At 41.9% G+C, this 71783-nt stretch overlaps 7 non-coding genes across 7 annotated transcripts; 3 read left to right on the top strand and 4 right to left on the bottom strand.

Moving 5' to 3' along the window:
- The first annotated feature begins 33105 nt into the window (after window positions 1-33105).
- Window positions 33106-33177, top strand: TRNAH-GUG (transfer RNA histidin (anticodon GUG)). The gene has a single exon. It is a non-coding gene; the product is annotated as a tRNA-His (tRNA).
- Window positions 33178-34164: 987 nt separating this feature from the next.
- Window positions 34165-34237, top strand: TRNAK-CUU (transfer RNA lysine (anticodon CUU)). Its single transcript has one exon. It is a non-coding gene; the product is annotated as a tRNA-Lys (tRNA).
- Window positions 34238-38692: 4455 nt separating this feature from the next.
- TRNAN-GUU (transfer RNA asparagine (anticodon GUU)) lies at window positions 38693-38766 on the bottom strand. The gene has a single exon. It is a non-coding gene; the product is annotated as a tRNA-Asn (tRNA).
- A 20568-nt stretch (window positions 38767-59334) lies between these two features.
- TRNAQ-CUG (transfer RNA glutamine (anticodon CUG)) lies at window positions 59335-59406 on the bottom strand. Its single transcript has one exon. It is a non-coding gene; the product is annotated as a tRNA-Gln (tRNA).
- A 4371-nt stretch (window positions 59407-63777) lies between these two features.
- On the top strand, window positions 63778-63851 carry TRNAN-GUU (transfer RNA asparagine (anticodon GUU)). Its single transcript has one exon. It is a non-coding gene; the product is annotated as a tRNA-Asn (tRNA).
- A 4327-nt stretch (window positions 63852-68178) lies between these two features.
- On the bottom strand, window positions 68179-68251 carry TRNAK-CUU (transfer RNA lysine (anticodon CUU)). Its single transcript has one exon. It is a non-coding gene; the product is annotated as a tRNA-Lys (tRNA).
- Window positions 68252-69203: 952 nt separating this feature from the next.
- TRNAH-GUG (transfer RNA histidin (anticodon GUG)) lies at window positions 69204-69274 on the bottom strand. The gene has a single exon. It is a non-coding gene; the product is annotated as a tRNA-His (tRNA).
- Between the last annotated feature and the right edge of the window lie 2509 nt (window positions 69275-71783).

Below are 71783 nucleotides of genomic sequence, written 5' to 3'. Positions count from 1 at the left end.
TGCTTTTGGTCCAGTCCAGTTGAGCTGACCTTCCATGTATTGAGTATTGTCCTTCCCTTCACCTAAAGTAGTTCTTATCTACTAACTAATCAGTAAATAACCCTCTCCCACCCTCCCTCCCTCCCCCCTCTCGTAACCACAAAAGAATGTGTTCTTCTTAGTTTATACTATTTCTCAAGAACTTATAATAGTGGTCTTATACAGTATTTGTCCTTTTGCATCTGACTAATTTCACTCAGCATAATGCCTTCCAGGTTCCTCCATGTTATGAAATGTTTCACAGATTCGTCACTGTTCTTTATCGATGTGTAGTATTCCATTGTGTGAATATACCACAATTTATTTAACCATTCATCTGTTGATGGACACCTTGGTTGCTTCCAGCTTTTTGCTGTTGTAAACAGTGCTGCAATTAACATGGGTGTGCATATATCTGTTCGTGTAAAGGCTCTTATTTCTCTAGGGCATATTCCGAGGAGTGGGATTTCTGGGTTGTATGGTAGTTCTATTTCTAACTTTTTAAGAAAATGCCAGATAGATTTCCAAAGTGGTTGTACCATCTGACATTCCCACCAGCAGTGTATAAGAGTTCCAATCTCTCTGCAGCCTCTCCAACAATTATTATTTTGTGTTTTTTGGATTAATGCCAGCCTTGTTGGAGAGAGATGGAATCTCATCGTAGTTTTAATTTGCATTTCTCTAATGGCTCATGATCGAGAGCATTTTCTCATGTATCTGTTAGCTGCCTGAATATCTTCTTTAGTGAAGTTTGTGTTCATATCCTTTGCCCACTTTTTGATTGGGTTCTTTGTCTTTTTGTGGTTGAGTTTTAACAGAATCATATAGATTTTAGAGATCAGGCGCTGGTCGGAGATGTCATAGCTGAAAATTTTTTCCCAATCTGTAGGTGGTCTTTTTATTCTTTTGGTGAAGTCTTTAGATGAGCATAGGTGTTTGATTTTTAGGAGCTCCCAGTTATCTGGTTTCTCTTTGTCATTTTTGGTAATGTTTTGTATTCTGTTTATGCCTTGTATTATGGCTCCTAACGTTGTCCCTATTTTTTCTTCCATGATCTTTATCATTTTAGTCTTTGATCCACTTGGAGTTAGTTTTTGTGCATGGTGTGAGGTATGGGTCCTGTTTCATTTTTTTGCAAATGGATATCCAGTTATGCCAGCACCATTTGTTAAAAAAGAATATTTTTTCCCCAATTAACTGACACTGGACCTTTGTCAAATATCAGCTGCTCATATGTGGATGGATTTATATCTGGGTTCTCAATTCTGTTCCATTGGTCTATGTGCCTGTTGTTGTACCAGTACCAGGCTCTTTTGACAACTGTGGCTGTATAATATGTTCTAAAATCAGGTAGAGTGAGGCCTCCCACTTTCTTCTTCTTTTTCAGGAATGCTTTACTTATCCGGGGCTTCTTTCCCTTCCATATGAAGTTGGTGATTTGTTTCTCCATCACTTTAAAAAATGTCATTGGAATTTGGATTGGAAGTGCATTGTATGTATAGATGACTTTTGGTAGAATAGACATTTTTACTATGTTAAGTCTTCCTATCCATGAGCAAGGTATGTTTTTCCACTTATGTAGGTCCCTTTTAGTTTCTTGCACTAGTACTTTGTAGTTTTCTTTGTATAGGTCTTTTACATCTTTGGTAAGATTTATTCCTAAGTATTTTGTCTTCTTGGGGGCTACTGTGAATGGTATTGATTTGGTGATTTCCTCTTCGATGTTCTTTTTGTTGATGTAGAGGAATCCAAGTGATTTTTGTATGTTTACCTTGTAACCTGAGACTCTGCCAAACTCTTCTATTAGTTTCAGTAGTTTTCTGGAGGATTCCTTAGGGTTTTCTGTGTATAAGATCATGTCATCTGCAAATAGAGATAATTTTACTTCTTCCTTGCCAATCCGGATGCCCTTTATTTCTTTGTCTAGCCTAATTGCTCTGGCTAGGACCTCTAGCACAATGTTGAATAAGAGTGGTGATAAAGGGCATCCTTGTCTGGTTCCCGTTCTCAGGGGAAATGCTTCAGGCTCTCTCCATTTAGAATGTTGTTGGCTGTTGGCTTTGTATAAAAAAAAAAGATGTCTTTTATTATGCTGAGGAATTTTCCTTCAATTCCTGTTTTGCTGAGGGTTTTTATCATGAATGTGTGTTGGACTTTGTGGAATGCCTTTTTGCATCAATTGATAAGATCATGTGGTTTTTGTCTTTTGTTTTATTTATATGGTGGATTACATTAATGGTTTTTCTAATATTAAACCAACCTTGCATACCTGGTATAAATCCCACTTGGTCGTGGTGGATTATTTTTTTGATATGTTGTTGAATTCTATTGGCTAGAATTTTGTTGAGGATTTTTGCATCTATGTTCATGAGGGATATAGGTCTGTAATTTTCTTTTTTTGTGGTATCTTTACCTGGTTTTGATATCAGGGAGATGGTGGCTTCATAGAATGAGTTAGGTAGTATTCCATCATTTTCTATGCTTTGAAATACCTTTAGTAGTAGTGGTATTAACTCTTCTCTGAAAGTTTGGTAGAACTCTGCAGTGAAGCTGTCCGGGCCAGGGCTTTTTTTGGTTGGGAGTTTTTTGGTTACCTTATCAATCTCTTTTTTTGTTATGGGTCTATTTAGTTGTTCTACTTCTGATTGTGTTAGTTTAGGTAGGTAGTGTTTTTCTAGGAATTCATCCATTTCTTCTAGGTTTGCAAATTTGTTAGAGTACAATTTTTCATAATAATCTGATATGATTCGTTTAATTTCATTTGGGTCTGCTGTGATATGGCCCATCTCATCTCTTATTCAGGTTATTTGTTTCCTTTCCTGTATTTCTTTAGTCAGTCTGGCCAATGGTTTATCAATTTTGTTAATTTTTTCAAAGAACCAGCTTTTGACTTTGTTAATTCTTTCAATTGTTTTTCTGTTCTCTATTTCATTTAGTTCAGCTCTAATTTTTATTATTTGTTTTCTTCTGGTGCCTGATGGATTCTTTTGTTGCTCGCTTTCTATTTGTTCAAGTTGCAGGGACAGTTCTCTGATTTTGGCTCTTCTTTTTGTATGTGTGCATTTATCGATATAAATTGACCTCTGAGCACTGCTTTTGCTGTGTCCCAGAGGTTTTGATAGGAAATATTTTCATTCTCGTTGCATTCCATGAATTCCTTTATTCCCTCCTTGATGTCTTCTATAGCCCAGTCTTTTTTGAGCAGGGTATTGTTCAGTTTCCAAGTATTTGATTTCTTTTCCCTGATTTTTCTGTTATTGATTTCTACTTTTATGGCCTTGTGGTCTGAGAAGATGCTTTGTAATGTTTCGATATTTTGGATTCTGCAAAGGTTTGTTTTATGACCTAATATGTGATCTATTCTAGAGAATGTTCCATGTGCACTAGAAAAAAAGTATATTTTGCAGCTGTTGGGTGGAGCGTTCTGTATAGGTCTATGAGATCAAGTTGGTTGATTGTAGCAATTAGGTCTTCGGTGCCGCTACTGAGCTTCTTACTGGAAGTCCTGTCCTTCTCCGAAAGTGGTGTGTTGAAGTCTCCTACTATAATTGTGGAGGTGTCTATCTCACTTTTCAGTTCTGTTAAAATTTGATTTATGTATCTTGCAGCCCTGTCATTGGGTGCATAAATATTTAATATGGTTATATCTTTCTGGTCATTTGTCCCTTTAATCATTATGTAGTGTCCTTCTTTGTCCTTTGTGGTGGATTTAACTTTGAAGTCTATTTTGTCGGAAATAATATTGCTACTCCTGCTCTTTTTTGATTGTTGTTTACTTGATATATTTTTTTCCACCCTTTGAGTTTTAGCTTGTTTGTATCTCTAAGTCTAAGGTAAGTCTCTTGTAGGCAGCATATAGACTGATCGGGTTTCTTTATCCAGTCTGAGACTCTCTGTCTCTTTATTGGTGCATTTAGACCATTTACATTCCGTGTAATTATAGATAAGAATGTGTTTAGTGCTGTCATTTTGATGCCTTTTTGTGTGTGTTGTTGACAATTTCATTTTTCCACTTACTTTTTTGTGCTGAGATGTTTTTCTTTGTAAATTGTGTGTTCCTCATTTTCATAGTAGTCTAATTTATGTTTGCTGAGTCGTTATGTTTTTCTTGGTTTTTATTTTGAGTTATGGAATTGTTAGTCCTCTTTGTGGCTACCTTAATATTTGCCCCTATTTTTCTAAATAAAAACCTAACTTGTATCGTCGTATATCGCCTTGTTTTCCTCTCCATATGGTAGTTCTGTGCCTCCTGTATTTAGTCCCTCTTTTTGATTTTTGTGATCTTTTACATAATGACTTCAATGATTCCATTTTGAGCATTTTTTTCTTTTTAAAATTAATCTCAATGTGTTTTTGTGATTACCTTTTTTTTTTTTTTTGAGTTGATACCAGGATGTTCTGTTCTGTGACCTTGTATTGTGTTGTTATCTGATGTTATTGATTTTCTTAACGAAACAGTTTCCTTTAGCATTTCTTGTAGCTTTGGTTTGGTTTTTGCAAATTCCCTAAGCTTGTGTTTATCTGTAAATGTTTTAATTTCACCTTCATATTTGGGAGAGAGTTTTGCTGGATAAATGATCCTTGGCTGGCAGTTTTTCTCCTTCAGTGCTCTATATATGTCATCCCATTGCCTTCTTGCCTGCATGGGTTCTGCTAAGTAGTCTGAACTTATTCTTATTGATTCTCCTTTGTAGGAGACCTTTCTTTTATCCCTGGCTGCTTTTAAAATTTTGTCTCTATCTTTGGTTTTGGCAAGTTTGATGATAATATGTCTTGGTGATTTTCTTTTTGGATCAGTCTTATATGGGGTTCGATGAGCGTCTTGGATAGCTATCCTTTTGTCTTTCATGATGTCAGGGAAGTTTTCTGCCAACAGATCTTCAACTATTCTCTCGGTATTTTCTGTTATCCCTCCTTGTTCTGGAACACCAATCACACGCAAGTTATTCTTCTTGATAGAGTCCCACATGATTCTTAGGGTTTCTTCATTTTTTTAAAATTCTTTTGTATGATTTTTCTTCAGCTATATTGGTGTGAATTGCTTTATCCTCCAACTGCCCCACTCTGCATTCCAATTCCTCAATTCTGCTCCTCTGACTTCCTATTGAGTTGTCTAATTCTGTAATTTTACTGTTAATATTTTGGATTTCTGAATGCTGTCTCTCTATGGATTCTTGTAGCTTATCAATTTTTCCACTATGTTCTTGAATAATCTTTTTGATTTCTTCAACTGCTTTATCAGTGTGTTCCTTGGCTTTTTGTGTAGATTGCCTTATTTCATTTCTGAGGCCATCCCTGATGTCTTGAAGCATTCTGTGAATTAGTTTTTTATATTCTGCATCTGGCAATTCCAGGATTGTATCTTCATTTGGGAAAGACTTTTATTCTTTAATTTGGGGAGTTGTAGAAGCAATCATGGTCTGCTTCTTTATGTGGTTTGATATTGACTGTTGTCTCTGAGCCATCTATAAGATATTGTAATGTAAAATATTTTATATTTGCTCAGTGAGATTTATCTTGTTTTGTTTTCTTTCAATGTACGTAGATGGGCTACTAGATTGTGCTGTCTTGATTGTTGTAGGCTTTGAATCACTTATGTCCTCTTACCAGCTGGTTTGGGCCATTACCAGAAATATAAGCCTAAGAGTCCATTCACTATTCTTGAGTAGAATCTGATTTTGGGTCACCAAGTGTGTGGAGTAGACTGTCACCTATTTGCTTAGAGGAGTAGTGGTAATAGTTGTGTGCACTAGATTCTAGTAGCAGCAGGGGTCACATTCCAGGAGGGGCAGGATGCTGACAGGCTTCCCCCAAGTGCCAGTGAGGTAGGTGTGTCTCTATTCCTAAAGCACTTTGGTGGGTGGGCTCTGCTGCTGTACCTTAGGCAACCAATGCATGTACATCTACAGATTGGTAGATGTCACTATCCTCAGACCCCTATGGCAGGAGGCTAGGTGGTTTGGGTGGAGCTTCAGCCCTCAGTTCCCTGTTGTGGGTCAGTGAGGTCTCTGTTTAATAGGTGGAGATATCAGACCTGGGAAACTTGTCTTTCCAGTAATCCGCTAAAACAATTACAGTCAGATCCCTATCAGAATTGCCTTTGCATTATAAAAGCCACCTTGTTCCCTGTAGGGATGAAAGCCCAAGACTGTGGATCTCAAATGCTTGGCTGGAGCTGGTTCTGTATTTTTAGTCCAATTTTGGGAAGTCAGGGAAGGATTCTTGGTCCCTGGGTTTTTTGTAGCTGCTTCTCTCAGGCCAGGAGAATGGATTAGGAAAAGACAAAACAAAGAAGAAAAACAAAAACAACAACAACAAAAAAACGCAGAGCACTTCACTCTCTAGCCCAGGAAATTCCAGTGTTAATGAAGCCCCCTGGGAAGGGGAGGGTAAGGATCAGATAGATAGGAAAGAGTAAAAAGGAAAGAGTAGCACCCCAGAATATAGACAAAGTTACTTCTCTTGCTTGAGATGACTGTTTTATCTGAGATTCCCGAGGGGCGTGTGGACTGTGTGCGCTGGCTGGGTAGAGATTGCCCCCGAGGGTCAGGCCCATGTCCTGTGCTTGTGCTGTCTCAGAAGCCGTGGTTAGTTCCTCTGCTCCCAATCCAAAGCCCAGCGCCAAGGTTCCCCAGCTGGGATGCCGCACTCCCGGCTCCAAAACCAGTCGCTGCCTCCCGGTGACTTCTCCTCCTGTCAGCCGCGTCGCTGGCTGGTCTTCCCCCGAGGTCACTTCAGGGGGCTAGGGCTCCGCCCTGTGTTTGTGCCTTCTCATGATGCCCTGCTCAGCTCCCCTGCACCCAGACCAAAGCCCAGCGCCAAGGTTTTCTGACTGGGACGCTGGCTCCAGGCTCCGAAAACAGTCGCTGCTTCCCCATGGTTGTTCGTTCTCTCATTATCCCCATCAGTGTGCAGCCTGCTTGCGCTGGCTGAGTCTCTGAGGTTACCCCAGGGGGCTAGGGCTTAGGACTGTGTCCCGTGCCTGCCCTCCTCAGCAAGCTGCAATCAACCCCGCCACTCTGCACCAGGGAACCGGGGGCCTCAAGGCTGTGGGGTGGGTCGCGGGTTCCAGAAGCGGTTGCTGGTTCAGGGCGCAGCTTTTCACTCACCTGTCACTCAGGTCAACTCTTTAGATTTGTGTTTGATGGTCAGGGTTCATAGATTGTCATGTATGTGATCGATTCACTTGTTTTTCAGTCTTTGTTGCAAGAGGGTTCCAGGGGCCATCTTGGCCCCCTCCTCTATTTTTTCTTTTTCTCCCTTTCCTCTTTTTCTGTTTCTTTCTCTTGTCTTTGTCTTTTTGGTTTTATGATTATTGATTTTTCTCTTATGATTATTCTTTTTACTGTAGAAATGAGATCCTCTGCAACTACCAGTTTCTTATTTTCCAGTGCTTGAACCTTGCCTTTTATTTTTTGCTGACCTGGAGGTCATCAAGTAAGGAATTTTACCCAGTATTAGGGAAAGAATTAAAAAGAGAAAAGTATCCTTAAATAAGATCCATCATTTTGTTCCCTCAGAATTGCTTGGTTCTTCTCACAGGAAAGGTTCTGTTGGTTCCCAGACAGAAAACAAGCAGAAACAGTTGCCTTTTGTGAAAGATTTTTCATGTATCCCTTTTCTCATAGCTTTCTATGGAAGTGCAACAGAGGAAAAAAAAATCAATAGTATACTTGGACTCCACTGGAAATCTAGATAGATTTAAAAGTTCAATTACTACTTCGGTTTGAGAGAGGCACAATTTAATATGTACCACAAATCAGGTTGTCTTTATCTGTTTGGACTCAGATTAGAGCTAGTACCAGGTCAAGTCCAGGACAAGTCAAGTCTAAGCACAACTATCACAGGGCAGCCACCTACTTGACAGCACCTATGCAGACAATCCTGGAAAGCTCTTGAAATTTTTTCTCTTCCTTTTGATCCATTTTCCACCTATTTATTTATCCCATTGCCCACCATCACAGGAAAGGATTCTCCATCTTTCCGTAAGGTCAGAACCTTTTTAGGTCCCTGCAGGGCACACAGAGCCAGGCAGGAGGGAAGAGGGTAGCTGCCCTTTTCTGAAGAGCCTCTCCCTAGGTGTTCAGCTCTGGAGCTCAGGCTGACCCAAAACCCCACTGCCCACCAAAGCAGCTAGGATCTGCCATGAGGGCAGCCAGTGCTAGAGGTTCATACCAGCACACAGACCCCTGGCCCCCACAGTCAGGGAAAACCAACAGATTGAAGCTTCTCTACAGGCTGAAAGGAATGGGTGTTAGGTTCACGAAGGTGTAAGAGGGACCTGGTGGAAAGAACAAAGCCCTCTCTCTGGATCTCAAGGAGAGGCCCTGAAGAGGCAGCAACAGCAGCCCTATGAAATAATCTTGTGATGTTTGCAAGTTACTCTCAAATGATGCAGCAAATACATGTATATGGAGAGAGACTGACAATCCAAGTGTGGGAAAATGTTAATTGGTGAATCTATATGAAGAATATACTATTATTGCAACTTTTTTTGTATTTTAGAACATCCCAGATTCTAAATTTATCCTCTTTAGATGACAATTCTGAAAGTAAAGGTTAGGTTTCTGAGATGAGGAGAGCAGGAGTGGAGGTGTTTCCTGGCACCCAGGGCAGGATGCAGCTCTTACGGCTCCCAGCTTCTCAACAACTGTTCATGGCCTCTCACCATTGCCAGCCCGGATGAGGATTAGGCTGTGAAGCCAGGCCATGAGGTAACTGGCCTGTGTTCAGTTCTGGCCTAGCTTTAGCACCGTGTGCAACACAGCCAATCGCATATTCTCTGAGCCTCGGTTTCCTTGTCAGTGAAGTGGCGACTTGACTCTCAGAGGGTGATGAACTGAATCCTTCCAGTTTCTGATCTCTGAACTGGCACGAGAAGGTTTCCTGAAAATAGCATGTACGTAGGCTCATTTTTGTTCCCTGACCAGCTGAATTAGTACAGTAGGAGACCCTTAATCTTTGGTTCTGTCAAGAAAATAAACCTCTTTGGCAATTGTGCTGTAGGTGAGGGGAAGCCAAGTGGCTTCACGGGAGAAAACCTCTTGGTTTTCAGAGACATAATACTGTCTTCAGTGGCAGCCTAAGGAGAAGATTCAGGCTGTCAAAGGGAGCCTAAAGGGATTGAGGATGCCCCAGGACTGGGCAGTGTTTCATTCTGTTGTACACAGAGTTGCTAGGAGTTGGAACTGACTTGACTGCACCTAACAGCAACAAAAAAGAGACTTCAGATCTAAAGTTAACATGAAGCTGGCCTTGTAGTCTTCTTATTGGTTGTAGCCAGCTATCCCATCTGACTTGGAGCAAAGGAAAGAGCTCTGGTTCCTAGTGCTTAGTAGGAATGTTTCTTGTGAATCAGAGGTGCAACACGCATTCTTCTTCCCCACCCCTCCATCGCTTTTTATTTTTTTAAGCATTGGAGTAAGTAGAAACTGTTTCTGCCAGGTTTGGGCTGAAGACCTTTCCGGTCTGAGGCCAACATGATAACCATTGCACTACAGAATCTAGGCAGTTACTGGAACTTAACGATATATCCGTGAAAACTTTATGCCTGCCTTCTTTAACTTTTGTGGCTTTCAATGTATGAAACTCAATTTCATTTCAAAATTCGACTGCCAGAGGCAAAGTTCTAGAAGAAGGCCTTGGGAAGCACCGAGTGAACCCTTTAGACAAAGGAGACTGCGTCTCCCGACAGACCCTGGCTTAGGGTTCTGTGCATATCCTCGAAACAAGGGCCGTCGGGCCCCGCACTCTGGTTCTGAGGTCTCACATGAACCGCAAAGGAAAGTAGCAGGAACAAGAGAGAGATAGCAAAAACGCATTAAAGCTAAGTCTTGAGAGAAATGACCAGTCAAGGCAAATGCTGTCAGCTTGGGTCTATGGGGAGCCACACTCTCCTTTGCCTGAAGGGTTTGTTCGGTGCTTCCTGAGGGCCTTTCTAGCATTTTGCTGCTGCCAGTCGAATTGGAAATGAAATTGCATTTCATACATTGGAAGCCACAAAAGTTAGAGAAGGTAGGCTTAACGTTGTCATGGATGGACCGTTAAGTTACAGCAACCGCCTAGTTTCTGTAGTGTAGTTATCACCTTTGCCTCACACGCGAAAGATCCTCAGTTCGAAACCAGGAAGAAAGAGTAGCCTTTCATTCCTCAGACCAATTCCTACTTTTTCTCATTGTTTTAGATCTAGTCTCAAGTCCTGGAACGTTCTAGAGGGAAAGAACAAAGTGTGATGATCCACAGTACGGTGCAATACAACCAGAAGTACTGCAAGATTTTTGCCAGTATATATGAACGTAAATCCTGTGGTGCATCTATGGAAATGGGTCCTAAGGGGGTGTAGAAGCAAGGTGGAAGGAATATAATGTTGGATAGGCTAGGTTTATTTATTGATATAGGTGTGCTAAGTAGAAATTCTGAAGCCATTGTGTTAGTATGAGCAGCTATGAGCGATTCTAAATTGCTCACTTGAACCAGTTGGCTGAAAACTTGAACCCAAAGTGGTCTACAGTAAATGAAGTTGAAATGCCAGAACTTCTTTGATATATTTATTGTAGAGGAAATTACCTAATGGCATAGGGAGATTAGGAAGCTACAGGACATTTATTACGTAAGACATGTTCATTCACCTACATCTATATCCCCAGGCATGGTCAGGAAGATATTACCTTTAACAAGTCTTTGAGAAATACAGTTAAGGGACCTGTCCTTGCATTCTCAAAACATTCTGTGGTGGCAATTTCTTTATATATATATATATATAATTTTAAAATGTACTTTAGATGAAGGTTTACAGAACAAACTAGCTTCTCATTAAACAGTACATATATTGTTTTATGACATTGGTTAACAACCCCATGACATGTCAATACTCCCTTCTGGATCTTGGGTTCCCTATTACCAGCTTTCCTGTCCCCTCCTACCTTCTAGTCCTTGCCCCTGTGCTGGTGTGCTCCTTTAGTCTTGTTTTGTTCTATGGGTCTGTCTAATCTTAGGCTAAAATGTGAACCTCCAGAGTGACTTCATTATTGAGCTAAAAGGGTGTCTGGGGGCCATACTCTTGGGGTTTCTCTGGCCTCTGTTGGGCCAGGAAGTCTGGAGTTTTTTTTTTGAGTTAGAATTTGTTCTACATTTTTCTCCGGCTCTGTCTGGGACCCTCTATTGTGATCCCTGTCAGAGCAGTCAATAGTGGTGGCTGGGCACCATCCAGTTGTATAGGACTCAGTCTGGTGGAGGCAGTGGTAGTTGTGGTCTGCTAGTCCTTTGGACTAGTCTTTCCCTTGTATCTTTAGTGTTCTTCATTTTCCCTTGCTTCCTAAGGGGTGAGATCAGTGGAATATCTTAGATGGCCGCTTACAGGCTTTTAAGATCCTAGACGCTACTCACCAAAGCAGAAAGTAGAACATTTTCTTTATAAACTAAGTTATGCCAATTGAGCTATATGTTCCCCAAGACCATGGTTCCCATAGCCCACATCCCAGAGAGTTGGTCCCTCAGGGACTTTGGATGTGTCTATGGAGCTTCCATGACCTCGCCTTGAGCAAGTTATGCTGGCTTCCCCAGTATTGTGTACTGTCTTACCCTTCACCAAATTTACCACTTACCTCTTGTTTATTTAGTGTTTTTCTATCCCCACTCCTGCCTTCCCTCATATCCATCAAAGATTGTTTCTCTTTGTGTGTAAACCTTTTCATGAGTTTTTATCATAGTGGTCTCATGCAATATTTGTCCTTTTGTGATTGACTTATTTGACCCAGTATAATGCCCTCCAGATTAATCCATGTTGTGAGATGTTTCGAAGATTCATCACTGTTCTATACTGTTGTGTAGTACTCCATTGTGTGTATGTACCATAGTTTGTTTATCCTTTCATTTGTTGATAGGCATCTAGGTTGTTTCCATCTTTTTGCTATTGTAAACAATGCTGCAGTGAACACGGTGTGCTTATGTCTATTCGTGTGGTAGCACTTATTTGTCTTGGATATATTCCTAGGAATGGGATTGCCGGATCATATGGTATTTCTAGCTTTCTAAGGTAGTGCCATACTGGTTTCCAAAATGGTTGTACCATTTTGCATTCTCACCAGCAGTACATAAATGTTCCAATCTCCCCAAAGCCTCTCCAACATTTGTTATTTTTTGTTTTTTTGATTCGTGCCAGTGATGCCAGTATGAGATGCTATCTCATTGTGGTTTTGATTTGCATTTTTTTTAATGGCTAGCGATCACGAACATTTCTTCCTGTGTCTGCTAGCCACTTGAAAGTCTTCTTTGGTGAAGTGTCTATTAATTTCCTTTCCCCATTTTTTAATTGGATTGTCTTTTTATTGTAGAGGTGTTCGATTTTCCTGTAGATTTTAGAGATTAGACCTTTGTCAGATTGGCAGAGCTCAAAATTTTTTCCCAGTCAGTAGGTTCTCTATTTACTCTTTTGGTGAAGTCTTTTGATGAACATAAGTTTAATTTTTAGAAGATCCCAGTTATCTAGCTTATCTTCTGGAGTTTGTGTGTTGTTAGTTATGGTTTGTATCCTGTTAATGCTGTGTATTAAGGCCTCTAGTGTTGACCCTATTTTTTCTTCTATGATCTTTATATTTTTTGGTTTTATATTAGGTTTGACTTAATTTTTGTGTATATTGTGAGGTATGGGTCCTGTTTCTTTTTTTTTTTTTTTTTTGCAGATGGACATTCAGTTTTGCCAGCACCATTTTTTTAAAAAGACTGTCTTTTCCCCCATTTAATGAACTTTGGGATCTTGTCAAAGATCAGGTGACTGTAGGTGGATGGATTTACACCTGGGTTCTCAATTCTGTTACATTGGTCAATGTATCTGTCGTTATACCAGTACCAGGCTCTTTTGACTAGTGTAGCTGCATAGTAGGTTCTAAAATCAGGTAGTCCGAGTCTTCCTACTTTATTTTTTCTTCTTCAATAGTGGTTTACTTAACCTGGGGCATCTTCCCTTTCCATATAAAGTTTTTGATTAGTTTTCCATCTCTTTAAATAATGCTGTTGATATTTGCATCGGGGTTGCACTGTATTTGTCGATTGCTCTCGTAGAAATGACGTTTTTACAATGTTAATTCTACCTATCCATGAGCATGGTATGATCTCTTTTGGTTTCTTGCAGTAGTGTTTTGTAGTTTATTTTGTATAGGTCTTGTACATCCCTGGTGAGATTTATTCCTAAGTTTTTTTTTTTTTTTTAGGGGCTATTATAGATTTTATTGCTTTCCTGATTTCCTTTTCATCATTCTCTTTATTAGTTTATGGAAATCCAACTGGTTTTTTATGTTTGTCTTTTATCCTGCTACTCTGCTGAATCTTTCTATTAGTTCCAGTTTGTTTTTTTTTTGTGTGTGTGTGTGTGTGTGGAGTCTTTTGGATTTCCTATGTATAGTATTATATCATCTGTAAACAGGGAGATTTTAACTTCTTCATTACCAATTTGGATACCCTTTATTTCTTTTTCTTGCCTTATTGCTCTAGCTAGGACTTCCAGCACAATTTTAAATAGGAGTGGTGATAAATGGCATCCTTGTCTTGTTCCTGTTTTCAAGGAGAGTATTTTCAGCCTCTCTATATTAAAAAGGATGGTGGCTGTTGGTTTTGTATTAAAAAAAAAAAAAAAAAACCTGCTGCTGTCGAGTCAATTCCAACTCACAGTGACCCTATAGGACAGAGTAGAACTGCTTCATAGGGTTTCCAAGGAACGTCTGGAGGATTTGAACTGCTGACCTTTGGGCTAGCAGCTAACCACTGCGCCGCCAGGGGTGGTTTTATATAGATGCCCTTTATTATGTTGAGGAATTTCCCTTCTATATCTATTTTATTAAGAGTTTGTATCAGGAATGGCTATTGGACTTTGTTGAATGCCTTTTCTGCATCGATTGAGATAATCATGTGATTCTTTTATTTATGTGGTGGATTATGTTGATTAATTTTCAAATGTTGAACCATCCTTGTATACCTAGTATGAATCCCACTTTGTCATGATGTGTTATTTTTGATATGATGCTGAATTCCATTGGCTAGAATTTATTGAGAATTTTTGCATCTATATTCATAAGAGATAAAAATTGGTCTGTAATTTTCTTTTTTTGTGGTGTCTTTGTCTGGGTTTGATATCAGGGTTATGCTGGCTTCATAGAATGAATTTGGAAGTATCTCTTCCTTTTCTATGTCCTGAAGTAGTTTGAATAGTATGGTGTAAGCTCTTCTCTGAATGTTTGGTGGAATTCTCCAGTGAAGCCATCTGGGTTAGGGCTTTTTTGTTGTTGTTGTTGTTGGAAGCTTTTTTTAAATTGCCTTATCAACCTCTACTTTTGTTATGAGTCTGTTCAGATTTTCAACATCAGTTTGAGTTAGTTTGGGTAGGTAGTGTGTTTCTAGAAATTTGTCCATTTCATCTAGGTTTTCAAATGTATTGGAGTATAGTTTTACATAATACTCTGTTAGGATCCTTTTTATTTCAGTTGGGCCTATTGTAATGTTCCTTATTTTATTTCTTATTAGGGTTATTTGTGTCCTCTCCTGTTTTCCTTTTGTCAGTTTGGCCAGTGTTTGTCGATTTTGTTGATGCTTTCAAAGAACCAACTTTTGGTTTTGTTCATTCTATTGTTTTTCTATTCTCTATTTTGTTTATTTCTGCTTTTATCTTTATTACATCCTTTCTTCTGGTGGCTGTGGGCTTCTTTTGCTGTTCTGCTATTTGTTTGAGTTGTGTAGCTAATATTTTGATTTTGTCCCTTCTTTTTTGGTATGTCCATCAATTGCCATAAATTGACCTCTGAACACTGCCTTTGCTGTGTCTCAAAGGTTTTGGTATGATGTGTTTTCACTCTCATTTGATTCTAGGAATCTTTTATTCCATCTGTCTTAGTTAACTAGTGCTGCTATAACAGAAATTCCACAAGTGGATGGCTTTAACAAAGAGAAATTTACTTTCTTACAGTCTGGTAGGCTAGAAGTCCAAATTCAGAGGGCCAGCTACAGGCGAAGGGTTTCTTTCTCTGTTGGCTGTGGAGGAAGATCCTTCTCATCAATCTTCCCATGGACTAGGAGCTTCTCCGAGCAGGAACCCCAGGTCCAAAGGACATGCTCTACTCCTGGTGATGCTTTCTTGGTGGTATATTGTTTGCCGGTCTCTCTGCTTGCTTCTCTCTTTTATATCCCAAAAGAAATTGGCTCAAGGGATAATCCAATCTTGTAGATTGAGTCCTCCCTCATTAACATAACTTCCAACTATCCCCCGTCATTAACATCATAGAGGCAGGATTTAAAACAGAGAGGAAAATCACATCAGATGACAAAATGATGGACAATCACACAATACTGGGAATCATGGCCTAACCAAATTGATAGACATATTTTTGGGGGACACTACTCAATCCATGACACCATCTGTGATTTCTTCTATTACCAAGTGGTTTTTAAGCATGGTGTTATTCAATTTCCATGTATTTGATTTTTTTCCTTTTCTTTTCCTGTTGTTAACTTCTATTTTGATGGCACTGTAATCAAAGAAGATACTTTGTCTTATCTCAATGTTTTGAATTTTGTTGAGGATTGTTTGATGGCCTACAATGTGGTCTATTCTGGAGAATATTCCACATGCGTTGGAAAAGAATGTGTATTTTGGAACTGTTGGATGGAGTGTTCTATATATGTCTTTGAGGTCAAGCGGGCTGATTGTGGACTTTAGATCTTCTGTATCTTTGTTGAGTTTCTTTCTGGACATTCTGTCCTTTACAGAGTGTGGCGTGTTGAAGTCTCCTATTATGATTATGAAACTGTCAGTTTCTCTTTTCAATGCTGCTAGAGTTTGTTTTCTGTATATTGGGGACCTCTCATTAGGTACATAGATATTTATTACAGTTTTGTCTTCATGATGGATAGTCCCTTTAATCATTATATAATGCCTTTCTTTGTCTTTTGTGATAGATTTTCTTTTAAAGTCTGTTTTATCTGAGATTAGCATTGCCACTCCTGATCTTTTTTGGTAACTGTTTGCTTGACAGATTTTTCTCCATCCTTTGATTTTTAATAAGTTTAAATCTTTGTTTCTAAGGTGTGTCTATTGTAGACAGCATATTGTTGGAGCCTGGGTTTTTCTTTTCTTTTTTTTTTACTCCATTCTGTCACTCTCTGTCTCTTTATGGGTGCATTTAGACCATTTAGGTTTGGCGTAATTATTAATAGGTATGAGTTCATTGCTGCCATTTTGTAGTCCTTTTTTTTTTTTTTTTTGTGGTGCTGGCGTTTTCTTTGTTCCTCTTACTCTCCTTTGCTGAGTTCCTTTTGTTTGTGGATTTTTTTCTTTTGTTTTTGTAGATTTTGTGTTTACTAAGACTTTATGTTTTTCTTCTTTATTTTGGTGAGTAGGTTTCTTAACTTTCTTTGTGGTTACCTTGAAATTTACCCTTATCATCCTAAGTTTGAACCAGTCTTTTATTACTTGGTATCACATCGACTTCGTCTCCATTTGAAAGTTTCATACCTAAACTGCTTATTTCCTCTTTTGTTGTTCTGACATTGTTGGCATTTACAGATTAACCTCTCCGCTTCCCTGTACATCTTTTAAAAAAAAAAATTAGTTTTGATTAATCCTTGAGAGTTCATTACCTAGGTTGATACCTGGCTGGTAAGGTCTTGCATCCTAGATTCAGGCTGTTGTCTGTTCTCTAACTGAAGGACTCTCTTTAATAATTCTTTTAAGTTTGATTTAATTTTTACATAGTCCCTTATTTTCTGTTTATCTGGAAATGTCTTAACTTCACCATCATGTTTGATCCAAGGTTTTGCAGGATATATTATTCTTTGCTGGCAATTTTTTTCTTCCAAGGTTTTATATATGTCATCCCATTGCCTTCTTACCTGCATGGTTTCTGTGAAGTAATCAGAGTTTAGTCTTATTGTTTCCCCTCTGTATGTGACTTTTCATTTTTCTCAAACTGCTCCCAGGATTCTCTCTTCGTCTTTTGTTTTAGAAAGTGTGATGATGATATGCCTTGGTGATTTTCTTTTGGGATCTATCGTATGTAGGGTTTGTTGAGTTCCTTGAATGGTCAGCTTTTTATCTTTCATGATCTTGGGGAAGTTTTCTATCAGCAAATCTTCAATGATCCTCTCTGTGTTTTTCATTTTCTCCCTCTGTTCTGGAACTCTGATCACTTGCAAATTTTTGCTTTCGATTGTATCCCACACCATTCTCAGGGTTTCTTCATTGTTTTCTCTGAATTTTCTTCAAACAAAGTGGTATCCATGTATTTGTCTTCAATTTTCCTGACCCTTCCTTCCATTGACTCAAACTTGCTCCTCAAACTTTCTATGACACTTTACTTTTCTGAAATATCGCTGTTTACGTTTTGCATTTCTAGTCGTTTTTTCTGTATGATTTCTAGCTGTGAATTTATTTTGACATTTTGCTCCTGTATTTTCTGAATTCTTCCATCATTTTGTCTTTTTTTCCATGATTTTTTCTGCCTTTTCCATGATTTTGTCTATTTTTTCCTTACATTTTGTTTGCTTTCTCCTTCAACTCTTGTATAGCTCTCAGTATTAGAGATTTGAATTCCCTATCAGGTAGTTTCAGTGCCTTTTCTTCTACTGTAAGGTCATTTGGTGCTTTCTTTTGGACACCTGCTGGAACCATCATGTCCTTTTTTTTTTTTTTTTTTTTTTTTAAATATGTTCTGATATTTTCTGCTGCCTTTGGGACTTTCAGGAGTTGCTTTCTTCGTTTATTCATTGTAGATTTGTTTGTTTCATCATGTTTTTTTGTTTTATTTGGTTATGTCTGACCAGGTGGGCTGGCCGTTCTTTGTTGTTTCCTCATCTGTGGGCATGATAGTTCTCACCACCTTGTCCAATGGGCAGGGCCAGTAGCTCAGCTATTGTGCAGCAGGGTAGGTCCAGTGGAAGGGGAAGGCCTGGGATGGGTCATTTGTGGCACATAAAGGGTGGGACCATGGGTCAGTGCAGGCAGGTTCCAGTAGACCATGACTGTGCTGCTCAAGGGTGCAATGCTCAGCACATGGTGCAGATAGGCAGGAAGGAAGGGAGCGGTTTTGATGTGCAGGTCTAAGTAGGTGTGGGAAAGAAGTGATAGAAACAGGAGCAAAAAAAAGGGGGGGGGACTCAGGGAACTTGCCGTTGGTGTGGTGCAGACCTGGGGAAGCCAAGATCCAGTGGCTTTCCAGACAGGCAGTGAGGCACAGTCCATCAAGAAGGGACAGATACAGCACACACAGCTAGGAGGGCAGGTGAAAGCAAAGGAAGGAAGAGAGAGAGAGTAAAAGGTAGATAAAAAAAGGAGACAGAAAGGCACATGCAGCTGGGCAGTTGGGAGAAAGGTATGGAAGGAATATAGACAGAGACAAGAATCAGAGAACAAAAAAGAAGAAAAAAGATGCCAGGTGGTTGGGAGGAAGGAAAGGAAGGGAGGTAGAAACAAGAAACTGAGGAGAGAAAAAAAAAGAAGAAGAAAAAGAAAAATAATGCCCCAAGGGAGCCCACCAGAGGCAGATCCTCAGCTGAGCGGCATTGCGCAGCCTGTCAAGAAGGAGTGGAGATGGGACACAGAGCCAGGTGTTCAAGAGAATGGAAGGGAAGACGATGAGAGAGAGGAGAAGCCAAAAGAAGAAACAACGGCAACAAAAAATGGCACTGAAGGAGCCAGCTGGTGTGGGCAGGGTTAATTCAAGCAGCAAGGGACCGGCACCTCCCTAGCCAAGTGATCACTGGGCCGCTGGAAATGGCAGAGGCTGAGCAAGGGGAAGAAGGGTAGGGGGTGGGAAAACATATAGGCTAGTTACTGGGTGCTATGTCTCCTGCTGGGAGCTTCTTGAAGCTGCCTTCCCACACTCCCTGTCTGCCAGTCTAGGTGGTTGAGGAGTCCAAGATGGTGAATAGTGCCACTTTAGTTGATAGAGGATCTCCACTCCATATCTCTCCTTGCTCTCTGTTCTCTTTCAGTTTCTTATTCCATTTGGTGCTTGGTAGAGTTCTTTATCCCTTCATTTGATGCTTAGAGTTCCAGGATTGAGTTTGTCTCTGTTTACTTAGGTTTTCGGGTCTTTGGTGTGGAAGAACGGGGTGGTGCTCCTGTCTATAGTACCATGTTGGCTCCACACCTGTCATTTGATTTCTTGACTGCTGCTTCCATGGGTGTTGATTGCAGATCCAAGTAAAATGAAATCCTTGACAACTTCAATCTTTTCCTCTTTTATCATGATGTTGCTTATTGGTCCAGTAAGGATTTTTGTTTTCTTTATGTTGAGGTGTCATCCATACTGAAGGCTGTGGTCTTTGATCTTCATCAGTAAGTGCTTCAAGTCCTCTTCACTTTCAGCAAGCAAGGTTGTGTCATCTGCATAATGCAGGTTGTTACGAGTCTTCCTCCAATCCTGATGCACTGCTTTTCTTCATAAAGTCCAGCTTCTTGAATTATCTGCTCAGAATAGAGGTTGAATAGGTATGGTGAAAGGACACAACACTGATGCATACCTTTTCTGACTTTACTTCACTCAATAACCCCTTGTTCTCTTCTCTTGACTGCCTCCTAGTCTACATACAAGTTCTTCATGAGCACAGTTAAGTGTTCTGGAATTCCCATTCTTCGCAATGTTATTCATAATTTGTTATGATCCACACAGTCGAATGTCTTTGCATAGTCAATAAAACACAGGTAAACATCCTTCTGGCATTCTATGCTTTCAGCCAGGATCCATCTGACATCCACAATGATATCCTTGATTCCATGTCCTCTTCTGAACACAGCCTGAATTCCTGGCAGTTCCCTGATGATATACTGCTGCAGCCAATTTTGAATAATCTTCAGCAAAATTTTGCTTGCATGTGATATTGTTCTATAATTTCCACATTTGGGTGGATCACCTTTCTTGGGAATAGGCATAAGTATGAATCCCTTCCAGTTGGTTGGACAGGTAGCTGTCTTCCAAATTTCTTGGCATAGATGAGTGAGCACTTCCAGCGCTGCATCCTTTTGTTGAAACATCTCAATTGATAGTCCATCAATTCCTGGAGCCTTGTTTTTCACCAATGCCTTCAGTGCAGCTTGGACTTCTTGCTTCAGTACCATCGGTTCCTCATCATATGCTATGTCTTGAAATGGTTGAACTTTCACCAGCCTTTTTTGTTTCTCCTTAGTCTATGTCTTTGCTTCCTCTGACATTTTATAGGAGCTTTAAATCCTGGTGGCATAGTGGTTAAGAGCTGCAGCAGCTAACCAAAAGGTCAGCGTTTTGAATCTACCAGGTGCTCCTCGGAAGCTCTGTGGGGCAGTTCTACTCTGTCCTATGGGTCGCTGTAAGTCAGAATCGACTCAATGGCAATGAGTTTGATTTTTTTTTCTTCAAAATAGAAGTTGAAAGACAACATGCAGATGACTTCTTCATAGGGCAGAAGGGGGAAGGTTCAGGCATCAGATGGGGTTGATGAGTATAAATGCCCAGTCCATCTTTAGAAGTATATGATTTTAAGTATTATCTGAATGCCTAGTTGTGTGTGTACACTCTACTGGGTACTGTGTGTTGTATAATACATAGTGTGTCTGTAATCCCACAGAGCATGCATTCTAGATAGGGATCTGTGATGGTTGAAGTTGTGTATCAACTTGGATGGGCCATGATTTTCAATGGTTTGGCAGTTATGTAATGATGTAATTTGGCAGTTATGTAATGATATAGTTTGGCAGTTATGTACTGATGTAGTTATGCTCCATTTTGTGATATAATGTAATCACCTTCATGATGTGATCTGATGTGATAAACCAATAAGTTGTAAGAGGAGTTTCCTCAGAGGTGTGTACTGCATCCAATATGTATGGATGTTCTGGCAAAGTTCAATGGCTTTTGCTCACTCTGGATTCTGCATCCAGCTCATCATCATCTGACTTCTGGTTCTTGGAATTTGAACCAGCAGCCTACCATATTGCTTGCCAGCTGATCTTGGGATTCATCAGCCTCCACAGCCCATGAGCCAACAGCCTTCCATCTGACCTGACGATTGTTGGCTCATCAGCCCTTGCAACTATGCAAGGCAGGAGAAGCCTACAGCTTTATACCTAACCCACAAACTTTGGGCTTGCCAGCCTCTATAACTCCAAAATGCATTCCCATGAAATATCTCTCTCTCTCTATCTACCCACTTCATTGATTTTACTTAATCCAGTGAAAGACTTTTGGTACTGAGACTGATTCTAGAGAGACAAAATTATAAGAATGAGTTTTCCAAATTGGTTCTCAGGTCTGGTTAGTCTTAAAGATATTGATGACTCTGCTTCTGGTAGTAAAGAGAGCACTGCTAATCCCTGGCACAAGGAGGCAATAGAAATATGCAAAATATCACCACCAATGGATTATATATTGGTACTTTGTGAGGCTCTGTGTGATCACATGTTTGATACGTTTCTACAATTTTGTCAGAACTGAAGTATAAGGAGGCTGTTCGGTTGGTCCTACTTTTGCTAGACAAAGTGATGAAAGAAAGAGATGAGTTTAGGTCTTCTGAGTCACAGCTCAAGTGTCACGTAAAAGACCTCAAAGTTGTCACATATGCCCTGAAAGAAAGCCTTATTTCTTATAGTAACAGAGCTGATATTGTTGAAAACCAAGCCCAGAGTCTTATCATAAGGGTGGCTGATTTACAATGCCAATTGAATTCCCAACCTCCAATGGTGTCTGAAGTTAAGTGAGGGCATTAATTGGGAAGAAGTGGGATCCTGAAACTTGGGATGGGGACATATAGGCAGATATTCAGGAAGCTGGGGACACTGAGCCACTAAATTCCACTGAATCACTTGACAGAACCAGCCCTCTCACTCTCATCTGAAGAGACTACTCCATCTTTGTCTGCTAAACCACTCTTCCTGGAAAACCACCAGCCTCTCCACCCCCATGTGAGGTAAATCCAGCTGTGTCTGAAGAGTCTTTGTCTGAGATATTACCTGGGCCGGCATCCGAGTCATTGCTTGCAGTATCGCCAGAAACAGATGCCTTACAAGACATTGCTAAATGTTCTCAGAACACATCCACACCACCCATTTTTGCTTCTAGACTTATAACTAGACTTACATCCAAGTGAGCCACAAAAGATGAAGTACAAATTGTGACCCAGTAGGTGGTACACTACATTCCAGAAGAACTGCCCTAACAACAATGGGGATGATTTCAATCCGTGGTGGTAGGGGTCAAGTGGCAGCACTCAACCTACAAAGACAAGGAGGTCATTGTTACTGTAATGGACAGCTGAGTCAAAGCAGTAATCAATAGTTTGACTCATATGGATTCATGATTTAGCTACTTAGTCGTGGTGTCTCCATGAGTGAAATAGATGGATAATCTCCTAAATGTTTCCTTGATCTGCAAAAGTGGAAGAACCCTAGGTCAAATGACCAGTCAATTCCCACACTTAAGCCAGTTTAGACACCTACAAGCCCTTGAATTAAGGGGAGGCCGGATGCACTTGAGGAAAGACCCCACTACACTGCCAATAATTTGTACTGTTATTCTTCCTCCCAGCCTTCTCCAAAGAGATCTACAGTCTTTTACAAGAGTAATTATTCATTGCGGAAAAGGAAATAATCAGACTTTTTGCAATTACTGGCTGCTGGCTCGGAACTGACACTAGTACTCGGAGATCCAAAACATCACTGTGGCCCACCAGTTAGAGTGGAAGTGTATGGAGGTCAGTTTATTAATGGAATCTTAGCTCAGGTTCATCTTACAGTGGGACCAGTGTGTCCCCTAACCCATCTTGTGGTGATTTCCCCAGTTCCAGAATGCATAATTGGAGTAGATATACTCAGCAACTGGTAGAACCACCACATTGGATCCCTGACCAGTGGAGTAAGGGTTATTTTGGTAGGAAAAGCCAAGTGAAAGTCATTAGAACTGCCCCTACCTAGGAAAATAATAAACCAAAAGCAATACCACATTCCCGGAGTGATTGCAGAGACTACTGTCACCATCAAGGATTTGAAGGATGCAGGGTTGATGATTCCCACCACATCCCCATTCAGCTCACCTATTTGACCTCTACAAAAAACAGACAGATCTCAGAGAGTAAAGGTGGATTATCGTAAACTTCACCAGGTGGTGACTCCAATTGCTTCTGCTGTTCCAGGTGTGGTTTTACTGCTTGAGCAAACTATACACCTCCTGGTCCCTGGTACATAGCTATTGATCTGGCCAATACCTTTTCCCAATTCCAGTTTGGAAGAAACACCAGAAGCAGTTTGCCTCCAGCTGGTAAGGGTGTCAACGCACCTTCACTGTCCTACCTCATGGGTACATCAACTCTCCAGTGCTGTATCATAATTTAGTCTGCAGGAAACTTGATCTCCTTTCGTTTTCACAAGACATCACACTGGTCCGTTACATTGATGACATTAGGCTGAATGGACCTATTAAGGAAGAAGTGTCAGTGACTCTGGACTTATTGGTAAAATATTTGTGTGCTATAGTTAGGTGCCAGCGAGTCAATTCTGACTCATAGTGACCCTGTGTACAATAGACCGAAACACTGCCCAGGCCTGCGCCATGCTCACAATCATTGTTATGCTTAAGCCCACTATTGCAGCCACTGCGTACTTTACCAAGCATGATGTCCTTCTCCAGGGACTGATCCCTCCTGATAACATATTAAAAGTATGTGAGACATAGTCTCACTATCCTTGCTTCTAAGGAGCATTGTGGTTTTACTTCTTCCAGGACAGATTTGTTCCTTCTTTTGGCAGACCATGGTATGTTCAATATTCTTCGCCAACACCACAATTCAAAGGCATCAATTACTCTTCAGTCTTCTTTATTCATCAACCAGCTTTCACATGCACAGGAGGCAACTGAAAACACCATGGATTGGGTCAGGTGCACCTTAGTGTTCAAGGTGACATCTTCGCTTTCAACACTTTAAAGAGGTCTTTTGTAGCCTATTTGCTGAATGCAATGCATGTTTTGATTTCTTGACTGCTGCTTCCACGGGTGTTGATTGCAGATCCAAGTAAAATGAAATCCTTGACAACTTCAGTCTTTTCCCCATTTATGGTGATATTGCTTATTGGTCCAGTTGTGAGGATTTTTGTTTTCTTTATGTTGAGGTGTCAGCCATACTGAAGGCTGTGGTCTTTGATCTTCATTAGTAAGTGCTTCAAGTCCTCTTCACTTTCAGCAAGCAAGGTTACGTCATCTGCATAATGCAGGTTGTTAATGAGTCTCCAATCCTGATGCCATGTTCTTCTTTACATAGTCGAGCTTCTCACATTATTTGTTCAGCATACAGATTGAATAGGTATGGTGAAAGGATACAACCCCGACATACACCTTCCCTGACTTTAAACCATGCAATATCCCCTTATTCTCTTGTACATGACTGCCTTCTGGTCTGTGTACAGGTTTCTCACGAGCACAATTAAGTGTACTGGGATTCCCATTCTTTGCAATGTTATTCATAATTTGTTATGATCCACACAATCGAATGTCCTTGCATAGTCAATAAAACACAAGTAAACATCTTTCTGGTATTCTCTGCTTTCAGCCAGGATCCATCTGACATCAACAATAATATCCCCTGGTTCCACGTTCTCTTCTGAATCCGACTTGAATTTCCGGCTGTTCTGTTTCGATATACTGCTGCAGCTGCTTTTGAATGATCTTCAGAAAGATTTTACTTGCCTGTGATATTAATGGTATTGTTCCATAGTTTCTGCATTTGGTAGTATCACCTTTCTTGGGAATAGGCATAAATACAGACCTCTTCCAGTTGGTTGGCTAGGTAGCTGTCTTCCAAATTTCTTGGCATAGATGAGTGAACACTTCCAGTGCTGCATCCGTTTGTTGAAACATCTCAAATGGTATTCCATCAATTCCTACAGCCTGGTTTTTTGTCAATATCTTCAGTGCAATTTGAACTTCTTCCTTCAGTACCATTGATTCCTGATCATATGCGACCTCCTGAAATGGTTGAATGCTGACCAGTTCTTTTTGATATAGTGACTCTGTATTCCTTCCATCTTCTTTTAATGCTTCCTGAATCGTTTATTATTTTCCCCATAGAATCCTTCAATTTTGCAACTCTAGGCTTGAATTTTTTCTTCAGTTCTTTCAGCTTGAAAAATGCAGCACGTATTTTTCCCATTTGGTTTTCCATCTCCAGGTCTTTGCACATGTCACTATAATACTTTACTTCTTCTTCTCAAGCTACCCTTTGAAATCTTCTGTTCAACTCTTTTGCTTCATTTCTTCCTTTTGTTTTTAGCTACTCGATGTCCAAGAGCAAGTTGCAGAATCTCTTCTGACATTCATTTTGGTCTCTTCTTCCTTTCCAGTCTGTTTAATGACCTCCTGCTTTCTTCATGTATGATGTCCTTGATGTCATTCCACAGCTCGTCTGGTCTTCAGTCATTAGTGTTCAACTTGTCAAATCTATTCTTGAGATGGTCTCTGAATTCAGGTGGGATATACTCAAGGTTGCACTTTGGCTCTTGTCTACTGCTTCTAATTTTCTTCAGTTTCAACCTGTACTTGCATGTGAGCAATTGATGATCTGATCCGCAGTCGGCCCCTGGTCTTGTTCTGACTCATGATATTGAGCTTTTCCATTGTCTCTTCTCAGATGTAGTCGATTTGATTCCTGTGTATTCCATCTGGTGACATCCACGTGTATAGCCAGTTACCTTTTATGTTGGTGAAAAAAAGTATTTGCAATGAAGAAGTTGTTGGTCTTGCAAAATTCTATCATGCTACCTACAGCATTGTTTCTATCACCAAGGCCATTATTTCTCAATTGCCAATCCTTCTTTGTTTCCAAAGTTTTTTGCATTTTAATCTCCAGTAATTTTCAATGCATCTTGATTGCATATTAGATCAATTTCAGACTGTGAAAGTTGGTAAAAATCTTCAATTTCTTCATCTTTGCCCTTAGTGGTGGGGCACAAATTTGAATAATAGTCTTATTAACTGGTCCTCCTTGTAGGTGTATGGATATTATCCTATCACTTATAGCACTATACTTTAGGATAGATCTTAAAATGTTCTTTTTGTCCTTCCCAGCATAGTAGACCATATGACTGTCCAATACGAAATGGTGGATACCAGTCCATTTTGGCTCAGTAATGCCCAGGATATCAATATTTATGTGTTCCATTTCATTTTTAAATACTTCCAATTTTCCTAGGTTCATGCTTTGTACATTCTGGGCTTCAATTATTAATGGATGTGTGCAGCTGTTTCTTCTCATTTTGAGTCGTGCCACATCAGCAGATGAAGGTCCCGAAAGCTTGATTCCATCCATATCATTAAGGTCAACTCTACTTTGAGGAGGCAGCTCTTCCCCAGTCATCTTTTGAGTGCCTTCCAACCTGAGGGGCTCATCTTCCAGTACTATGTCAAACAATGTTTTGCTGCTATTCATAAGGTTTTCACAGGCTAAATCTTTTCAGAAGTAGACTGCCAGGTCCTTCTTCCTAGTATGTCTTAGCCTGGAAGTTCAGCTGAAACCTGTTGGCCATGGATGACCCCACTTGTCTGTCAGTTTGTTGTACTGTGGGGGCTTGTGTTTTACTGTGAAGCTGGAAGCTATGCCACTCATATTCAAATAAACCAGCAGGGTGTGTGCTACAGGATGAGAAATTAATCCAACAACAATTCAGGCTGCTTGTTAACAGCCATCTAAGACACACCACTGGTCTCACCCCTCCAGAAGCAAGGGAAAATGAAGAAAACTAAAGATACAAGGAAATGATTTGTCCAAAGGACTAATGGACCACAGCTACCACAGCCTCCATCAGGCTGAGTCCAGTACACCTAGAAGATGGCCAGCTACCACCATTGACTGCTCTAACAGAGATCACAATAGACGGTCCAGGGCAGAACTGAAGAAAAATGTAGAACAAAATTCTAACCCACAAAAAAAGACCAGACTTACTGGCCTGACAGAGCCTGGAGAAACTCCAGGAGTATGGCCCCTGGACACCCTTTTAGCTCAGGAATGAAGTCATTCCTGCCGTTCACCCTTCAGCCAAAGATTAGATAGGCCCATGAAACAAAACCAGACTAAAGGGGCACGCCAGCCCAGAGGCAAGGACTAGAAGGCAGGAGGGGACAGGAAAGCTGGTAATAGGGAACTCAAGATCGAGATTGGAGAGCATTGACATGTCATGGGGTTGTTAACCAATGTCATAAAACAATATGTGTACTAACTGTTTAATGAAAAACTAATTTGCTCTGTAAACCTTCTCCTAAAAGAAAAACCTTCCTGTACAGGTCTAGCAGAAGTTCCATCCTAGAGGTCTCTGCTGAGGACCTACAGAGATACAGAGAACATACCTAGATGAACCTGGGAGGTTCAAATAACTTTACCCTCCAGTTTTGTTGTTGTTGTTTGTTTTGTTTTTCTCCTGGAAATAAATTTCTCATAACCATTGACTTGCCTTTTGCAATCAAGTATAAAAGCAGGACATCTTATTCAGAAACTTTGAAACATACCAAGTAGCCTAAAACTTATCAGACTTCCAGTCTAGAGTAGGCCGATTCATGGAAGAAGGCAAAGGAGACACTTCTCCCAAATCCTGTGTGGCAGGAAGGGATCCCTTCAGATGAGTTTGTACAGCAGATTAGTGATCTTTGTTTTATTGTAGCAGTGAGTGGTAGTGGGGACTGTCATATCCTCCTGCAAGAAGGAGACCTACAAGAGTCAATTTTAGTTCAGGATTCCGCCAGATCTTCACAGCCTGCTGTATTTTATAATCATCCTGTTCCCACCCCCAGCAACTATTTACTTGGAAAATTTTCAAACCTATAGAAAAAGTTGAAAGAATAATGCGATGATCATCTCATACTGTTCAACTAAGTTCAACAATCGACATTCATTTGCTCTTTCTGTCCCTACACACACCCACACAGACATACATATTTCTTTAGTAAATTCAGACCAAAAAAAAAAAAAACCAGTTTCTAGATCGTTCAGAGTGTATATCCTGAAATTAAGAACATTATTCTACATAACCACAGTATAATACGATTGTCAAACTTAAGAATGTCAACATTAATTTATTAATAGCTAACATAGTGTCCAGATACAAAATTCCTCCTTTGTTTTAAATATATCGCAAGAGTGAGAATGAGAGAGCATGAGCCAGGGAGTGAGAGCAAGAGCACATTCAGAGTTGTGGTGGGGTTGTTTTCCATCCTTCAATCAAGGCTCCTAAATGGCACTTGATTTTTATATCTCTTTATTCCTAATTACACTGAACTGTCTTCCTACTCCCTTCCTACTCCTTTGTTGTTGTGGTTTTTGATGACATTAAATTTTTGTGGAGGACAGATCCATTGTCTTGCCCTACATTCTGATCATGCTAAACACTCTGGGCAAGAACCAAAAAAAAAAAAAAAAAAAAATTCTTGTTGAGCCAATTCCAACTGGTAGTGACTCTACAGTACAGGGCAGAACTGCACAATAGAGTTTCCAAGGAGTGCCTGGAGGATTCGAACTGCTGGCTTTTTTGGATAGCAGCAGTTGCACTTAAAAAAAACCACCACGCCACCAGCATTTCCTGGACATCAACATTGCATAGGTAATGCTGTGTGCTTTGTCCTGCATTGGGTCTGGAAGGAAAGAGTGGTGAGTGTGTTCATCACTATTATTGATTCTTAGCTTAAAAATGTGCCTGTCCACTGTAAAGATACATTTTTTCACTTTGCAATTATTAGGTAGTTTGTGGGATGATACTTGGAGAGTGTATAAATATACTGCTTGTGTGTGCACGCATGTGTGTATCCTTAAATGTTTTAATGTCTGCTTAATGATCCCTGCCAGTATCAATTTGTTATATTAGTGTTTGCAAAATGGAGATTTCTATGTCTATCTACAATTTTAAACCCAACATGATGTTGTGAAGTGGCATTAAGTCAATTCGTACTCATAGCAACCTCATGGGACAGAGTAGAACTGCCCCATAGGGTTTCCTAGGCTGTAATTTTAAAGGAGTAGAGTGCCAGGTCTTTCTCCCTGCAGAGACCAGCTTCTTCCCTGGGCAAAAGTAACAACTCTCTGGGGTAGAAAGCAACCTTGGAGGTATCTCAAGTAGTTTCTTCAAAGAACTAGGGAAAAAGTAACAACTCCTAAAAAATACCAAACCCCTTGAGGTCAAGTGGATTCCAACTCATAGCCACCCTATAGAACAGAGTTGAACTGCCCTGCAGTGTTTCCAAGGGGGTTGGTAGATTCAAACTGCTGACTTTCTGGTTAGCAGCCTAACTCTGAACCACTGAGCCACCAGGACCCCGACAATTCCTTAGGGCTCAAGAAAAAAATCTCTCAAGTTTTTTTCTCCAAAGAACCAAGGTAAAAGGCCACATAAAGGAACTCGTTGCACCACAGGTGTATAAAAAATTTGTTGTGTTGGCATATGTATAAAGAAAACGACTCTTTAATGAAGTTGGAAAATTTAATTGAATATGAATACAATTATGCAATTTTTGAACTCAAATTAAAAACATTTAAACATACATCTTCTACTTTTGGCAAAGATGGAATAAGCAGGGACCAAATTTATCTTCTTGCCTGAAATACACTCTCTAAACAAACAAAACCAAAAAACAACAACAACAACAAAACCCGTTGCCATCCAGTAGGTTCCGACACATAGCAACCTTACAGAACAGAATAGAACTGCCCCACAGGGTTTCCAAGGCTGTAATCTTTATGGAAGCAGACTGCCACATCTTTCTCCCTCTGCCACATCCTTCTCCCGCGGAGGGCCAGGTGGACTCAGACTGCGGACCCTTGGGTTAGCAGCCCAGCGCGCTTAACCACTGTGGCCAAGAGGCTCCTGAACTAAAAAAAGAGGAATTTTATGAAACACTGGAAATCAGGCAACAAGGGCGAGCAACTCTTAAAATACAGCGAACAAATAAAATGAGCCCTAAGATTGCCCCAGCATACTGCCTTTCTGCACTTGCTCTTCCAGACTGTACCCTCTAGAAATAATTTCACAATCGGCCACGCGTGTACAACAACGATGACAGTGTTCAATAAATAATAGTACAAACAAGCTGTGAAAATCTCGTTAATGACGATGATTTTATTCTTTCAAGCATTTCAGGGATCCCAGGCATATCCCTAATTTGTTCTCAATGACTCTTTTGGGAGGATCTGCGAGTACCTTGGATTAGCGCCTCCTGTCGTGGATTAAAACACAGAGGACAGAACGGTAAGGGAGATCTCCTCTCTGCCTTTACGTGAGAGGATCTGCAGAGTGGACACACACGTCTCTGGGTGGGCTCGAACAGAGTCCCTGGCTGTTTCGGTTAACAGTCAAACGCGTTAACCGGTTGCGCCGCAGAAACTTGAGTAGCCGGTATTTCTGTTTAAATGAGGAGGGTTTTCTCACCAGAGTCGCTATGAGTCAGAATCGACTTGACTGCAGTGGGTTTGTTTTTTTGGTTTGTTGGTTTTCTCACCAACCACTAGACTTTGCCAACCCCTTTTTGCCGCACAAATGCGCAGGCTCCACAGCCCCGGAAAAACTGGAAGGGTTTGGGCGACAAATCGCTTTGTTCTTCAAGTTGGAAACCTGTGCATCTGGTGATTCCGGAGCTAGGAAGACAGCAGAACGGCCTTCGCCTTTCATTTCACCTCGCCTGGCTCAGAAGCCAGCGACTCCCGGAGACCCCAGGGTCTGCGACCCACGCATGAGCCGATTGGGCCCATGACACGCTGAGCCCCGTGAGCTCCGGGATGTCCCTTCGCGTCGTCTGCTAGGCCTTCGCCCGTCCGCCCGTCCGCCCGCGCCGCTGGATGCCTCCCGCGCAATTCGGTTGTGGTCGCTGGGGCGGGAGCGAGGAAAATAAGGGGGGAAGGGGAGCCGTGAAGAGGAGCAAGGGAAAGCAGGGAGGCGTGGACCAGGCAGGACGAGACCTTCAGGACGCCCTTGCAGAGACACAGGGGTCTCTGGGAGGAGAGCGGTTTTTACTATGTAACAGAATAGGGAGGAAAGTGAGGGATAGAACCGAGAGAAGACTTGAAAGAGAGAAAAGTAAAAGCATCTGTAGCAGTCCCACGACAAATCAACCAAGAATCTTGAATGCTTTTAGGTAAAAAAAATATTCAAGGAAGTGCATTATCTGTGAGCAAGTTGATGGCATGCAGCGATCGTATAGTGGCTTGTACTCTTCGTGGTGGCCACTGTAACCTCGGCAGTGTCTGGCGTCTGTCTTGGCACGAAATGCCTCTTCTTGAGGTTTGCCTTTAATTGTTGCACTGGCAGCACCCCCTGTTTGAGGCTATAGACCACAGGTCTCAGAGCTGTGAGTCAGCAGTAGGGAAGGAAACCCTGTAGAGCACAAACCTGGGGCCCTGTCATCTGGAAACTATAGACTTGCCCCTTGAGTGAGAAGGTGAAATGCCCCCTCTCACTGAGTCTAATGAGATGATGTAGTCTTAACCATTTTTCTTTCTTTTTTGCTATACTTTAGATGATGATTTACAGGGCAAAATAGTGTCTCATTAAACAATACACATATTGTTTTGTGACACTGGTTGCCAATCCCGCAATTTGTCAACACTCTCCCCTTCTTCACCCTGGTTCCCTGTTATCAGCTTTCCTGTCTCTTTTGCCTTCTTGCCCTTGCCCCTGGGCTGGCGTGCCCATTTAGTCTCCTTTTGTTTTATGGCCCTGTCTAATCTTTGGCTGAAGGGTGGACCTCAGGAGTGACTTCAGTACTGAGCTGTAAGTGTGTCCTGGGGCCATACTCTTGTAATTTCTTCAGTCTCTGTCAGACCAGTAAGCCATTTTGTGTGTGTGTGTGTGTGTGAGTTAGAATTTTGTTCTACGTTTTTCTCCAGCTCTGTCAGGGACCCTCTATTGTGATCCCTGTCAGAGCCGTTGGTGGAGGTAGCTGGGTACCACCTTGTTGTGCTGGACTCAGTCTGGTAGAGGCTGTGGTAGTTGCGGTCTGATAGGACTAATCTTTCCCTTGTGTCCTTGACTTTCTTCGGTCTCCCTTCCTCCAGATGGGGTGAGACCAGTGGAGTATCTTAGATGGCCACTCACAAGCTTTTAAGACCCCAGACACTACTCACCAAACTAGGATGTAGAATATTTTCTTTATACACTATGTTGGTCATACCAGTTTTTCTGATTGAGATATTTCAAATATTAGTGTGGCTTTTTTAGACTAGGAGGTTGATTTTTTAGTGAGTTTAAGATATAATCCAAGCTCCTTGCATGGTCTTCTCAGGCTTATGTCCATCCTCCGCCCTCCATGATTAGGCCAACAGTTAACTCTTCACGTATAACTCAAAAAAAAAAAAAAAAAAAAAAAACAAGTAGTGTGAAATGCAAAAAATCTTAAGTGGGCGACTTACTACATTTTGAAAAATATAATCATCACCCAGATCAAGTTATAGGAAATTTCCACCATCCAAGCAAGTTTTGTAGAACACTTTTACAATACATCCCTGCCCGCCCACTCTTAAACCAGAAAACCCAAGCCATTGCCTTCCAATCGATTCCAGCTCGTACCAACCATATAGGATAGAGTAGAACTGCCCCATTACGATTCCACGGAGAGCCTGCTGGATTCAAACTACTGACCTTTTGGTCAGGAGCTGTGCCACCAGGGTTTGTTAATCAGTATTCTGTTTTCCACCGTAACAGACCAGCGTTGCCTGGTGGCGTAGTGGTTAAGTGCTGGGGCTGCTAACTAAGAGGTCCGGAAGTTCAAATCCACCAGGCTCTGTGAGTCGGAGTCGACTCCACGGCAGTGGGTTTGTGTGCTCTTGGAGTTGACTTTAGTAAATGTACATCTTGTAGTATTTTAAAGAAAAATTTTTCTTTTGGGGGGCAAGCAGCATAGAGTTTTTAAAATATATCCATCCACTAGTTAATTTTCACAATATTAATGCAAGTTATTCCAAAGTGCGAATACACCAGTATTGACGGGCAATCAGGTTATTTCCAGATTTTCTTTCTGAACAAGGCTGCTATGGATATTCTTGGATGAGTCTTTTGTGGAAGTGTGCATCCGTTTCTCTTAAGGACTTAAGTACTGTTGTTCTCTGTGAGTAGCCGTGATCGTATAGTGGTTAGTACTCTGCGTTGTGGCCGCAGCAACCTCGGTTCGAATCCGAGTCACGGCAAGCAGCTGTAACTTGCTTTGGCAGCCCTAAATTTTAAACTTTGTTACTCTGCCTTTTTTTTTTTTTTTTTTGGAGCTGAAGGCAGCCTCTCAGGAGTGCAGACAAAGAATTGGTGAATAATAGTTTCCACCAACCACACACGGAGAGATGCTTCGGGGCAGGATGAAAATCCGCAGGGGCTGTAACTAAGGCGGCAACGGCAGACTCCTTCGACCTTTCCGTGAGTAGCGGGGAGGACCCTTCTAGAGGATGACCCTGGAGCTCACCATCTCTTTCATAGGTTGGAGATCTGAACACTTTGGAGAGAGGAGTCAAGGATTCTGCCAGCAAGTACCCTGAGGCTCTGAATCCCATCTGAGCTTAAATCTCGGTGGGACCTTCACACGCAATGAAAATGCTATTTTATTCAGGCCACACAAAATTTTAGTATTTAAAAACCAAACTTGTGCCCCCAAATAAATAGCGAATAGGACCTATTTTCCAACAAAGCGTTGCCCTCTCCCCGCTGATCCCACCCGCCACCCCCAGGCCCACCCCGAGTTATGGTTTAGGGGAGAAAAGGGTTTTGGACAGGGAAGACAAGAGCGTGGGCTCGAGCTCCAAGGTCCCAGGAGCAAGAGTTTCCGCGCTCCTCCTGCTCCCCGCGGTTGTTTGCTGCCCTCGTCCCCCTCCCCTAGCGCTCTTCCGGAGCCGAAGTCCACGGAACCGGGTTCTCAGAGTGACCTGGTTCAGAAGGAATTTCCGGAAATACCCGGGTTTCAGGATTCTTGATTCACACGTCCGGTGAGTCCGCCTGACCCTGCGCAGGCTGTCTCTGAGCCTCGGTTTTTTCAGTGGTAAAATGTACGACTGCGTTCGTCTAGAATTTAATGGGTCTAGGATTTAATTCCTAGACCCATTAAATTCTAGACTAAGCGTGTAATTAGGCCATTGACTCTAGCTTCCTAAAGCAAACAATAAAAATATAACAAAAGGAGAGGTTACTACGCCCGGCTAGCTCAGTCGGTAGAGCATGAGACTCTTAATCTCAGGGTCGTGGGTTTGAGCCCCACGTTGGGCGTGTATATTCATCTTTTCCATTTTTATGGATCTTCATTACTCAGCTACCAACAGAATGAATGAAATGAATGAATATATTTTTATATGTATATGTATGTGTGTGTGTGTATATGTATATGTATATATATATATACTGTAGCCATCAACTTGATTCTGACTCATAGCGACCCTATAGGACAAAGTAGACTGCCCCCTAGAGTTTCCAAGGAACCTTTGTTGAATTCAAATAGCAGCCAAACTCTTAACCACTGTACCACCAGGGGTCCACCAACAGAGTTAACCCAAAAACTAAACCGGTTGTCGTCCAGTCGATTCCGACTCATAGCGACCTTATGAATTATGAGCTTTTAAACTGCTGTTGCTGACAATGCTGTTGTAAACTTTGGCGAATTATTCCAGGAGTCACTTCCAAATATGTTTGGAAGATGTACAACCAGAATGCTCCTTAGAAGCAAGGTTGGCGAGATTTCCTTTGGCTCACTTGGTTTGGACATATTATTAGAAGGGACTAGTCCCTGGAGAAGGACATCATGCTTGGAGAAGGGTCAGTGCAATACAGGAAGGCTCTTGATGAAATGGACTGACAGTGGCTGCAACAATGTGCTCAAACACAGCAAGGCCTGTGAGGATGGCCCAGGACCCAGCGGTGTGTCGTTCTGTTGTACATACCATAGCCATGAGTGGGAACCCAAGTGACGTGCCTAACAACAACACTAACATATGTTTACCACACCAGAAATATATATACATATACGTGTGTGTCTGTGTCTTTGTTGAAAATATACATAACAAAACATATGCTACTCAACAATTTCTCCATGTACTGATCAGTGACATTGATTACATTCTTCAAGTTGTGCAACCGTTGTCACCATCTTTTTCCAAATCATTTCAGTCGGAAATGATTTATCATTAAACATAAAAAGTGATTCTCCCGGAACGAGAGACCTTGCAGGCAAGTAAAAAACTGTCATGAGGCTTGCAAAGAACTACCATGACCCCATCTCTCTCTTGCCTCCCTGTCTTCCCTGTGAGGCAGTCATGGGACAGTTCCTCAAAGCCTTCCAGGTCCTTATGAGATATGAGGTTTTATGGTCTCTTCACCCTCAGGCTATAGCTGCCGACTTTAAAACTGCTTAGCTTTGGTCAGAATTGGTTCCTCAACAATGGGTTTCCCATATCTCTTGTTGCAGTCAGCAGGCCATCTTTCTTTCCCATGTTTTCCTTTTTGTGTGTGGGATGAAAAGCCAGGCACATTTGGCTACTCATCTTTTTGTTGTCTATGTAAGTAATGCAGAACACCTGGCACGGAGAGCATATTCATTCCTAAGACTTTTGTTGTGATTAATTTTGTCCTTGGCAGCATTTATGTCAAATAGGTTATGTTTTGTTTATTTTCCAAGTTTGTTTTTCCTGATTCCTTTCATTTATATGAGAATGAGTTTGCTGTCTGTAGACCTATATCATATTTTGACTGCAAAGCTGCCTATCTGTATATTCACTTGATTCACTCTTTCTTTCACTCAGATCTTTATAAGCACTGAGATAAGTTTTCCACCAATCATTGTCATAACCTTTATATTCTTGTCAGAGCCTTCCTATTTTATTAAAATAAAGTTCTGCACCTGATACATGTTTTCAATACCATAAAAGGATTCTCTTTTTCACACAAAAGTCATTGCAAAGTTTCTGCAATTTTGAAATGCAGAATTTTTTTTACGTGTTTTGGAATTAGCATATATGAATGTGTAGCTCAGAGAAGACTGGAAAAACCAAGGGAAGAAAAAAGGAAAGAAAATCCTGTGGAAATTCTGGCTCATGATGCATTAAGAGGTCCATGAAGACTGACTTCCCCGAGATCTCAGGGGACAGGTGTGATTGTGGGTTAGTGGCCTGCCTTGTGGCTTCAGCAGCCTGTGGTGAACTTTGAGTCACAGCAAATGAATATGCTCTGGTTTGTCTGAGGCTTTTAATATATACTTTTAAAGTCAGTCAATTATTTGTTTAAAAGTAATACAGTAATTCTTTCGTAAAACCCATAAGATGTAAAAAGAAATGAAATTTCCTCTGATTCTCAACTCCAATCTTAAGAGGTAATGCTTGTTAATATTTTGCTATATGGTCTTTTAAAACAATAATACAGATGTAAAACATTATCAATCATACGGATGAAGCAATAATTGATTGAGGTGCTATTAGATGCTGTTTAGCCAAGAGACCCAGGAAATCCTCACTCTCACCCTGACAGTAATCCGTCTACTCTGATCTATGAGATAAAGAATGGTAGCAATGTTGGCAGAGCTTTCATCCCACTCAGGGAATTTTTGTAAACTGAGGCAGTGCGTATGGCTTACTTAGTCTGAAGTCCTAATATATTCTTTTTTTCCCTCTCCTAAGCCTAACCTGGATATTATCTCATTATCTTAGATATAACTGGATGATAGGGGTCAACAAAAAGAGGTGGTAGGGAGAAAGCAAGGTGGGAGTGGGGGACTCCGCCCTGCACGAGTCAGCCTCAACAGTGATGCATGTTTTGTGAGACAGAGATTAGAGAGAACCTCAACTGGATGCTTTTGCTCCACTCTCCTGAACACTTACTGACCTACAATACCTAGACTGTATTTGAAACAATGAGATTAGTGCTTGTTCAACCTTCAGAAGCTGGCAGCTTGGGTAGAGAAGCTGAGAATTTTCTCAGTACATGTGTCTTTCTATAAACTCCCTTGATTTTCTACTGTCAGACAAACATACGTGAAGTGCCCTGGGAGGAAAACATCACAGAATTACCAAAAAAAAAAAAAAAAAAAAAAGTACTCTGCCCTCCTCATGTGACTCTTCCTGAGAACTTGCAATCTGGTCACTGTGACAGGCATTTCAGACACCTGAGGGATGTCTCTTTAATTTTACCACAAAATCTCTCAAAGTAGGATTTGAATCTAAATAAAATTAACTGAAAACTCATCCTCTAATTTCTTTGACAAGTTTTCATTAGTTACTTGTTAACCCCAGCTCAGAAGACAAGATTTTATAGCAAGCACCACATACCAGCATGGACCAAACAATTCCACAAGCACAATAGAACACCCACTAGCATGAAGTTCCCCCAAATCAAGTCTCAAGGATGCAATGTCTCCTCTAGTTGCCACAGAATAAGAATAAAAATCCATTATTTAAAGTCCTAAATTAACAAAAAATTTAACTTCCCTTTCCAACAGGCTTCCCTTTCCAATTTTTATTTGGCTCAAGACCAGCCATGAAGGTCCCACTGTGGAGAGTGGGTGAGCTCTGGGTTCCTCAGCAGCTGCAGCCTAGGCTCTCCACTGGAATGATGGGAACAGGGTTACCTCTGTCCACACCTCTACAGTCAGGTGAATGCAAGCTCATGTCTCCTGGAAACCACTTTTCCAGAATTCCAGGAGTCAGGAGAACACAGAAGAACATCACAGAGCCAGCCCCTCATCCACAAAATGCAGAGTGATGCGTAAAACCAACAAGCACTAACATTCGCCAAGTGAAAGTGATGGGTTTGCACTGCTATTAAAATACCAGTTACGGTGTTGCCCAGAAAAGAGCTTTCTCCCAGAATGTGGGGATATTACCAGGTACAACTTCTTTGAAGGGCAATTAGACTGGAACTAGCAAAATTTGAAATGTGCAAATACTTTGATCAGGCAAGCCCACATCCAAGAATCTATTTGAGAGAAATACTCACACAGGTGATTAACGATATTTGTATAAGCTGTCCCCTGAAGAATTGTTTATGACAATAAACATTAGAACCAAAGTCATGTCTATCAATTAAGAAATGCTTAAATATAAAATGGTCTATCTGTACTCTGAAAGGATATGCAGTTCCTTGAAAGGACAGGGTAGATGACAACGGTGATGATGACGATGCCACTGAAAAGAATTATAATAGCTGACTTCAGTGAGCATTTATTAAGTGTTCAAGTGCTTTACGCACCCCTCTCATTAAAATTTAGGTTAGCCATTGAGGGAAGTACTCCTGTTTGCCCCTTTTTATACATGAAGAAATAGAGACACAAAGAATTGAATAACTTGTTCCAAGTCCCACCGTGGCAGAACCAAGATTTCCTCACAGAGCTTGTAGCTGCACCACCGATAAGGGTGGGGTTTCCTTCTTCTCCATTCTCGGGATTTTTCAGGTTTCTGGGTGTGCACTTGTAACACCCCAGCCTCGGGAAGTGAGAGAATCTGTGCAGTGGCTCTGGAATAAGTAAACTCCGAAGCTCCGTTCGTTTGCTTGGTGGGAAATGTATCTTTTGCCGAAAAATTCCTTCCTCTACTTCCTTAAATGGGACTTGAATCTTCGCGCAGGATATTTTGGAGTCTGATTCAAAGCGGTTAGAGGTCCAGGGGCTCTGAGGATAAAAGCCTGTAACAGCCTAAACCTGCTTTTAAACAGCAACGGGGAGCTTCAAGTAAAGCTTATTGTCGTCCCTGGGTGGGCTCGAACCACCAACCTTTCGGTTAACAGCCGAACGCGCTAACCGATTGCGCCACAGAGACACAGTGACTACCGTTCACAAACATGTCTCCTGATGTCAGGAACTGCCCTTTAACCTCAGGCTGGAGACATCTTCGCATCTTTCTGGCCTGCCCCACCCCGCTCTACAAAAACTGGGAGGGAGCGCAAGAGACCGTTAGGGCGAGAGTCACGCCGTTGGACACCCTTGGACGTTGACACCGAGCCGGAATGAGTTAAAGGACTCAAACACCCGCGCCAGGCGCGGTTGGAGACGCACAGTCGCACCTGCAGGGGAGAAAGCGCGACAAACCGCCGCCCCGCAGGACTCCGGGTTCAGAGGCCGCCGAGATCCGCTCCAGCCTCCAGGCTCGGAGTCCACGGTGCCCCCTGCTCCGTGCCCTGGGCCTTCCCGAGGAATGTTCAGAAAGTGACTAGCCGCGTGCACTGCCCAGTGTATTATTGTCAGGGACAATAAAAGAGTTCCACCTGGAACTCTTCTGAGAACTACTGCCCTTTCTGTTTGGCCAGGAAAGAAGAATACATCTGGTAGTTTCTTTTTCCCTGAGAACGACTAGACTTCAGATTTCTTAGTTTGGACTACCCAGATTCTGGGTCCTTTTGGGTCTATGGTGTTTCCGACTCTTGGGGGTTGATGCTGTCTCGTTCTCTCTCCTATCAGGCTGTAGAAGACTCACAAAGATAACTGGATTTGGAAGTAATTGGCTTCTTTTTGTCATTCTAATTGTTCTATTTCATGCATAAAAAGCCATTATTCCAAGGTGTACAGGCTTCAACAAGTCCCCACAGGGGGTCCCCATAAAAGAAAAGTTATTTTGTATGGAGAAGAGACAGGGATGGAGAAAATTATCAAAAGGAAGATTCAGAGGGAAGAGGGACAGGATTGGAAGGAGGAAGAGAAGAAGTGAGGACTATTCCAGGACATATCTATTCACTGGCCCCAGTAAAGACAGCTTGTCTTTCTGGGCCTCTCCTCCTCACCTTTGCCCCTCAGGACAGCCTCTCATCCCCCCACCTGTCTCCTGAGTCTCGGAATGCTATCATTTTCTAGTGAACCTACAAAGACTAGGCTCAGTCTACTCTAACATAACTAGTGTTAGTCCCTTACGGGTCTCCTTTTGCAAGCCTTCTCTTTTGTGGTCCTAGGAGAGTCAAAAGTATTGAATTACCCCCAGAAAATAAAAAGAAAAAAATTTTTTTTACCCCCAGAGAATAGGATATTTAGCCTAGTCTTGTGAGGCCATCATCCTGAAAGTGATTCCAGCAGCCCCACGTCATGTTTCACTATACTTGTTAATAAAAGAAAAAGAAACTCCGTGGTCCAGGTCATTTGTAAACGTGGAAAATAATACTCAAATTATTTTGAAATCAGTAACACTTGTGATTAAACCCTCATTTGCAAAGGCACTGACAAGAATCAGTAATCCATGTGGAAAAGCCCCCGTCTTAAAGGCGGTCTGCTGAAGCCTGTGCACCCTTCTGTTCACCTGCAGCTGTGACATGGTAACTGCCCCCAGGTAGTCTTCTTAATTTAAACAACCATTGAAATAGACAAAACAAGTGAGGCCCCAGTTTGCAGACATTGAGCAGTAGCAGTGCAAGACTCTGATCCCTGAGAGAGGGTTGGGAAGAATTCTCATGGTGGTACAACAAGCTGAAATCCCAGAAGAGCATGGTACTCACATGAGGAGGCAGAGATCAGAGTTAGGACAGATTAGAGCACCGGAGGGGAGAAAACGTTTTAGAGGCCAGTTTTCAGAAGTCCATCTGTAGGTCTACTGCACGTCATTTGCTGAGTGCTGGGCTGCTCATGTGCAGGAAGGTACTAACCAAGGCTTGCCAGAGGACAGATGCTACAGGATGGAGAACAGAACAGAGATCCTAGAGGTCAGTAGTACCAGGCAATGTTAGAATTCAAGCTTTGTTAACAACTCTTTACCACTCTGAGCACCCAGCTGAGAATCTCTCCAGAAAGGCTGTGCTTTAAGAGCACAACTCATACCCTAAAGTAAGGTCTACTCTTGACAGTCCCTAACAAAGCTGCAAACCAAGCCCTGATAAGAGCTGCAGGGTAGACAGAGTTCGGAGGTTGAGTTCCAACAAGTTAGAGGGTTTTGGTAAACACCTTGAGCTTTCCACAGATTCACCTTAAAGCCTAAATCCAGTCCAGCACAAGTCCAAAGTAATCGGCCAGTAATCATAATGCTTGTTATTGCTGATTTGTGCCACCAAATCAATTCCAACTCACGGCAACCCTACATGACACAGTAGATCTTCCCTGTATGGTCTCCTAGAACAAAAATTGGTACTCTGGAGTAAGATATCAGAATATGCTACAATGTATCATTCAAAGTATCCAAATATTAAAAAATACTAGACATTCAAAGAAACATTTTCAAGGGAAAAATAAGTCAATAGAAACCAACTCCCAATTCCAAGATGTCCCAGATGTTAGATATAGCCAACTTCAAAGCAGCTGTTTTATACACACACAGAGAAAACATGATGTCAGTGAGAGATCTGATAGACAAGCTCGACAGAACTGTGAAAGCCATCAAAAGGAGCCAAATGGAAAGACTAGGACTGCCCAATGGATTTATAAACAAAGTGGCCTAGCAGCAGAATGTAAATTATGCATGTGCTCAGTGACTTGGGCTTCCACTCACAGAGGCTAACCTGGCTACAGCCAGCCACTACTGAGTGCCCAGACAGCCAACAGCAGAGGACAACTCTGAGTCCCTGATATGATACCCATCCCCAGTGGAGGTGGGGGCTATCAGCCAGCCACATAATGACAGGTTGACCACATAGGACCCGGGATGGTTAATGTTACGTATCAACTTGATTAGGTTATGATTCTCAGTGGTTTGGCAGACGTTGGACTGATTGCTTTTTCATAATGTAATATTGTGTAACCACCTCCATAATGTGGTCTCATGTGATCAGCCAATCAGTTTTAAGAGGAGCTTTCTCAGGGATGTGGCCTGCATCCAACACATGTGGATAGTCCAGCAAAGCTTATCCCTCCACCCTCCAGACTGGCTGATATCAGGAGGTGGTCTTTCTAGCCTAGCCAGCCCCCCACCAGAGTCACCTTATTAGCGTAAACCTTCAGGTGTGTTCTGGAGGTCTATAGAAAATAAAGGCACCTCAATTACTCAGCAAATTCCAAGGGTTTAAAGGTATCTCAAGGAGCCCTTGTGGGGCAGTGGTTTAGTGCTGGGGTGCTAACCCAAGAGTAGGTGGTTTGAACCCACCAGCCACTCTAAGGAGAAAGTTGTGGCAATTTACATCCTTGGAAACCTATTGGGCAGTTCTGCCCTGTCCTATAGGGTTATTATGAGTCAGAATTGACACCAGCATATTTGGTTTTGTTTGTTTGTTTTTTGGTTTAGAGTTACTGCTCAGATACTAAGGTCAAAGACAAAATTCTTTGGATGAAGTTAAATTCTTTACCCAACAGTTACATTTTAGAAAACAACTAAAAAACAGTGAATGATATATTAAGAAACTGGAATGTAATGGACGTGGCCAAGCTCTCAGAAAACAGACTGTGGCCGTATAAGTGTCAGAGCCTTGTCTCATAGCCTTAACAGCCTGTGGTCCCTTTTGAGTCACAGCAGATGAAGTTAGTCTGGTTTGTCCGAGTGTATAAATGTTAAACATGTTTAAACACTTTATTGTAAATATAACAAATACATGTTTTTTTGTAAGAAAAACGTACCAAAAAAAAAAAAAGACGTGTATTAAAAGAAAAGGAAAGTTCTCTTGCCCCCTGAACCCAGCCCCCAAATAAACCACTGCTGAGACACCTTTAAATATTACACACAGGAAACTGTGGCAGCTTTGCAGTGTAATAGGTGCTGTTTGGCCTTGTTGTTCTTGTTGTTGTTAGGTGCCGTCAAGTTAGTTCCGACTCATAGCGACCCTATGCACAACAGAAGGAAACACTGCCCGGTCCTGAGCCATCCTTAGAATCGTTGTTATGCTTGAGCTCATTTTTGCAACCACTGTGTCAATCCACCTCATTGAGGGCCTTCCTCTTTTCCGCTGACCCTGTACTCTGCCAAGCATGATGTCCTTCTCCAGGGATCCCTCCTGAAAACATGTCCAAAGTATGTAAGTTGCATTCTCGCCATCCTTGCTTCTAAGGAGCATTCTGGTTGTACTTCTAAAACTGATTTGTTTGTTCTTTTGGCAGTCCATGGTATATTCAATATTTTTCGCCAACACCACAATTCAAAGGCATCAATTCTTCCTCAGTCTTCCTTATTCATTGTCCAGCTTTCACTTACATATGATGCGATTGAAAATACCATGGCTTGGCTCAGGTGCACCTTAGTCTTCAAAGTGACATCTTCGCTCTTCAACACTTTGCAGCAGATTTACCCAATGAAATGCATCTTTTGATTTCTTGACTGCTGTTTCCATGGCTGTTGATTGTGGATCCAAGTAAAATGAAATCCTTGACAACTTCAGTCTTTTCTCTGTTTATCATGATGTTGCTCATTGGTCCAGTTGTGAGGATTTTTGTTTTATTTATGTTGAGGTGCAATCCATACTGAAGGGTGTGGTCTGTGATCTTCATTAGTAAGTGCTTCAAGTCCCTTTCACTTTCAACAAGCAAGGTTGTGTCGTCTGCATAACGCAGGGTGTTGATGAGTCTTCCTCCAAACCTGATGTCCTGTTCTTCATTTAGTCCATCTTCTTGTATTATTGCTCAGCATATAGATTGAATAGATACGGTGAAAGAATACAACCCTGAGGCACACCTGTTTGACCTAGGGACCCACAAAGACCCAAGTCCTGCCCTGACAATCACCTGCCCTTCCTGGACCATGAGAAGTGGGTGAAGGCAAAGAAAAGGAAAATAACACTATTGTTTGCAGAAATTTCCCCTCGAGACAGGAAACTCTGGTAAATGAGGCCAAGTTTGTGGTTTATGCTATGCCATTGCCCTAAACCCAAAGCGGATATTACCTAAATTCCTGAGATGCAAATGAAATGATAATTTCCTGAGATGCAAATGAAATGATAGAAGTCAATAAAATGCGGGGAGGAAAGAGAAAGCAAGACCGGTGAGCCCACTCACGCAGGTCAACCGTCCTCAAGTCCTGTCTGAGAGAGGACGTGAGATTAGTTCGTGGAAACTATGGATGCTAAAGGAGTATTTTCACACTTGTTTTGAGATACTTATAGATTTGAGTCAGAATCAACTCTGTGGCAATAGGATTGCGATTTGAAGTGTGATGCACGTGCTGTTTTGCTAGGTACGTCTGTAGCGTAATGGCGAGAGACGTGGACTTTGAGTTCAGCGCCCCCAATTCGAGTCTTGGTTGGTCCTTAGTGTGTAGTTAAAAGGGTTTTTCTTTCCTCCTTTTTTAAATTATTAAATCCTTAAATGATGAATTAAATTTGTTACCCCTAGTCCGCGTCACCCTCCTGGTCGTGATTTAAGAGCGAGAAAGGTTTTGGGCTAGGAGGGAAGACAAGAGGGGAGCCCTAGGCTCCGCGGAGCGCGAGTTGCTCCAGATCCCCGCGCCACTCCTGCTCCTCGTGGCCTTTTGGGCCTCACAGCCCGGTCCCCTCGTCCTCTCGCCTCCTCCTCAGAAACGGAGGTCCCAGAAACCCTCAGAAAATAGCTGAGGAAGGAGGAGAGACTGGAAAGAACAGAGAAGACAATTGGAAGGAAAAAGGGAGGAGGTAGGGAATGGGAGGCAGATGAATTGGGCGTTCACAGCAGCGGTTTCAGTTGCTGGGTGTGGACCACCTATGCTCACTCAGGAGCGCCCCCATCGCTTCCTGTCCCACCGGAGAACCCGGTTCCACTGATAAACCTCAAAGCTGCTTGCCTGGCATTTGTTCTTGCAAAGTTTCCTTTCACTGTGTGGACGCGTGAAGTGGATTAAGTTGGTTGGCAAGTGAGTGGAAGCCAAGTGAAGGGCCTTGTGGGCTCCCTTGCTGTTGACTAGCAGATGGTGCACCCACCCCCCAAATGCACACCATTTTTCCTCTTGCAGCCTGTCTGCAGGGCCTGGAGGGGAAAACTGGAATAACAAGGTGTAACATTATTTCTTTAGAGACAAAGAGAGAGAAATACCAGATAATTGGTTATATGAGTTGAAAGTGATTATCTCTGAAGAACAAGAAATTAGAAAGGGATCCGGGGACTTCTGTTTTTCATAACAAACTTTTGGGCATATATTACTTTGATAAAAACATGTACTAAATAAAAATAATGTCTTTGTTATTAAGATGATTTTAAAGTTCATTGTATTGAAAAATTTTTTGATTGTTATTTTTTTTTATTAACTTTTATTAAGCTTCAAGTGAACGTTTACAAATCCAATCAGTCTGTCACATATAAGTTTACATACATCTTACTCCGTACTCCCACCTGCTCTTCCCCTATTGAGTCAGCCCTTCCAGTCTCTCCTTTCGTGACAATTTTGCCAGCTTCCAACTCTCTCTATCCTCCCATCCCCCCTCCAGACAAGAGCTGCCAACACACTCTCAAGTGTCCACCTGATATAATTAGCTCACTCTTCATCAGCATCAATCTCCCACCCGCTGACCAGTCCCTTTCATGTCTGATGAGTTGTCTTCGGGGATGGTTCCTGTCCTGTGCCGACAGAAGGTCTGGGGTGCATGGCCGCCGGGATTCCTCTAGTCTCAGTCAGACCATTAAGTATGGTCTTTTTATGAGAATTTGGGGTCTGCATCCCACTGATCTCCTGTTCCCTCAGGAGTTCTCTGTTGTGCTCCCTGTCAGGGCAGTCATCGATTGTGGCCGGGCACCAACTAGTTCTTCTGGTCTCAGGATGATGTAGGTCTCTGGTTCATGTGGCCCTTTCTGTCTCTTGGGCTCCTAGTTGTCGTGTGACCTTGGTGTTCGTCATTTTCCTTTGCTCCAGGTGGGTTGAGACCAATTGATGCATCTTAGATGGCCACTTGTTAGCCTTTAAGACCCCAGATGCCACATTTCAAAGTGGGATGCAGAATGTTTTCATAATAGAATTATTTTGCCATTTGACATAGAAGTCCCCTCAAACCATTTTCCCCAGACCCCCGCCCCTGCTCCGCTGACCTTTGAAGCATTCATTTTATTCCAGAAACTTCTTTGCTTTTGGTCCAGTCCAATTGAGCTGACCTTCCATGTATTGAGTGTTGTCTTTCCCTTCACCCAAAGTAGTTCTTATCTACTGATTAATCAATAAAAAACCCTCTCCCTCCCTCCCTCCCCCCCTCATTACCACAAAAGTATGTGTTCTTCTCAGTTTTTACTATTTCTCAAGATCTTATAATAGTGGTCTTATACAATATTTGTCCTTTTGCCTCTGACTAATTTCGCTCAGCATAATGCCTTCCAGGCTCCTCCATGTTATGAAATGTTTCACAGATTCGTCACTGTTCTTTATTGATGCGTAGTATTCCATTGTGTGAATATACCACAATTTATTTACCCATTCATCCGTTGATGGACACCTTGGTTGCTTCCAGCTTTTTGCTATTGTAAACAGAGCTGCAATAAACATGGGTGTGCATATATCTGTTTGTGTGAAGGCTCTTGTATCTCCAGGGTATATTCCGAGGAGTGGGATTTCTGGGTTGTATGGTAGTTCTATTTCTAACTGTTTAAGATAACGCCAGATAGATTTCCAAAGTGGTTGTACCATTTTACATTCCCACCAGCAGTGAATAAGAGTTCCAATCTCTCCGCAGCCTCTCCAACATTTATTATTTTGTGTTTTTTGGATTAATGCCAGCCTTGTTGGTGTGAGATGGAATCTCATCGTAGTTTTAATTTGCATTTCTCTAATGGCTAATGATCGAGAGCATTTTCTCATGTATCTGTTGGCTGCCTGAATATCTTCTTTAGTGAAATGTGTGTTCATATCCTTTGCCCACTTCTTGATTGGGTTGTTTGTCTTTTTGTGGTTGAGTTTTGACAGAATCATGTAGATTTTGGAAATCAGGGGCTGGTCTGAGATGTCATAGCTGAAAATTCTTTCCCAGTCTGTAGGTGGTCTTTTTACTCTTTTGGTGTAGTCTTTAGATGAGCATAGATGTTTGATTTTTAGGAGCTCCCAGTTATCAAGTTTCTCTTCATCATTTTTGGTAATTTTTTGTATTCTGTTTATGCCTTGTATTAGGGCTCCTAGGGTTGTCCCTATTTTTTCTTCCATGATCTTTATCATTTTAGTCTTTATGTTTAGGTCTTTGATCCACTTGGAGTTAGTTTTTGTGCATGGTGTGAGGTATGGGTCCTGTTTCATTCTTTTGCAAATGGATATCCAGTTATGCCAGCACCATTTGTTAAAAAGACTATCTTTTCCCCAATTAACTGACACTGGTCCTTTGTCAAATATCAGCTGCTCATACGTGGATGGGTTTATATCTGGGTTCTCAATTCTGATCCATTGGTCTATGTGCCTGTTGTTGTACCAGTACCAGGCTGTTTTGACTACTGTGGCTGTATAATAGCTTCTGAAATCAGGTAGAGTGAGGCCTCCCACTTTCTTCTTCTTTTTCAGTAATGCTTTGCTTATCCAGGGCTTCTTTCCCTTCCATATGAAATTGGTGATTTGTTTCTCTATCCCCTTAAAATATGACATTGGAATTTGGATCGGAAGTACGTTATATGTATAGATGGCTTTTGGTAGAATAGACATTTTTACTATGTTAAGTCTTCCTATCCATGAGCAAGGTATGTTTTTCCACTTAAGTATGTCCTTTTGAATTTCTTGTAGTAGAGCTTTGTAGTTTTCTTTGTATAGGTCTTTTACATCCTTGGTAAGATTTATTCCTAAGTATTTTATCTTCTTGGGGGCTACTGTGAATGGTATTGATTTGGTTATTTCCTCTTTGGTGTTCTTTTTGTTGATGTAGAGGAATCCAAGTGATTTTTGTATGTTTATTTTATAACCTGAGACTCTGCCAAACTCTTCTATGAGTTTCAGTAGTTTTCTGGAGGATTCCTCAGGGTTTTCTGTGTATAAGATCATGTCATCTGCAAATAGTGATAACTTTACTTCCTCCTTGCCAATCCGGATACACTTTATTTCTTTGTCTAGCCTAATTGCCCTGGCTAGGACTTCAAGTACGATGTTGAATAAGAGCGGTGATAAAGGGCATCCTTGTCTGGTTCCTGTTCTCAAGGGAAATGCTTTCAGGTTCTCTCCATTTAGAGTGATATTGGCTGTTGGCTTTGCATAGATGCCCTTTATTATGTTGAGGAATTTTCCTTCAATTCCTATTTTGGTAAGAGTTTTTATCATAAATGGGTGTTGGACTTTGTCAAATGCCTTTTCTGCATCAATTGATAAGATCATGTGGTTTTTATCTTTTGTTTTATTTATGTGATGGATTACATTAATGGTTTTTCTGATATTAAACCAGCCTTGCATACCTGGTATAAATCCCACTTGATCAGGGTGAATTTTTTTTTGATGTGTTGTTGGATTCTATTGGCTAGAACTTTGTTGAGGATTTTTGCATCTATGTTCATGAGGGATATAGGTCTGTAATTTTCTTTTTTTGTACTGTCTTTACCTGGTTTTGGTATCAGGGAGATGGTGGCTTCATAGAATGAGTTGGGTAGTATTCCGTCCTTTTCTATGCTTTGAAATACCTTCAGTAGTAGTGGTGTTAACTCCTCTCTGAAAGTTTGGTAGAACTCTGCAGTGAAGCTGTCCGGGCCAGGGCTTTTTTTTGTTGGAAATTTTTTGATTACCGTTTCAATCTCTTTTTTTGTTATGGGTCTATTTAGTTGTTCTACTTCTGAATGTGTTAGTTTAGGTAGGTAGTGTTTTTCCAAGAATTCATCCATTTCTTCTAGGTTTTCAAATTTGTTAGAGTACAATTTTTTGTAGTAATCTGAAATGATTCTTTTAATTTCATTTGGTTCTGTTGTGATGTGGTCCTTCTCGTTTCTTATTCGGGTTATTTGTTTCCTTTCCTGTATTTCTTTAGTCAGTCTAGCCAATGGTTTATCAATTCTGTTAATTTTTTCGAAGAACCAGCTCTTGGCTTTGTTAATTCTTTCAATTGTTTTTCTGTTCTCTAATTCATTTAGTTCAGCTCTAATTTTTATTATTTGTTTTCTTCTGGTGCCTGATGGGTTCTTTTGTTGCTCACTTTCTATTTGTTCAAGTTGAAGGGACAGTTCTCTGATTTTGGCTCTTTCTTCTTTTTGTATGTGTGCATTTATCGATATAAATTGGCCTCTGAGCACTGCTTTTGCTGTGTCCCAGAGGTTTTGATAGGAAGTATTTTCATTCTCGTTGCATTCTATGAATTTCCTTATTCCCTCCTTGATGTCTTCTATAACCCAGTCTTTTTTCAGGAGGGTATTGTTCATTTTCCAAGAATTTGATTTCTTTTCCCTAGTTTTTCTGTTATTGATTTCTAGTTTTATTGCCTTGTGGTCTGAGAAGATGCTTTGTAATATTTCGATGTTTTGGACTCTGCAAAGGTTTGTTTTATGACCTAATATGTGGTCCTTTCTAGAGAATGTTCCATGTGCGCTAGAAAAAAAAGTATACTTTGCAGCAGTTGGGTGGAGAGTTCTGTATAAGTCAATGAGGTCAAGTTGGTTGATTGTTGTAGTTAGGTCTTCCGTGTCTCTATTGAGCTTCTTACTGGATGTCCTGTCCTTCTCCAATAGTGGTGTGTTGAAGTCTCCTACTATAATTGTGGAGGTGTCTATCTCACTTTTCAATTCTGTTACAATTTGATTTATGTATCTTGCAGCCCTGTCATTGGGTGCATAAATATTTAATATGGTTATGTCTTCCTGATCAATTGTCCCTTTTATCATTATATAGTGTCCTTCTTTATCCTTTGTGGTGGATTTAAGTCTAAAGTCTATTTTGTCAGAAATTAATATTGCTACTCCTCTTCTTTTTTGCTTATTGTTTGCTTGATATTTTTTTTCCATCCTTTGAGTTTTAGTTTGTTTGTGTCTCTAAGTCTAAGGTGTGTCTCTTGTAGGCAGCATATAGATGGATCATGTTTCTTTATCCAGTCCGTGACTCTCTGTCTCTTTATTGGTGCATTTAGTCCATTTACATTCAGCGTAATTATAGATAAATAAGTTTTTAGTGTTGTCATTTTGATGCCTTTTCATGTGTGTTGTTGGCAATTTCATTTTTCCACATACTTTTTTGTGCTGAGACGTTTTTCTCAGTAAATTGTGAGATCCTCATTTTCATAGTATTTGACTTTATGTTAGTTGAGTCGTTACGTTTTTCTTGAGTTATGGAGTTGTTATATCTTTTTGTGGTTACCTTATTATTTACCCCTATTTTTCTAAGTAAAAACCTAACTTGTATTGTTCTATATCGCCTTGTATCACTCTCCATCTGGCAGTTCAATGCCTTCTGTATTTAGTCCCTCTTTTTGATTATTGTGATCTTTTACCTATTGACTTCCATGATTCCCTGTTATGTGTATTGTTATTTATTTATTTTTTTAATTAATCTTAATTTGTTTGTTTTTGTGATTTCCCTATTTGAGTTGATATTAGGACATTCTGTTTTGTGACCTTGTATTGTGCTGGTATCTGATATTATTGGTTTTCTGACCAAACAATATCCTTTAGTATTTCTTGTAGCTTTGGTTTAGTTTTTGCAAATTCTCTAAACTTGTGTTTATCTGTAAATATCTTAATTTCGCCTTCATATTTCAGAGAGAGTTTTGCTGGATATATGATCCTTGGCTGGCAGTTTTTCTCCTTCAGTGCTCTGTATATGTCATCCCATTCCCTTCTTGCCTGCATGGTTTCTGCTGAGTAGTCTGAACTTATTGATTCTCCCTTGAAGGAAACCTTTCTTTTCTCCCTGGCTGCTTTTAAAATTTTCTGTTTATCTTTGGTTTTGGCAAGTTTGATGATAATATGTCTTGGTGTTTTTCTTTTTGGATCAATCTTAAATGGGGTTCGATGAGCATCTTGGATAGATATCCTTTTGTCTTTCATGATGTCAGGGAAGTTTTGTGTCAGGAGTTCTTCAACTATTTTCTCTGTGTTTTCTGTCCCCCCTCCCTGTTCTGGGACTCCAATCACACGCAAGTTATCCTTCTTGATAGAGTCCCACATGATTCTTACGATTTCTTCATTTTTTTAAATTCTTTTATCTGATTTTTTTCCAGCTATGTTGGTGTTGATTCCCTGGTCCTCCAGATGTCCCAGTCTGCATTCTAATTGCTCGAGTCTGCTCCTCTGAGTTCCTATTGCGTTGTCTAATTCTATAATTTTATTGTTAATCTTTTGGATTTCTACATGCTGTCTCTCTATGGATTCTTGCAACTTATTAATTTTTCCACTATGTTCTTGAATAATCTTTTTGAGTTCTTCAACAGTTTTATTGGTGTGTTCCTTGACTTTTTCTGCAGTTTGCCTTATTTCATTTGTGATGTCTTGAAGCATTCTGTAAATTAGTTTTTTATATTCTGTATCTGATAATTCCAGGATTGTATCTTCATTTGGGAAAGATTTTGATTCTTTTGTTTGGGGGGTTGGAGAAGCTGTCATGGTTTGCTTCTTTATGTGGTTTGATATGGACTGCTGTCTCCGAGCTATCACTGGGAAACTAGTTTTTCCAGAAAAACCGCTAAAAAAAAAATGCAGTCAGATCCCTATCAGAGTTTTCCCTCTGGCTCAGGCTATTCGGATGTTAATGAAGCCGCCTGGGGAGGGTGGGGGAGGGATCAGAGAGATAGGAGAGTAGCTCCTCAGAATATAGCCAGCATTGCTTGTCTTGCTTGGAATGACTATTATATCTGAGATTTCCGGGGCGCATCGCCTATGTGTGCTGTCTGTGTGGAGATTGCCCCCGGGGGGTCTGGCCCCCTGGAGTCATGGTCAGATCCTCAGCTGCCAGCCTGGGGCGGTGCACTCCCGGCTCCAAAATCAGTCACTGCCGCCCGAGGACTCCCCGTCCCCCCTACCGCGTCGCTGGGCCGCTGGCTGGGCTCCCCCCCGGGTCAGCTCAGGCCAGCGGAGCAGCTCCCTGCGCCTATGCAGCGACTGCGCGTCCCGGCTGGGACACCACTCTTCCCGCTCCAAGACCCATCACTGTCTCCTGGGGCCTTCTCCCACCGGCTGAGTCACCACGCCGCCGGCGCGAACTGGCTGGGCCCCCTCCCGGGGTTAGTTCAGGGGGGTGGTGCAGCTCCCCGCGCCCGCTCCCCTCCTAAATCCGGGCGGGACGGCTCCCCGGCTGGAACGCTGCTCTCCCCGTTCCAAGACCAGTCACTGCCTCCCGGGGACTTCTCCCACCGGTTGTGCCGCCACACCACCCGCGAACGCGCTGGGCCCCCTCCCGGAATAAGTTCGGGGGCTAGGGCTAGGCCCCTTGTTTGTGCCGTCTGCCCCCGTGGGCTTTGTCCCAAATCGGGCGCCGAAGGTCACCTGAGTGGTACGCTGGCTCCAGGCTCTGAAAACAATTGCTGCCTCTCCGTATTTGTTCATTCTCCGTCTCTAAATCTGTGTTTGTTGTTCAGGGTTCCTAGATTGTTATGTATGTGATCCATTCACTTGTTTTTCCGAGTCTTTGTTGCAAGAGGGATCCGCGGTAGCGTCCACCTAGTCTGCCATCTTGGCCCCACCTGTATTGAAATTTTGATATAGTCATATGTATGACTCTTTAAAGACTCTGGGGTTTGTGTCTCATGTATAAATCTCTTCCCACTGTAAGATTATAAAAATTTTTATTGGGGGTAATTTTGAAGCAAACATCAAATCATTATTTCCCTTTCAGTGAGCTGAACTCACTGAAAGGGAAATAATGAGCTAGTAAACTCCCAGATCCTTCCAGATGTGACTAATTCCACCACTCATGTCCTGAAGCATCAACAGCTGAGAGGACTGGACGTGATTTAGTGCTAAACAGTCCTGAGACCAAGGAAATCCATTAAACTCTGCAAATTTCAGCTTCCTTATCAGCAACTCGCCAAAGTTTGCCTTCAGGGTTGGCTCAGATGTTTTGGGCAATCTTTCACCGCCAGGGAGAAGAGAAGCTCTCAGCTGTTACTCTTCAGGCTAACTCAGTCCATAGGCCATACAACTTCTCCTTTTAAGGTCCTGCACATTGCCTAGTTTTCTTTGTATCTACCCTTGATTGACCTTTTTGGTATCCTCTTTGGTATCCGGCAGCTCCTCAGGTTGTACAGAAAGATCCCTATGTACTGTCTCCACAGCCGCCACGAGGGACCAGGCCTCTTCCCCTTGGAACTGTTGAAATCAATTCAAATGTTTTTTTTCTGCCACTCCAGCTACTCTGTATCCAGGACTCCAATTACATGGATATTAGGCCACTTGATGTTTTCTCACACATCAGTGATGTTTTGTTCTTTCCATTTTTAGTTCTTCCCCCCACCCCCGGTTTCATTTTGGATAATCGATATAGCTATGTCATCCTATAAAAAAGAGAAAGACACTCAATGAAATGGATTGACACAGTGGCTGCAGCAATGGGCTCAAGCATAACAACAATTGTAAATGGAGCAGGACCAGGCAATGTTTTGTTCTGTGGTACATAGGGTCACTATGAGTCGGAACTGACTCAACAGCACCAAACAATAGCATGACTCCTGCAGAGTCTAATCTGCTGCTAAAACCATCCAGTGTATTTTTCATCTCTAGAAGTTTTAGCTGAGTCCTTTTTTTTTTTTTTAAAACACATCCTTCATTTCTCTCCTCATCAAGCTCAGGCTTTCTTCCATCTTCCTGAACGTATAGAGTGTGTTTGAAATAGCTGTTTTACTATCTCGTCTACCGATTCTATCATATAAGTTATTTCTGTGTCTGTTTCTGTTGAATGACTTTTCTCATGGTTATGGATCATATTTTCCTGCACGAGGTCTCCACTTCTTTGCATACCTGATAATTTTTATTGGATGCTAGATGTTATGATTTGTATGTTAAGTACTTTTTTTTTTTTAGTTCTTTAAATATTTTTGGACTTTGCTCTGGGATGTAGTTAAGTTACTTGGAAACAATTTGATTCTTTCCAGGCTGGCTTTTAAGCTTTGTTATTCAGGTTCAGAACATCCTTTAGTCTAAGGCTAATTTGGACACAGTGTTGAGGTATTGCCCCTCTGAAAACTCTCCTTCATGTCACATGTGTTAGATATTCAGGCTGGTGGGAACACAGGCTGTTACTGGCTCAGTCTCAGCTCTGTCCTACACTTCCTGTGGTTCAGTGCCTCCAAAGAGCTGTTTCACATATATTTTGTTTAAGATGGAAAAGTAACACCATCTCTGTTACTCCATCATTGCCCAAAGCAGAAATCTGTACACTTTTATTTTGTTATTTTTCACAATTAAGGAAAAAACCTTATCCTGGATGTTGTTTCCTATCTCCCATACCTAATATGTGCCATACGGTATGCTATGTGCATTATATCATCCCATTAATCTATACAATAACTCTATGAGATGGTTAATTTTATTATTTTCATATGAGACTTGAAACATTGAAGGAGCTGGCCCAAGGCCAAACAGAAGGCAAGTAGTGGTTCCAGGACTGGAAAGGGGGCCTTCCCAGAGGTAGTGCCCCTAGCCACAGACCAGACCAAAGATCTTTGTAACAACCTTGGTATATCTGATATGCCTGGAATCCAGTATCCAAGGAGCTCCTAGCTACTGTGTCTGTTGATTTCTTTGGGTCATAAACTACTCCCTTAAGGAGCCAGAGCATGACTTAGCCCTTAAACTCTGACTGAGAAAAGCCCTTAATCTCTCTGAAAACTCATGTTTTCTCGTGGGAAAGGCACTGAAAATGGACTTTGGTCTTACTTCAGATATTTTATGTTTGGGCGAGGAAACCTCCTGCCGCTGGGGAGAAATGTTCATGGGAAGAGAAGTTCAGCGCTCTTCCTCATCGAGATATATCAGTCCGGTAGGATGTACGGCTTCTAGTTTCAACGTCCTGAATACTCCGTTGGCATCTTGTACTTGGTTTTCTTTGAACCTGCGTTTGTCTTTCCTCCCCGTTGCCCTCCCTAGCATCTTTTGGGGCACAAAAAACCACTAAGTGCCAAGGAAACATAGCAAGTCATGATTCTTCTGAGTAGAATTAGAGAACCTGAGGGATCTCTAAAAACTATTCCAAGCACCCTCTCATTTACAGACAGAGACTCCAGCTCCAAGTTGAGGTCCATGACTTCCCTAAGACAAGTGGCAAGGCTGAAGCAGATAGAGTAGGTCCTTGGTCCCCCAGGGCCTGGAAAGACATAACTAGGAGGCAGACGACTTCATTCAGGTCAAGGCCACAGCACAATAGCCTACTGGTGGGAGATCTGAGGCTGAGACACAGAATCTAAGGGCTATATATATCCAGGGTGATTCTACCAGAAAGCCTATTCTTATACTCCGAGGTCAATGAGAAATTAGAAGTGTTTGTCATTTTACTAAGATTGGTGTTGCATTCTCCAAATCCTGGGCACTTTTTCTAACTTACACCTTTTTTTGTTAGGGTTTTAGGCTGATTTTTGTGCAAGAAATTCTCAAGCATAAAGGGGTTGCAGATAATTTCTTTCATCGATTGAATTCGACTGACATGTTCACAGGCTGGTTAGAATCCATGTTCTTTTCTTCTTTTTTTTTTTGCCTTTCTCTAGGCTGCAATTCCACAGCAATATCAATATCAATATTTCTGTGGAAAAAAATCTAGCTAATCAATCAAGAAGTAGACATAAGTTGTAGGAATGTATTGTAATGCAATAGAAGCCTGAGAAGCAAATGAAATGCTTTGACTGTCCCGCAACTGACCACCAATCTTTGGGTGTCTTCATGTGACTTGAGGGTCTGGAATTTAAGTCAACAGGAGCTGGAACTTCCTGAGGCTAGAAATCTTATGAGGAGAAATCTTTCTGCTACTGAGGACTGTGGGCTCTGGGTAAATTAAAAAAAATAGAAGCCCCCAAATCGTCGACTAAGTCTGGATTGAAATAATGAATGAAGCCATAGGTAACACATTTCAATTAGTAGTTAATGAAGAACGTTGAAAGAGAAGGAAAGCTGTAAGCAAAAGTACCCTCCACCTGTCATCTCCTGTAGGTTCTGGTTCTTCTCTGGGTAGTTGTGCTGTGTTGTGGCTTCTCTACTCCCTGAGGATGTTTGAACTTTTAGTGACACCTGGCCCTGGAACCCACGCAGGGCCAGCTTCATGGGCACGTGACATGTGCAGTCACAGAGACCCCCACCTCAGAATGACCCTCATGCTTGGTTTAATGTTCTGCTCTCATCGTCCTGGAATTATTTATAATTTTTTCTTAGACCTTGTGTTTTTGTCAGTGAAATTCAAAGGGAGAAGAAAGTGTGAATGTGAACAGAGGAAGGTATATGTCTGTCTACTGCAGTTCCTCGCTGGCTCATTTACATTCCTGATAACCCATGAGCACACAATTAAGGTGAACCGACAATGCATGGGGGTTCAGCAAAACTCAAAGTGAGTATAAGGTGTCAAGCACGAGACAAAGCAGAGTCAAGGCATGACAGATTCAGACAGTAAAATAAACAAGTAAAAACCCTTTTTTAGATTCAGATAGTTTATTATTTACATGGACAGTGAAAGGAAAAGTTGTCAAAGGTGCCAGCTACTCATAGCACTCTCATAAGATGACACCCAGAAAGGGGGCCAGATGGCTGCAACATAAGTAATCGGACTCTCTGTTGCTGATGAGTCAATGCCTTGCTGCAGCTGAGCAGTTTTATATCCTGCGGCTGTGCCCTAAGGAGGGCTATGTGAAAAGTCCCTCACCTAGCTGGAAGCAGGGGGTGGATGGGAAAACTGTCTAGTGGCAGCCTCTCACAGCAAAGCCAGGTAGATGAGAAAAGGGTCAAGCTCCTCTCAAGACTGTCCATATTATGTTCCTGGATGGAGGACAGGGTATTCCACCAAGACTTGGGTTCTGACCTACATGGCCTATGTGGACATGTACAAGGTGGCCAGAACAGGATGGCAGATCGTTCCCCTGCATGAGGTGTGTCTAAAACTGAAGGGGGCACTAACAGCCCCAGGAAGAAATGCTTTCTTGTCAACCAGAACTTGTTTCAGGATTTCAGGCTGTGAAAACAGACAGGATTTTTTTTTTTTTTTTACTGACATTAAGAAGAGCATCAGCCATGGTATTCTCTCTCCCTCTAGTGTTAGGATTGCATTGTGTCCCCTGAAGAGATACGTTGAAATCCCAACCCCTGTACCTGTGAATGTGACCTTCTTTGGTGTTATAAGGTCTTTGAAGATTAACCCACCGCGGGTGGAGTCAATTCCGACTCACAGCGACCCTGTAAGACAGAGCAGAACTGCCTCTTAGGGTTTCCAAGGCTGTAAACTCTTACGGAGGCCCACAGTTAGGTAACACCGGAGAAGAGTGAGTCTTAACCCTAATCCCCCAGGTGCTGTTTTATAAAAGAGAGGAGACTTGCAGAGAGGGCCGGCACTTGAGGAAGACACCAGGTGAGAAACGATCCCCTCGAAGACCAGTGAAGGCCAAGAAACCAATCCTCCAATGTCTACCAACAAAAAGAATTCTTTCCCCAGAGGCCCACTAGAAGCATAGCCCTGCCGACGCCCCCAAAAGACACGTAAAGCCATGTAATGCAACCAGAGACCCGAGCTCCCAAAGCCTAGTGCAGATACAGGACTACAGTTGATTCCACAGCCATCCAGTCCTTCGAGGGCAAAAGACGCCAAAGGAAAGCGCGAGTGCAAGCCACCAAAAGCACAAATTACGCAGTCAAGTATTCCACATATAGGGGAAATCGCGGGGATCAGCACATCCAAAGTCCGATAAATAAGTCTCGTTCTGAGAAAACCATTTTCGTAATCCTAGTGTGTTCAAGAACAGATAAATATGAACTGTTCCTCTGCCGCCCGGACACAGCCTCACACCCCTTACTCTTCCGCAGACGGTCATTTCGCCATCCTCAGTCCCGATCCCTCACAGCCCCTCTGCGTTCCCACTGCACTCAATTTCAAACGACAACGCTGGACTCCTTCCCACAGCACGGACAATCACAACTTCTTAAAGCGGAAGATGCAGATCCAGCAGGCACTGCGCAGCCGTGTCTACATAAGACACGCCTCCGTTAGTGACGTCTCGGAACGCGCTCTTCCCGCCTACCCATGCCCCGCCCCCTGCCCGCTTTTTCCTCCTCCCACTCTTCTCAGCCGGCCAATGAGCGGGCCGGCAACCAGAGCCAGAGGTGACGCCTACCTTTTGCCCCTCCCCCGCCACCGCCTCCCCGCACTGTTGAGGTGGCGAGCGGAGCCCCGCGGCCGGGCCCTGCTAGGTCTCTCCCGACTGCGCGGGTTTTTCGCCTCTCTGCTTCCCGCACCACTTCGGCGGACAGCTGAAGCCTGCGCATGCTTCTCGGAATAAAGTCTTTCAATGCGTAGGCTAGAACGATTGTTCTACTTGATTCTAAATGTTTACAAAGGAAACCAGTCCCTTTCAAATCCAGTCTTCTTTGTGATACAGCACTATCTGTATTTCTTTATTACAACGCATTAAGGAAGCCTGTTGCCTTCTTGAAAGTTCAGTTTCATTCATTGAAACTCATTTATTGTATTTTGAATCTTCAGCTGTGTGAAAGGGTCTTGAATTATTTTATTGACTTTATTCCCTTTCTGGAACTGGTCATTCACATTTGGACCTCTTAGACTCATCTGATTTTTCTCTTGTTTTTACTTCCTTGCTCTTTCTGCTTTGTTTCCTTGGAAATATTTTTGACATTATCCTCACAACTCTACTATTACGGTTTTAATTTCCAAGATTTTTTTTTCTCTGAATGCTACTTTCTTTCTTGCAACCAGTTTTTTTTTTTTTTAATGGGTGAAATATTTTACCTATGCGTTATTATGTTGTTAGGTGCCATGGGGCCGTCTCCCACTCATAGCGACCATGTGTACAACAGAAGGAAGCACTGCCCGGTCCTGCGCCATGGCCACAATCTTTGCTATGTTTGAGCCCATTTTTGAAGCCACTGAGTCAATCTATCTCCTCGAGGGTCTTTCTATTTTTCCCTGACTCTCCTTCACTAAGCATGGTGTCTTTCTCCAGGGACTGGTCCCTCCTGATAACAATGTCTAAAGTAAGTGAGACAAGTCTGGCCATCCTTACAGGGTAGCTTTGTGGCCTGAGATGTGATCTATTCTGGAGAACAATGCATGTGCCCTGGAGAAAAATGTGTGCTTTGCAGCTGTTTGGTGGAGTGTTCTAAATATGTCTATAAGGTTGCTGATTGTGTCCTTTAAATCTTCTGTATCTTTGTTGAGTTTCCTTCTAAATGCTGTGAACACCCACTTCCCCTTCTATTCCCTACTTTCTCCCTTTTCTTTCTCTCCTTCTTCCTCAGCTATTTTCTGCGGGTTTCTGGGACCTCCGTTTCTGAGGAAGAGATGAGAGGACGAGGAGACAGGGCTGCAAGACGCAAAAGGCCAAGGGACTCAGATCTGGAGCCGCTCGCGCTCCCCTCCTAGTTTGTTCCCTCCTCGCTCGATCACGACCCAGAATAGGGCTAACACGTTTCATTCATGTTTTAAGAAGTTTTTTTTTTTTTTAATTCTTCATTTGAATTAAACAGGTCCCACCGAGACTTGAACTCGGATCGCTGGATTCAGAGTCCAGAGTGCTCACCATTACACCATGGAACCACTTGAGGAGTCGCTCAGTGCATATCCATTCCAAACCTCAATCCCATTACCGTGGAGTTGATTCCAACTGGTATCTATGAGCATCTCAATAAAAAAACAAACTCAAATCCACTGCCATCCAATCAGTTCTGACGCATTATCTATGAGCATCTCAATACAAGTGTGAAAGTACTCCTTTAGCATCCATAGTTTCCAAGAACTAATCTCAAGGCTGTCCTTTCTCAGACAGGACTTGAGAACGGTTGACCTGTGTCACTGGGCTCACCGGTCTCGCTTTCTCTCTGCTCCTCTCCTTTTATTGACTTCTATCATTTCATTCGCATCTCAGGAAATGAGGTAAAATCCACTTTGGGCTTAGGGCGATGGCACAGCATAAACCACAAACTGGGCCTCATTTACCAGAGTTTCCTATTGTGAGGTGAAACTTATGCAAACAATAGTGTTATTTTCCTTTTCTTTGCCTTCACCCACTTCTCATGGTCCAGGGAGGGCAGGTGATTGTCAGGGCAGGACTTGGGTCTCTGTGGGTCCCTGGGCCAAGCAGCACCTATCACACTGCAAAGCTGCCAGAGTTTCCTGTGTGTAATATATAAAGGTGTCTCAGCAGTGGTTTATCCGGGGGCTGGGTTTGGGAGGCAAGAGAACTTTCATTTTCTTTATACACTTCTTTTTTGATAAGTTTTTCTTACAAAAACATGTATTTGTTAGATTTACAATAAAAAAACGATTAACCATGTTTAACGTTTATACACTCGGACAAACCAGACTGACCTCATTTCCTGTGACTCAAAAGGGACCACAGGGGTTGAGGCTATGAGACAGGGCTCTGACACTTACACAGCCACAGTCTGTTTTCTGAGAACTTGGCCACGTCCATTACATTCCAGTTTCTTAATGTATTATTCACTGTTTTTTAGTTGTTTTTTTAAACGTAACCATTGGATAAAGAATTTAACTTCATCCAAAGAATTTTGTCTTTGACTTTGGTTTCTGACTGGTAACTCTAAACCAAAAATAAACAAACAAAACCAAATATATTTGTGTCAATTCTGACTCATAATAACCCTATAGGACAGGGCAGAACTGCCCAATAGGTTTCTAGGGATGTAAATCCTTACAGAAGCAGATTGCCACAACGTTCTCCTCAGAGCGACTGGTGAGTTCAAACCACCGACCTGTGGGTTAGCACCCCAGCACTTAACCACTGCCCCACAAGGGCTCCTTGAGATACCTTTAAACCCTTGGAATTTGCTGAGTAATTGAGGTGTCTTTGTTTTCTATAGACCTCCAGAACACACCTGAAGGTTTACGCTAATAAGGTGACTCAGGTGAGGGGTTGGCTAGGCTAGAAAGGCCACCTCCTGATATCAGCCAATCTGGAGGGTGGAGGGATAAGCTTTGCTGGACTATCCATATGTGTTGGATGCAGGCCACACCCCTGAGAAAGCTCCTCTTAAAACTGATTGGCTGATCACATGAGACCACATCATGGAGGTGGTTACACAATATTACATTATGAAAAAGCAATCAGTCCAACGTCTGCCAAACCACTGAGAATCATAACCTAATCAAGTTGATACGTAACATTAACCATCCCAGGTCCTATGTGGTCAACCTGTCATTATGTGGCTGGCTGATAGCCCCCACCTCCACTGGGGATGGGTATCATCATATCAGGGACTCAGAGTTGTTCTCTGCTTTTGGTTGTCTGGGCACTTACTCAGTTGTGGCTGTAGCCAGGTTAGCCTCTGTGAATGGAAGCCCATGTCACTGAGCCCATGCATAATTTACATGCCTGCTGCTAGGCCGCTCTGTTATGAGTCCACTGGGCAGTCCTAGACTTTCCGTTTAGTTCCTTTTGATGGTTTTCACAGCTCTGTCAAGCTTGTCTATCAGATCTCTCATGGACATAGTGTTTTCTCCGTGTGTGTGTAAAACAGCTGCTTTGAATTTGGCTAAATCTAACATCTAGGACATCTGGGAATTGGGAGTTGGTTTCTATTATTTTTCCCTTGAAAATGTTTCTTTGCATGTCTAGTATTTTTTAATATTTGGATACTTTGAATGATACGTTGTAGTGTATTCTGATATCTTTCTCCAGAGTATCAATTTTTTGTTCTAGGAGACCTTATGGGCAGTTCTACTGTGTCATATGGGGTTGCTGTGAGTTGGAATTGATTTGATGGCACACAACACCAACAACAAGCATTATGACTACTGGCTGATTACTTTGGACTCATGTTGGACTGGATTTAGTCTTTAAGGTGAATCTGTGGAAAGCTCAAGGTGCTTACCAAAACCCTCTAACTTGTTGGAACTCAACCTCCAAACTCTGTCTACCCTGCAGCTCTTACCAGGGCTTGGTTTGCAGCTTTGTTAGGGACTGTCAAGAGTAGGCCTTACCTTAGGGCATGAGTTGTGCTCTTAAAGAGAGAGTCTTAGCTGGATGCTGAGAGCAGTCAAGCTTGAATTTCAACTTTGCCTGGTACTGACCTCTGGGATCTCTGTTCTGTTCTGTTCTCCACCCTGTAGCATCTGTCCTCTGGCAAGCTTTGGTTAGTACCTTCCTGCACATGAGCAGCCTAGCACTCAGCAAATGACGTGCAGTAGACCTACAGATGGACTTCTGAAAACTGGCCTCTAAAACGTTTTCTCCCCTCCGGTGCTCTAATCTGTCCTAACTCTGATCTCTGCCTCCTCGTGTGAACACCATGCTCTTCTGGGATTTCAGCTTGCTGTACCACCATGAGAATTCTTCCCAACCCTCTCTCAGGGATCACAGCCTTGTGCTGCTTCTGTTCAATGTCTGCAAACTGGTGCTTCACTTGTTTTATCTATTTCTATGGTTGTTTAAATTAAGAAGACTAGCCTGGGAGCCTCTACCATGTCATAGCTGCAGATGAACAGAAGGGTGCACAGGCTACAGCAGACCACCTTTAAAACGGGGGCTTTTCCACATGGGTTACTGATTCTTGTCAGTGCATTTACAAATGAGGGTTTAGTCACATGTGTTACTGATTTCAAAATAATTTGAGTATTGTTTTCCAATTTACAAATGACCTCAACCAAAGAGTTTCTTTTTCTTTTATTAACAAGTATAGTGAAACATGACGTGGAACTGCTGGAATCACTTTCAGCATGATGGCCTCACAAGACCTAGGCTAAATATCCTATTCGCTGGGGATAGTTTAATACTTTTGACTCTCCTAGGACCACAAAAGAAAGGGCTGGCAGAAGGAGACCTGTAAGGGACCAATACTGGTCCTGTTAGAGTGGACTGGGCCTAGGCTTTGTAGGTCCAGTAGAAAATTATAGCATTTCCAGAATCAGGAGACAGGTAGAGGGATGAGAGGCTTCCTTGAGGGGCAAAGGTGGGGAGGAGAGGCCCAGAGATACAAGCAGTCTTTGCAGGGGCCAGTAAATATATATGTGCTGGTATCTTCCTCACCTTTTCTCTTCCTCCTTCCAATCCTGTCCCTCTTCCCTCTGAATCTCCCTGTTGATAATTTCCTCCATCCCTGTCTAGGCAGGACGGAGCCTGAGGCCTGGTCGCCCTGCGTCTCTTCTCCATACAAGATAACCCTTCTTCTATGGGGATTCTGTTTGGAGGCCTGTTGTAGCCTGTTCACCTTTCTTGGAATATTGGCTCTTTATACACAGACTAGAACAATTAGAATGACAAGAAGAAGCCAATTACTTTCAAATCCAGTTATCTTTGTGAAGCTTCTACAGCTTGATAGGAGAGAGAATGAGACAGCATCAACCCCCAAGAGTCGGAAGCACCATAGACCCAAAACGGCCCAGAATCTGGGTAGTCCAAACTAAGAAATCTGAAGTCTAGTCGTTCTCAGGGAAAAAGAAACTACCAGATGTATTCTTCTTTCCTGGCCAAACAGAAAGGGCAGTAGTTCTCAGAAGAGTTCCAGGTGGAACTCTTTTGTTGTCCCTGACAATAATACACTGGGCAGTGCACGCGGCTAGTCACTTTCTGAACATTCCTCGGGAAGGCCCAGGGCACGGAGCAGGGGGCACCGTGGACTCCGAGCCTGGAGGCTGGAGCGGATCTCGGCGGCCTCTGAACCCGGAGTCCTGCTGGGCGGCGGTTTGTCGCGCTTTCTCCCCTGCAGGTGCGACTGTGCGTCTCCAACCGCGCCTGGCGCGGGTGTTTGAGTCCTTTAACTCATTCCGGCTCGGTGTCAACGTCCAAGGGTGTCCAACGGCGTGACTCTCGCCCTAACGGTCTCTTGCGCTCCCTCCCAGTTTTTGTAGAGCGGGGTGGGGCAGGCCAGAAAGATGCGAAGATGTCTCCAGCCTGAGGTTAAAGGGCAGTTCCTGACATCAGAAGACATGTTTGCGAACGATAGTCACTGTGTCTCTGTGGCGCAATCGGTTAGCGCGTTCGGCTGTTAACCGACAGGTTGGTGGTTCGAGCCCACCCAGGGACGACGATAAGCTTTACTTGAAGCTCCCCGTTGCTGTTTAAAAGCAGGTTTAGGCTGTTACAGGCTTTTATCCTCAGAGCCCCTGGACCTCTAACCGCTTTGAATCAGACTCCAAAATATCCTGCGCGAAGATTCAAGTCCCATTTAAGGAAGTAGAGCAAGGAATTTCTCGGCAAAAGATACATTTCCCACCAAGCAAACGAACGGAGCTTCGGAGTTTACTTATTCCAGAGCCCCTGCACAGATTCTCTCACTTCCCGAGGCTGGGGTGTTACAAGTGCACACCCGGAAACCTGCAAAATCCCGAGAATGGAGAAGAAGGAAACCCCACCCTTATCGGTGGTGCAGCTACAAGCTCTGTGAGGAAATCTTGGTTCTGCCACGGTGGGACTTGGAACAAGTTATTCAATTCTTTGTGTCTCTATTTCTTCATGTATAAAAAGGGCAAACAGGAGTACTTCCCTCAATGGCTAACCTAAATTTTAATGAGAGGGGTGCGTAAAGCACTTGAACACTTAAAAATGCTCACTGAAGTCAGCTATTATAATTCTTTTCAGTGGCATCGTCATCATCACCGTTGTCATCTACCCTGTCCTTTCAAGGAACTGCATATCCTTTCAGAGTACAGATAGACCATTTTATATTTAAGCATTTCTTAATTGATAGACATGACTTTGGTTCTAATGTTTATTGTCATAAACAATTCTTCAGGGGACAGCTTATACAAATATCGTTAATCACCTGTGTGAGTATTTCTCTCAAATAGATTCTTGGATATGGGCTTGCCTGATCAAAGTATTTGCACATTTCAAATTTTGCTAGTTCCAGCCTAATTGCCCTTCAAAGAAGTTGTACCTGGTAATATCCCCACATTCTGGGAGAAAGCTCTTTTCTGGGCAACACTGTAACTGGTATTTTAATAGCAGTGCAAACCCATCACTTTCACTTGGCGAATGTTAGTGCTTGTTGGTTTTACGCATCACTCTGCATTTTGTGGATGAGGGGCTGGCTCTGTGATGTTCTTCTGTGTTCTCCTGACTCCTGGAATTTTGGAAAAGTGGTTTCCAGGAGACATGAGCTTGCATTCACCTGACTGTAGAGGTGTGGACAGAGGTAACCCTGTTCCCATCATTCCAGTGGAGAGCCTAGGCTGCAGCTGCTGAGGAACCCAGAGCTCACCCACTCTCCACAGTGGGGCCTTCATGGCTGGTCTTGAGCCAAATAAAAATTGGAAAGGGAAGCCTGTTGGAAAGGGAAGTTAAATTTTTTGTTAATTTAGGACTTTAAATAATGGATTTTTATTCTTATTCTGTGGCAACTAGAGGAGACATTGCATCCTTGAGACTTGATTTGGGGGAACTTCATGCTAGTGGGTGTTCTATTGTGCTTGTGGAATTGTTTGGTCCATGCTGGTATGTGGTGCTTGCTATAAAATCTTGTCTTCTGAGCTGGGGTAAACAAGTAACTAATGAAAACTTGTCAAAGAAATTAGAGGATGAGTTCTCAGTTAATTTTATTTAGATTCAAATCCTGCTTTGAGAGATTTTGTGGTAAAAGTAAAGAGACATCCCTCAGGTGTCTGAAATGCCTGTCACAGTGACCAGATTGCAAGTTCTCAGGAAGAGTCACATGAGGAGGGCAGAGTACTTTTTTTTTTTGGTAATTCTGTGATGTTTTCCTCCCAGGGCACTTCACGTATGTTTGTCTGACAGTAGAAAATCAAGGGAGTTTATAGAAAGACACATGTACTGAGAAAATTCTCAGCTTCTCTACCCAAGCTGCCAGCTTCTGAAGGTTGAACAAGCACTAATCTCATTGTTTCAAATACAGTCTAGGTATTGTAGGTCAGTAAGTGTTCAGGAGAGTGGAGCAAAAGCATCCAGTTGAGGTTCTCTCTAATCTCTGTCTCACAAAACATGCATCACTGTTGAGGCTGACTCGTGCAGGGTGGAGTCCCCCACTCCCACCTTGCTTTCTCCCTACCACCTCTTTTTGTTGACCCCTATCATCCAGTTATATCTAAGATAATGAGATAATATCCAGTTTAGGCTTAGGAGAGGGAAAAAAAGAATATATTAGGACTTCAGACTAAGTAAGCCACACGCACTGCCTCAGTTTACAAAAATTCCCTGAGTGGGATGAAAGCTCTGCCAACATTGCTACCATTCCTTATCTCATAGATCAGAGTAGACGGATTACTGTCAGGGTGAGAGTGAGGATTTCCTGGGTCTCTTGGCTAAACAGCATCTAATAGCACCTCAATCAATTATTGCTTCATCCGTATGATTGATAATGTTTTACATCTGTATTATTGTTTTAAAAGACCATATAGCAAAATATTAACAAGCATTACCTCTTAAGATTGGAGTTGAGAATCAGAGGAAATTTCATTTCTTTTTACATCTTATGGGTTTTACGAAAGAATTACTGTATTACTTTTAAACAAATAATTGACTGACTTTAAAAGTATATATTAAAAGCCTCAGACAAACCAGAGCATATTCATTTGCTGTGACTCAAAGTTCACCACAGGCTGCTGAAGCCACAAGGCAGGCCACTAACCCACAATCACACCTGTCCCCTGAGATCTCGGGGAAGTCAGTCTTCATGGACCTCTTAATGCATCATGAGCCAGAATTTCCACAGGATTTTCTCTCCTTTTTTCTTCCCTTGGTTTTTCCAGTCTTCTCTGAGCTAGATGCTCACAGATGCTAATTCCAAAACACTTTAAAAAAATTCTGCATTTTGAAATTGCAGAAACATTCCAATGACATTTGTGTGAAAAAGAGAATCCTTTTATGGTATTGAAAACATATGTCAGGTGCAGAACTTTATTTTAATAAAATAGGAAGGCTCTGACAAGAATATAAAGGTTGTGACAATGATTGGTGGAAAACTTATCTCAGTGCTTATAAAGATCTGAGTGAAAGAAAGAGTGAATCAAGTGAATATACAGATAGGCAGCTTTGCAGTCAAAATATGATGTAGGTCTACAGACAGCAAACTCATTCTCATAAATGAAAGGAATCAGGAAAAACAAACTTGGAAAATAAACAAAACATAACCTATTTGACATAAATGCTGCCAAGGACAAAATTAATCACAACAAAAGTCTTAGGAATGAAAATGCTGTCCGTGCCAGGTGTTCTGCATTACTCACATAGACAACAAAAAGATGAGTAGCCAAATGTGCCTGGCTTTTCATCCCACACACAAAAAGGAAAACATGGGAAAGAAAGATGGCCTGCTGACTGCAACAAGAAATATGGGAAACCCATTGCTGAGGAACAAATTCTGACCAAAGCTAAGCAGTTTTAAAGTCGGCAGCTATGGCCTGAGGGAGAAGAGACCATAAAACCTAGTATCTCATGAGGACCTGGAAGGCTTTGAGGAACTGACCCATGACTGCCTCGCAGGGAAGACAGGGAGGCAAGTGAGAGATGGTCTCATGGCAGTTCTTTGCAAGCCTCGTGACAGTTTTTTACTTGCCTGCAACGTCTCTCGTTCTGGGAGAATCATTTTTTATGTTTAATGATAAATCATTTCCCACCAAAGCGATTTGGAAAAAGATGGTGACAACGGTTGCACAACTTAAAGAATGTAATCAATGTCACTGAACAGCACATGTAGAAATTGTTGAGTAGCATATGTTTGGTTATGTATATTTTTAACACACACATACATATATTTCTGGTGTGTCAAAAATATGTTGTTGCTGTTGTAAGGCACGTCACTTGGGTTCCCACTCATGGCTACGGTATGTACAACAGAAGGACACACTGCTGGGTCCTGGGCCATCCTCACAGTCATTACTGTGTTTGAGCCCTTTGTTGTAGACACTGTGTCAATCCATTTCATCGAGGGTCTTCCTCTCTTTCACTGACCCTTCCCCAAGCATGATGTCCTTCTCCAGGGACTGGTCTCTCCTTCTGTAGGGACTAGTCCTTTCTAATAACATGTCCAAACTAATTGAGCCAAAGTCTTGCCATCCTTCTTCTAAGGATCATTCTGGTTGTACTTCTTTCAAAACAGATTGGGAAGCAATTCCTGGAATAATTCACCAAAGTTTACAACAACATTGTCAGCAACAGCAATTTAGAAGCTCATAATTCATAGGGTTGCTATGAGTTGGAATCGACTGGAGGACAACAGGTTTAATTTTGGTTTAATTGTGTTGGGGGAGCCCTGGTGGTGCAGTGGTTAGGAGCTTCAATGCTATTTGAACTCAACAAGGGCTCCTTGGAAACTCTGTGGGGCAGTTTACTTTGTCCTATAGGGTCACTATGAGTCAGAATCGAGTTGTTGGCAACAGTAGACAGATAAATGTACACGTCCAACGTGGGGCTCGAACCCACTACCTTGAGATTAAGAGTCTCATGCTCTACCAACTGAGCTAGCCGTGCACTGGAACTCTTATTTTTCTTATATTTTTATCATTTTCTTTAGGGAGATAGCGTTAATGGTCTAATTATAGGCTTAGTGTGAAAGTAATCTCTGGGTCTAGAATTTTATGGACGCAGTCTCTAACGTTTACCACTGGAACTAGAGTTTCAATGACAGGGCCTGCGCAGGGTCGGGAGGACTTACCGGAAGTGGGAATCAAGAATCCTGAAACCCGGGTATTTCCGCAAATTCCTTCTGGACCAGGTCACTCTGAGAACCCGGTTCCGTTGACTCTGGCCCAGGAAGAGCGTGAGAGGAAGGGGATGAGAGCGGCAAACAACCGCGAGGAGCAGCAGGAGACAGGAAAAGCTTGCTTCTGGGATCTTGGAGCTGCAGCGGAAGCTCCCTACTTCCCAGTCCCAAAGCCTTTTCTCCCCTAAACCATAACCCGGGGTTGGGGGGAGTGGGGTGGGGCAGCGGGGAGATGGTGATGCGTTATTGGAAAATAGGTCCTATTCGCTGTTTATGTGGGAGCACAAATTTGGTTTTTAAATACTAAAATTTTGAATAAAATAGCATATTCTTTGCGTGTGAAGGTCCTACCAAGAGTTAAACTCAGGTCGGATTCAGAGCCTCAGGGTACTTGCTGGCAGAATCCTTGACTCCTCTCCCCAAAGTGTTCAGACCTCCAACCTGTGAAAGAGATGGTGAGCTCCAGGGTCATCCTCTAGAAGGGTCCTCCCCGCTACTCACGGGAAGGTCGAAGGAGTCTGCCGTTGCCGCCTTAGTTACAGCCCCTGCTGATTTTCATCCTGCCCCGAAGCATCTCTCCGTGTGTGGTTGGTGGAAACTATTATTCACCAATTCTTTGTCTGCACTCCTGAGAGGCTGCTTTCAGCTCCAAAAAAAAAAAAAAAAAGGCAGAGTAACAAAGTTTAAAATTTAGGGCTGCCAAAGCAAGTTACAGCTGCTTGCCGTGACTCGGATTCGAACCGAGGTTGCTGCGGCCACAACGCAGAGTACAACCACTATACGATCACGGCCACTCACACAGGACAACAGTACTTAAGTCCTTAAGAGAAATGGATGCACACTTCCACAAAAGACTCATCCAAGAATATCCATAGCAGCCTTGTTCAGAGAGAAAATCTGGAAATAACCTGATTGCCCGTCAATACTGGTGTATTCGCACTTTGGAATAACTTGCCTTAATATTGTGAAAATTGACTAGTGGATGGATATATTTTAAAAACACTATGCTGCTTGACCCTGCCCCCCCCAAAATTTAAAAAGTAAGATACCACAAGATTAAAAAAAAAAAAACCACTACAAGATACACATTCGTTAATGTGAACTCCAAGAGCAGGCAACACTAATTCCTGGTGACAGAAATCAGAATAGTGATTAACTAAGAGTGGGCAACAAACTCTGGTGGCAAAGTGGCTAAGAGGTACAGCTGCTAACCAAAACATCAGTAGTTACCACTAGAAAAGGATGGAATACTCCCAAACTCATTCTATGAAGCAAGCATAAACATGATACCAAAAACCAGGTGAAGACACCACAAAAGAAAAAAAGAAAGAAAATTACAGACCAATATTCCTCATGAACTTAGACACAAAAATCCTCAACAAAATTCTAGTCAATAGAATTCAACAACATATCAAAAAAGTAATTCATCATGACCAAGTGGGATTCATAGCAGGTATGCAGGGATGGTGCAACACATTAGAAAAACAATTAATGTAATCCATTACTTAAATAAAACAAAAGACAAGAACCACATGATCTTATCAATTGGTGCAGAAACGGTATTTGACAAAGTCCAACATCCATTCATAATAAAAACTCTCAGCAAAATAGCAATAGAAGGAAAATTCCTAAACATTATAAAGGGCATTTATACAAAGCCAACAGCCAACATCATCCTAAATGGACAGAGTCTGAAAGCATTCGCCTTTAAATCGGGAACAAGACAAGAATGCCCTTTGTCGTCACTCCTAGTCAACATTTTACTGGAGGTCCTAGCCAGAGCTATTAGGCTACTAACGAAATAAAGGGCATCCAAATTGGCAAAGAACAAGTAAGGGATCTCTTTTTGCTGATGACATGATCTTATACACATACAAACCTAAAGAATCCTCAAGAAAACTACTAAAACTAATAGAAGAGTTTGGCAAAGTATCAGGATACAAGATAAACATACCTAAATCAGTTGGATGCCTCTACACCAACAAAGAGAATGTTGAAGAGGAAATCACCAAGTCAATACCATTTACAATAGCCCCCAAGAAGATAAAATACTTAGGAATAAATCTAACCAGAGACGTAAAAGACCTATACAAAGAAAACTGCAAAATACTACTGCAAGAAACCAAAAGAGACCTACATAAGTGGAAAAACACACCTTGCTCATGGATAGGAAGACTATCCTATCAATATTGTTAAAATGTCTATTCTACCCAAAGCGATCTACAGACACAATGCGATCCCAATCCAAATACCCATGTCATTTTTTAATGAGATGGAGAGACAAATTACCAACCTCATATGGAAGGGAAAGAGGCCCCAGATAAGTAAAACATTACTGAAAAAGAAGAACAAAGTAGGAGGCCTCACGCTACCTGATTTTAGAACGTATTATACCACCACAGTAGTCAAAACTGCCTGGCACAACAACAGATACATAGACCAATAGAACAGAATTGAGAATCCAGACATAAACCCATCCACATATGAACAGCTGATATTTGACAAAGGCGTGAAGTCTGTTAAATGTGGAAAAGACAGTCTTTTCAACAAATGGTGCTGGCATAACTGGATATCCATCCGCAAAAAAATGAAACAAGACCCATACCTCACACCATGCACAAAAACCAACTCAAAATGGATCAAAGACCTAAATACAAAATCTAAAATGATAAAGATCATGGAAGGAAAAATAGAGACAACACTAGGAGCCCTAACACATGGCATAAACAGTATACAAAACATTACTAACATTGTACAAACATCAGAAGAGAAATTAGATACCTGGGAGCTCCTAGAAGTCAAACACCTGTGCTCATCCAAAGACTTCATCAAAAGAGTAAAAGATTACACACTGGGAAAAAGTCTTTAGCTATGACATTTCCAATCAGGGTCTGATATCTAACATCTATATGATACTGCAAAAACTCAACAACAAAAAGACAAATAACCCAGTTAAAAAATGGGCAAATGATATGAACAGAACTTTACCAAAGAAGACATTCAGGCTGCTAACAGATACATGAGGAAATGCTCACAATCACTAACTATTAGAGAAAAGAAAATCAAAATGACAGTGAGATTCCATCTCACTCCAACAAGGCTAGCATTCATCCAAAAAACACAAAATAATAAATGTTGGAGAGGTTGTGGAGAGACTGGAACACTTATACACTGCTGGTGGGAATGTAAAATGGTACAGCCACTTTGGAAATCGATTTGGCGCTTCCTCAAAAAGCTAGAAATAGAAGTACCATAAGATCCAGCAATTCCACTCCTTGAAATATACCCTAAGGAAACAAG

The sequence above is a fragment of the Elephas maximus genome, chromosome 3, assembly GCF_024166365.1.
Source record: "Elephas maximus indicus isolate mEleMax1 chromosome 3, mEleMax1 primary haplotype, whole genome shotgun sequence".
Lineage (NCBI taxonomy): Eukaryota > Metazoa > Chordata > Mammalia > Proboscidea > Elephantidae > Elephas > Elephas maximus.
Note: the sequence above shows the minus strand (reverse complement) of the source record. Positions and strands in the feature narration are given on the sequence as shown.